Source organism: Aegilops tauschii, chromosome 1 (genome assembly GCF_002575655.3).
Source record: "Aegilops tauschii subsp. strangulata cultivar AL8/78 chromosome 1, Aet v6.0, whole genome shotgun sequence".
In the NCBI taxonomy this organism is placed as follows: Eukaryota; Viridiplantae; Streptophyta; class Magnoliopsida; order Poales; family Poaceae; genus Aegilops; species Aegilops tauschii.
The window spans coordinates 85004381-85075410 of NC_053035.3; the positions used below are offsets into that span (position 1 = coordinate 85004381).

General features: G+C 49.0%; 3 protein-coding genes across 3 annotated transcripts; all 3 read right to left on the bottom strand.

The window, feature by feature from the left end:
• Positions 1-17116: 17116 nt before the first annotated feature.
• LOC141027688 (uncharacterized) lies at positions 17117-18588 on the bottom strand. Its single transcript, XM_073504896.1, has 2 exons — positions 18242-18588; positions 17117-17534 (listed from the first exon to the last, which is right to left on the bottom strand). Exons 1-2 carry the CDS (start codon positions 18586-18588, stop codon positions 17117-17119), a joined length of 765 nt encoding a protein of 254 aa, XP_073360997.1.
• A 2599-nt stretch (positions 18589-21187) lies between these two features.
• Positions 21188-22498, bottom strand: LOC141027689 (uncharacterized). Its single transcript, XM_073504898.1, has 2 exons — positions 22152-22498; positions 21188-21491 (listed from the first exon to the last, which is right to left on the bottom strand). Exons 1-2 carry the CDS (start codon positions 22496-22498, stop codon positions 21188-21190), a joined length of 651 nt encoding a protein of 216 aa, XP_073360999.1.
• Positions 22499-24750: 2252 nt separating this feature from the next.
• On the bottom strand, positions 24751-31790 carry LOC109770702 (protein FAR1-RELATED SEQUENCE 5-like). The gene is made up of 8 exons (XM_020329415.1): positions 31452-31790; positions 26946-27100; positions 26607-26792; positions 26290-26476; positions 26094-26208; positions 25543-25940; positions 25080-25361; positions 24751-24960 (listed from the first exon to the last, which is right to left on the bottom strand). The coding sequence occupies exons 1-8, from the start codon at positions 31788-31790 to the stop codon at positions 24751-24753; spliced, it is 1872 nt and encodes a 623-aa protein (XP_020185004.1).
• Positions 31791-71030: the final 39240 nt, after the last annotated feature.

Genomic DNA, 71030 nt, shown 5'->3' on the forward strand with positions numbered 1-71030 from the left:
ATTTTGCTTCTTTTGAGTTTTTTCTACCCTGGATTCGCATGTTATTTTGTCGTTGGCGGAGGTGGTGTATGGCGGCTGACTGTAGGCTCTGATTTTTCTTGTAATCTGGTCAAACTGTGTGATTAAGTTGCATGTTTTTCAGTGTTTGTTTGAATTGCTGCCGTATGCGTAGTTGGACTGCTGCGTGTCAAAGTTGTCTTACTGTGCGTTGACATCGGAACTGGCTGCCTACCTATACTTCTGCACTTTGATTATAAAGCCCGAGCCCTCTGTCACTTTCATTCTACCAGCTGCAAGCAAAGAAAAGCGAGATGGATCCTGAGTTGGGAGAGGTCACACAGGAGGAGGGGGATGCCGTCAATGTGAGGGCTGCAGTAGCAGAGTAGAGGGGGAGGAGGAGGCGCAGGCGCAGGCAGATGGCACGACATGCTGCCGAGGAGGAACTGGAGGCAGAGTTCAACAGACGCCTTGCGTGCGAGGTGATGGATACTTGCAACTCCAATGAATTGGAGCTTCTTTTCCCAGAGGGTAGGGGAAGGAACCATATTCAGATCATCAGTTGGGCTAGGGCGAGAGCAGCCACGACTCCACATCCATCCACCAGGGCCAAATGGCGTCATTTCTTTGATCGTTATGACTGAAGTAGTGAAGATTATGTTTTTAAGATTTTTGTTGTGAGGGAGCAGATGTTTGAATGACTAAATGAATTGAACTGTTTTATCTCTGAATGTGTTGTTTTATCTGCATATGTTTTGACATGTGCACTTTTGAACTACTTGTTTGTCAAAAGTTGAACTGATTTGCGGTCAAATGTTGCATGGCTTGTATAATAACTATTTCCTACCAGCTGGCTGCCCACCTGCCTATTTGTTATTTTTATAATCTGCGAGTCTCTCTCGCTATAAATTCTATCCATCTATGTGTGGTGTGTGGCTCAGTCTCCCCGTCCTTTTTCTTCCTTCTTCCAGAATTAGATCTAGGTTCCTCCCTCTTCTCTCCATTGTTTTCTTCCCTGTTCCTGTGTGTTCCATGGAGGATTGTTCATGCGGATGCCTGGCAAAGATGGCGCGCATAGCTGACGGATGTGTGTACGAATCTGGTTTGGAGCTCACCCAGACTCAGCGTCTTGGGCAACTTTCTTGTCTGCTGTACAACAACCATGGGTTTCGTGCGCCATATGTTTGTCGCCTGACGATTGGTGACTTGAAGGAAACATGGGTATGTGTTTCTATTCGTTTTGTTTTCTACTTTTTTGTAGGTCTCTTTTTGAATCCCATGGACTGGATCTGTAGTTTAGTGTTATGAATAGTTCGTCTATATTTTTTAATTTGGTTTTGTCAGAATTTAACAGTAGGGATTCTGTGTGTATTTGTTCATTACTAAACAGTTTTTTATCCATTTTTGTATAATCCTTGATCTGTTTTTTGTCAGATGTTTTTACTGTAGGTGTGTTGATATGTATATTTCTTCAGTTTAGTCAGTTCACATGACTAGTCAGTTATGTGTTATTGTTTTGGTTTAGATTTTTTATTTTCAGTTTGTTATGCAAACCGTTCATATATCTGTGTAAAAATTCAGTTATGTCAGATGTTCACTTTTGTTTTGTACTCCCATGCCCATTTGCAGAAAATGTCACCCAGGATCAGGATTGTTGCTCCTAGTTCCGGTGTTCTGAAGATGGAGACTTCAGACAAAAATGGGTATCAGTTGATGGAAGTTGCCTACCACATCGACTTTGATGGTTGCATCAACCTAACTACTGGGTGGAAGGAGTTTGTGGCAGAGTCTGGATTTGAGGATGGTGATGTGGTTATGGTTATGTTCTCCAGGGAAGATGACTCTCTGACGTTCAGAATTTATGTGCTGTAGGTTTAAATGTGGCAAATGACGCCGGTTGTGAGATTTGTGTGTGGTTGATTATGTTGCAGTATTTTTTCTTTAAAACTTCTGCATGTGAGATGGTTGAATTCTATTGTATTATCAGATGGTTTGGAACAACTTATGTAATGCTTTTCCTATCTGTTTTGCTCAAGTATAACTGCTTTATTTATATATTCTTTATATTAGTACTGGAACAATTCTATAGTTGAACTGATGGGCATCCTTTGTTTTGACTAGTACATTTTCATGTACATAGCTCGCAGAAGGAACTACACGCTGATGATGTTTGGAGAACCCCTTTTTTTGGGTTTGAGATTGCTGAACTTACATTCTGTTAATGATAGTACTGAACTATTTTAGGTTGTCAATTACCAATCAAATTTGTTTGTTGTATAACATTTTTTCTTACTTTTTAGATGAATTTTGGATCACATTTTTTCTTTTTACAGTTGAATAATGATATTTCCAGTATTTTTTAAAATTAAAAGATTTCTATCTTTGCTGCACAGTATTTTTTTACTTGAACCTTATGAATTGTAGTAGTTGAACTTTTTATAAATTTGTTTCTGAATTTTTTTTTTACAATCTTGTACGTTTATATATGTATTTCTAATTTTTTTAGTTCTTACAATTAAGATGTGTTTGAACTTTTTACATTATTTGTTTTTGAACTTATTTCTTGTGAGTTTTTTTCAATATCTGCATTTTTTTGTGGTGTGTGATCGGCTGGAATTTTGTAATGGGGCGAAGTACTATGTTGGGCCATCTGCCTGAGTCCTTGTTTTCGGCCCAGATAGCTCGTCCGTGCAGTTGTGCAGCGCAGCGTGCGCGTGCGCTATGGGTTTAGTCCCACCTTGCTAGTCGAGGGGGTTCTTGACCTGTTTATAAGCGCAGCCGAGGCTCACCAGTCGAACTCCTCTGAAAACTTACCAGAGCGCTTATACACGGCGCTCGCGCTCTCTCATGACCTGTGGGCCCTGGACGGCGGGCCCTGCGTTGTGCGGATTACTAGGGACTCGCCAACGGGCTCGAGTTCAAGTATCTAACATCGTCAGGGCTTGCGCCTGTCCTTGGGCGGTCAATTTTTTTTCTTATTGTTGTTGTTTGAATCTAGTACTTGACTCCACCAGTAAATTGGACTGATACTTTATGATCCTTGGGCGGTCAATTTTTCCTTTTTTTGTTGTTTGAATCTAGTACTTGACTCCACCAGTAACTTGGACTGATACTCTTTTGTTCTAGTTATTGTGAGTTTTGTTCTAGGAACGAGCCGTAACATGACTTGCCCCCGCACCGAACCGCACCAAAGGGCATAGTTGTACTGACACATCTTCCTTGTATGGACTTGCCCCCATTATTTATCTTTTAGGGGTGTGTGGGTGCGTGTGGGGTGGTGCGTGTGGGGGGAACAGAATAACCGCACTGCGCCTGTCAAACGAGCGCACTACCGCGTTAGCGCGAGGCCGAGCCGGGGGAAGGGACCCTCCCTCCCCCATCCCGGCGAGGCCGAGCCAGGAACGAGCCGTAGCACGCGACGACGCGGCGTGGCGCGGCGTCGCATGCGGAGGCGAGTCCGTAACATGACTTGCCCCCATTATCTATCTTTAGGGGGTGTGTGGGTGCGTGGGGGGGGGGGACAGAATAACCGCACTGCCCCTCGGTGCATAGTTGTACTGACACATCTTCCTTGTATGGACTTGCCCCCATTATCTATCTTTAGGGGTGTGTGGGTGCGTGTGTGGGGGGGGGACAGAATAACCACACGGCCCCTCGGTGCATAGTTGTAGTGACACATCTTCCTTGTATGGACTTGCCCCCATTATCTAACTTAGGGGTGTTGGGTGCATGTGTGGGGGGGGGGGGAACAAAATAACCGCACTGCACCTGTCAAACGAGCGCACTGCCGCATTAGTGCGAGGCCGAGCTGGGGGCAGGGGGTCGGGGCCCCCCTCCCCCATCCCGTCGAGGCCGAGCCAGGAACGAGCGGTAGCAGGCGACGACGCGGCGTGCCGCGGCGTCGCATGCGGAGGCGAGTCCGTAACATGACTTGCCCCCATTATCTATCTTTAGGGGGTGTGTGGGTTACGGTTAGGGTTTAGGGTTAGGGTTTAATTAGGGTTTAGGGTGGCGTGTGGGCGCGTGTGCGGGGGGGGGGGGGACAGAATAACCGCACTGCCCCTCGGTGCATAGTGGTACTGACACATCTTCCTTGTATGGACATGCCCCCATTATCTATCTTAGGGGTGTGTGGGTGCGTGTGGGGGGAAATAGAATAACCGCACTGCGCTTGTCAAACGAGTGCACTGCCGCGTTAGCGCAAGGCCGAGCCAGGAGGGGAGGGGGGTCGGGACCCCCCTGCCCCATGCCGGCGAGGCCGAGCCAGGAACGAGCCGTAGCAGGCGACGACGCGGTGTGCCGCGGCGTCGCATGCGGAGGCGAGTCCGTAACATCACTTGCCCCCATTATCTATCTTTAGGGGGTGTGTGGGTGCGTGTGGGGGGGGGGGGAACAGAATAACCGCACTGCCCCTCGGTGCATAGTTGTACTGACACATCTTCCTTGTATGGACTTGCCCCCATTATCTATCTTAGGGGTGTGTGGGTGCGTGTGGGGGGAAACAGAATAACCGCACTGCGCCTGTCAAACGAGCGCACTGTCGCGTTAGCGCGAGGCCGAGCCGGGGGGAGGGGGGTCGGGACCCCCCTGCCCCATCCCGGTGAGGCCGAGCCAGGAACGAGCTGTAGCAGGCGACGACGCGGCGTGCCGCGGCGTCGCATGCGGAGGCGAGTCCGTAACATGACTTGCCCCAATTATCTATCTTTAGGGGGTGTGTGGGTGCGTGTGTGTGTGTGGGGGGGGGACAGAATAACCGCACTGCCCCTCGGTGCATAGTTGTACTGACACATCTTCCTTGTATGGACTTGCCCCCATTATCTATCTTTAGGGGTGTGTGGGTGCATGTGGAGGGAAAACAGAATAACCGCACTAGCCCTCGGTGCATAGTTGTACGGACACATCTTCCTTGTATGGACTTGCCCCCATTATCTATCTTAGGGGTGTGTGGGTGCGTGTGGGAGGGAAACAGAATAACCGCACTGCGCCCTTCAAACGAGCGCACTGCCGTGTTTGCGCGAGGCCGAGCCGGGGGGGAGGGGGCCCCCTCCCCCATCCCGGCGAGGCCGAGCCAGGAACGAGACGTAGCAGGCGACGACGCGGCGTGCCGTGGCGTCGCATGCGGAGGCGAGTCCGTAACATGACTTGCCCCCATTATCTATCTTTAGGGGTGTGTGGGTTAGGGTTAGGGTTAGGGTTTAGGGTTTATGGTTTAGGGTGGTGTGTGTGTGGGGCGGGGGAAAGAGACTAACCGCATTGCCCCTCGGTGCATAGTTGTACTGACACATCTTCCTTGTATGTACTTGCCCCCATTATCTATCTTAGGGGTGTGTGGGTGCGTGTGGGGGGAACAGAATAACCGCACTGCCCCTCGGTGCATAGTTGTACTGACACATCTTCCCTGTATGGACTTGCCCCCATTATCTATCTTAGAGGTGTGTGGGTGCGTGTGGGGGGGGAACAGAATAACCGCAGTGCGCCTGTCAAACGAGCGCACTGCCACGTTAGCGCGAGGCCAGGCCGGGGGGAGGGACCCCCCCTCCCCCATGCCGGTGTGGCCGAGCCAGGAACGAGCCGTAGCAAGCGACGACGCGGCGTGCCGCGGCGTCGCATGCGGAGGCGAGTCCGTATGACTTGCCCCCATTATTTATCTTAGGGGTGTGTGGGTGCGTGTGGGGGTGAAACAGAATAACCACACTGCCCCTCGGTGCATAGTTGTACTGACACATCTTCCTTGTATGGACTTGCCCCCATTATCTATCTTAGGGGTGTGTGGGTGCGTGTGGGGGGAACAGAATAACCGCACTGCGCCTGTCAAACGAGCGCACTGCCGCGTTAGTGCGAGGCCGAGCGGGGGGAGGGAGGGGGTCGGGGGCCCCCCTCCCCCATCCTGGCAAGTCCGAGCCAGGAACGAGCTGTAGCAGGCGACGACGCGGAGTGCCGCGGCATCGCATGCGGAGGCGAGTCCGTAACACGACTTGCCCCCATTATCTATCTTTAGGGGGTGTGTAGGTGCATGGGGGGGGGACAGAATAACCGCACTGCCCCTCGGTGCATAGTTGTACTGACACATCTTCCTTGTATGGACTTGCCCCATTATCTATCTTAGGGGTGTGTGGGTGAGTGTGGGGGGGGGACAGAATAACCGCACTGCGCCTGTCAAAAGAGCGCACTGCCGCGTTAGCGCGAGGCCGAGCCGGGGGGAGGGGGTCGGGACCCCCCTCCCCCATCCCGGCGAGGCCGAGCCAGGAACGAGCCGTAGCAGGCAACGATGTGGCGTGCCGCGACGTCGCATTCGGAGGCGAGTTCGTAACATGACTTGCTCCCGCACCGTATCGCACCGAGGGGCATAGTTGTACTGACACATCATCCTTGTATGGACTTGCTCCCGCATCGCACCGCACCGAGGGGCATAGTAGTACTGACACATCTCCGTAACATGACTTGTTCCCCGCACTGCACCGCACCGCACCGAGGGGCATAGTAGTACATGATTTGCCCCTGTTATCTTATCTTTATTTTTTAGGTGAAAAACCAGCACCGTTATGAATTATTATTTCATTTGTACTTTTTGATAATTTTTATTGTACTGTTGTGAGTTATTATTTGTACTTTAGCTGTTTGTTTTCTCCCTCTATATAAATTTTTTTGTTGTATTTATTTTTTATTGTATTTAATTTTTGCTATTATCTTTGGTAACTGCCCAGAGATAGTGTGCTTCGCCATGGTTCTGGGCTTTAGCGGTCGGTTTTCTCCCACTCACCTTTTAACCTCCGCTCTCCCCCGTTCTGCTCCGCTCCCCTCTCCAAATTGATTCCTTCTTCATTCCCCTCTTCTCGCAGAGAAGTTGCTTCTCCTGTTTCGCCGCGGGAGCATCGGCCGGCGGGTTGATCCCCAGGGGTGGAGGTCTGGGTGCTCTGTTTGCTCCTTTTGGTCTGCGATTGACTTCCCTTGCGTCCTCTTATGTACAGATTTTCCCTCTATTTCTTAGCTCTTGCTCTCTTCCTGTCTCAGGCTGGATTCGCTAGGGTTCCTTTGCTCTTGAACGAGCGGTTGGCTACAGTGATACTCGATTCCGTGGCGGATTTTGTGTTTGCTTGTAAGAGTTTTGCTTTGTATGGCATGCTTCGTTTCTGAAATAGGCCAGAGCCCTAATTTTTGTTCATGTGTCTTGCAGATCTGGATCGGCAGATTTTAGGTCTGTAGATCTCAATGGGTACATCATCCAGTACAGACAAGTTGAATGCAGGTGATTTTCCCTGTAATTTGGATGATGTTTTAACAGATCTGGTTTTTAGGTTGTATAGGTGTGGTCGTATCGACTTTATAAGTTGTATGTATTTTGATAGCTGTTAAATTTTCCCTGGATTGTGTGGTGTGTATAGTTTTGGTGGTTGATGTGACCTGCAGACAGGTTGTAGTACTGATCACCATCTGTAGTATGAACTGTTGTCCTGGCATTTGAATAGGTTGTAGTAGTCAGTGAAGAACTGGTATGATGTTGAAAGAGTTTTCATTCTGAAGTTTGTTGTGCCAGTGGTGGGTTCATATTGTTTTATTGGGTGCACTTGTAGTGTTCATATAGTTGAACTGATTGCTTGTTCATGTACTTTTTTGCTAATTATGATGTTGTTGCAGATGTTGGAGTGCCGGTGCCTCCTGATTCTGAAAAATCAGAACGCTTTCAAGATCTTGTGAATGTTATTTTTGAGACACCAAATCCGCTAGAAGAACTTGCAGATGTTGCTGGTGTTTCCCTTATATTTGCTCTTTTTTTATCAGCCTTGGATACATAAATATGTTTAGCTACATCAGTTGTTCCTTTTGTTTGTGTCTGATGCTATGCGCTTTATTTATCTTGTCTCTGCAACGTTAATTGTGTTTTGATTTTATACGTGTGTGCTTATGTTTGTTGGTTTATGCAGTTTATGACAGCCATGGTGCTCCTGAGGACATTGCTGATGTTGTCAAAGATATTAATGATGGAATGTATTCTCTTAACGTTGATGATGTTGATGGTAGCTTGCAGTTGTCTTTTACTCAGTCACAGAGTGTTGATGGCACTGAGCCTGTTACTCAGGCTGAGGATGTTCCTATGCAGTAACAGCTCGAGGATGAAAGGATAAGAAAGAAGAAGTGTGATTTCCAGAGGAGAAAGGAGTTTGAACGGCGTCAAAAGGTTGCCTGTGTTCAACGAAGTGATCGGGGTGTTGCTCAAGCTCCTGAAGGTGTAGGTGATGAAGGTGGTGACGCGGCCTTTTCAACTGTTGATGCTGGATCTCATAGAAGTGACATGCCTGTGAAGACAAACCTGATGCAAACTCGTTTGACGCAAGTGTTTACTCGTGATGCAGTTAAGGAGAAGAAAGTTGTTTTGAAGAGGAAGATGTCAGATCGAAATCCTGATGGCACACAGAGGCGTAGCCCGCGTGTGAAAGCTGGTTCCCAACCTGTTAATAGCAAAGTTGATGGGGATAGTGTTGCTGTGAAGATTGGTCCAAGCAAACTTGGTGGCTCCCCTGTTCGTCGTAGTCCACGGGTTTTGACAAATAAGAAGCCTTCTTCGCCTCCTCTTCGAGAGCGCTCTTTGTTGAAAGAAAATAATAAGCGTAAAGTTCATCCTGCGAAGGTGAACAAAGGTGTGAAGAAGCGTGCTCGTGTCGAAGCTGAAGATGTTGTATCTGAAGAAGATGATATCGAAGTTGATTCTGAAGATGAATTTGCAGTGGTACGTCTTTTGTACTGTATGTGACTAACTAGTTGTACTTGCAATGACTTAATTGTGTCTGGGCTGGTATGCTGGCTAGGCGAGGCTGGTCATTGTTTGCATTAATCGAGGGTGGTACTGATGTTCTTTCAAGAGTTGAACTTGTGCAATCTTTTCTTTTTTGTACTTGCCTTCATATGCTTGTTTTGTTTTCTATATTCATTTATTTAAGGTGTGGCTTCTTTATTTTCATTTACAGCCTATTAGCATTATGAGTCCGGTGAAGCCGGTGGGACGCAATGCCGGAAAAGTTGCCTTGGATGAAGGTGACCAACGGAAATTGAACTTAACTGGGCGATGTTCGTTGGGAGAGGTTGAAGCTTGTGCTAAATTGCTTGAGAGTCGGCATGTGGCTAGGGTTCGTGCAGCTGGTTTTGGTTCTATCTTAAATTGGACGGTGAAGTCTAACATTTCCCGCCCTCTGATGGGAGTTTTGTACCTGAGGATAGATACTGATACGATGACTCTTGACATGGGTGAGGCTAATAAGAAGCTTCGCATCACTAGCGATGGTATACATCAATTATTTGGGTTCCCTCGTGGTGGTCGTTCTCCGCCAAGGCCGTCAGAGGATGGATATGACGACGCTCTGATGAAGTTATGATCGAAGCTTGACATTAGCAGGAACATAGATATCAAGACAAAGGATTTGAGGAATAAGCTCAAGGTGCTCGTCAAGGATCCTAGCAAAGATGACCTTGCTCTGAAAGTGTTCTTCATTATTGTGTTTATGAAGGTTCTGTTGCCTGGTGCCGCCCCGCGTGTTTCCAGAGAGGCAGCAATGTTTGAGGGTCTCGTCCTTGAGGACATGGCTAATATGGATTATTTTCAGCTGATGGTTGATGAGCTTAGAAGGGCTGTTGTCAGGTACCAAGATGGTGTTACCCTTGGGAAGGCAATCACAGGTTGTGCTATAGGGCCTGTACTAATGTACCTTGACTGCCTTATCCGTGGCAAGACTGCGGAGCCTGACATGCGAGTCCCCCGCATATGTTTCATGGATCCTGTCAAGCTTCCTGATCTGGTTGATGCAGATTTGATAAAAAAAGGCAATGCAGATCCAAAGACTTGGGTGTTTGGGAAGCTTCCGGTGAGTTTTATTTCTTTCACGTCTTGCAGACCTTTTTTTACATGTGTCCCGCAGAGTTACGTGTTTAGATTTTGTCATTTCTTAAGCTTTTGAGGTTTAGGTACGATTTTTAGTACTGTTTTTTCATGTGTGGTTGAACTGGATATCTTTGTTCAACTGTCCTGTTGGTAAATACTAAGAAATTGGCACTGACAGTTAAAGATTGATAGTGCTGTTGATTTAAATCTGTTAATATCATGTTTTATTTTTCGCTGTGTGTTGCATTGATTAATTAACTCTTTTTTCCCCTTGTTTGTAGTGGAAAACTCAAGAGGAGGTTGTTTTTTTCCGACAGTATAAACGGCCAGTCCTGGAGATGCCGTCGTCTCAGGTTCCCAAGTCTTCATCTCTGCACGATGAGTTGAGAGATGGCCGTGGTGTTGAGGGTGCTGGTTATGTCCCCCCTGGCCCTAGTAATGCTAGTACTTCATAGAGGCAGGGTTTTGGTATTGATGTTGCTGTTTCTGCGTTGGAGCGCGCTGAGCATATTTTATGTAATGTGTGTTCTGAGCTGCAAAAGGTCCCAATGACAGTTGAGCGTCTGAGCTGTATCAATGGTATCCTTCCTGAAGGTCATCAATTTAACGCTGAGGAAGCAGTGGACTATATTGATATGGAGAGGATTTTTATTGGTGATATGCGTGACGGTTCTGCTGATCTAGTTCAGAGCTCGGTTCGTCTGTTGAACAACATGAAGCGTTTCAAAACTATGCAAGACTCTCGCTGCAAGCCATATGAAGAAAGTGCAAAAGTTGTTATCAGGCAAATTGAGCGGGATGAGGCTGCTGCCACCGACAGCAGGGCTGGTGATGGTACTGAGGCTAATGTTTCTGATCACGAAACGAATGATGTTGGCTTGGAGCGGGCTGTTGTTGATGTGAGTCAGTCCTCGGTGTTTGCAATTTTTACTATGTTGTTCTGCTGTCAGTATTGTAGTTGAACTTTCTCATCTTCATCTATTTATTAATTTTTCTTCCATGCAGATTGAGCAGGATGAGGCTGCTGCCACCGACAGCAGGGCTGATGATGGTACTGAGGTTAATGTTTCTGATCACCATACAAACGATGTTGGCTTGGAGCACCCTATTCTTGATGTGAGTCAGTCCTCGGTGTTTGTATGTTTTTACTATGTTGTTCTGCTGTCAGTATTGTAGTTGAACTTCCTGATCTTCATCTGTTTATTAATTTTTTGTTTTCATGCAGGAGACCAGTCATAATGTTGAGGCTGCTATTGACCGTGGAGTTAATGATCCATCTACTGATAAGTGCAAGATTATTTTTATTTTTAATGTGTTTATTCATATTTCTTGAATTTTCATGCGCACCAATGTGCCTTGCTTGTTCATTTTTCTATTCCACACCGTTAATGGTTTTGCAGGTGATACCTACCTTTTTTGTTACTGTGGTTTAATTCCTCGTGTTTATTGTTGCTAATAATAGCATTGTTTTTTTGGTTCATTACATATGAAATCAGGGTCCTGTTGTTGGCGACGAGCCTTGTTTGCCCGTTGGTGATGTTGCTTTGAATGTTAGCAACAGCAAGATCGATGATGTTTCTGTGAATGCTTCTAAGGTTTGTTTTTCTGTGCACCTCTCGCTAGCTTATTTTTGATTGTTAGTTTTGCTCATATTATTCACTTTTTCTGAATTTTTATTTCTTCAGATGACTGATGTTGAGCGTGAGGCTATCGTTAGTGCTGGAGATGATGCTCATGGTGTTCCATTGAGTAGTGGGCGCGATGTTGGTACCAAAGTTGCTGATGAGGATGTTGGTGCTGCTAGCATACTTGATGCCAAACCGTCTGGTGTTGGTATTACTGGGAATGAAAATCTTTCTGATTTTGAAGATTTGCCGCCGGAAAATTTCCTGCCTGGAGGGCTTGATTACGGTGATGCATTGCAAGATGCTTCTAGCGTGGAGGAGGTGCCATCCGAGGATGACAATTTACTTCTGTCGATTTCTTCTGGCCCCTTGACGCGGGAGGCGCTCATGTCGTCCCATGATTTTCTTTCTACAGACCCTGAAAGTGCAGCGATATTGGTGTCCTCTCAAGATGTGCCATCGTCAAACCCTGAAACTTAAAACGATGTGGTAGAAAGCAACGTGCGACTTGAAGGACTCATCACAGGAACTACCATCGTCGTCAAACATTGATAGTGCAGGTAAGGACTTGTAAATGAGGCGTACTTCTCAATTTTGGCATTTTGGACATGTTCACTTGTAGTGCTTGAACTTATTATTTTTCTTCTTTTTCTGCAAGCAGAAAGTGGTAATGTTGTTAAGGTTGATATGTTTTTCTTTGCTGTTACGAGGTTGCGCACGAACCGTACGAAATGGTTAGTTTGGGATTTTGCCAGTACCATTTTTGTCTCTTTTTATTTCTCTCATATGAGAATGGTTATTGTTGCAGCAGTTTTAATTCATGTAATCTTTTGTGTTTTTCTAGTCACAAGCCGATGTTTCAAAATAAAGAATGTGATGCCAGTGTTAGTTCTATTGCTAAAGCGTTTGTCCCCACTGGCATGCTCAACTCAGACAATGCTGACGTTGTTTTATATTCTCTACGTCAGAAGTACCGAGACACTAACAAGTTGATAGTTCCTAGATGGGTGACGGTCACTATTTTGCTTTGTAGATAGGATGATAACTTGTTTTTCCAATTTTCTAACTGTTGTTGTTCTTTTTGTACAACAGACGAAGATCCATGATGGAAATATTGATTCCAATGTGCTAAATTGGTTCACGAGATCGTGTGCTGATGGTTTTGACCAAGTAGGTGAACTTGAACTTTTTGTACTCATGAACTAGAACAGTCATGTTTTCTTGCAAGTTTGGGAGGTGGGGGAATGAACTTGAGCAGCCTACTTTTAGCCCTGCACTTATGAATGATGTGTGCTTCTTTTTTTGAAGCTGAACTTATTGTCGCAAGGAAATTGAACTGATATGTTTGTTCCAATTATAACTTGAGTAGAATATATTTTTTGTAGTGTTTTGCTTACTCAATTAGAACTTATGATTATCTTATTTTTGTTTGTACTTCTGAATTTCAATTTTCTTCTTTTATTTTATTGTTTGGAGGCTAAATTTTTTGTTTCATTATGATTTGTTCAATTCATTTTTCCTCTGCGATCTTTTTATCATCTTCTCTTCCCTACTTTTGATCCGCCGTCCATTGCGGCTACCATGAAGCCTAGCGAAGAATCTGGGCATTGGTGCTTGACTGTTCTGAATTTGAGGTTCCGTCGTTTTGAGTGTCTTGATTCACTGCGCGATGAAACCTGGAGTGATGCAGTTAGATTCTTAAGGACTATGACAGATAACATAAAGAAGCTTTGGTGGGAGTCTAGCGTAGACAGGGCCAAACCGTTCTCGCCGGCGCATATTGATGGTTTCTCTTGCGAGTTTGTGTGGGTGCCGCAGCAGAAAAACACATGAGTATCCGTTTTTAATGAGTTTTTGTTAGTTGTTTTTGTTGATGGGAGGGTGGTGTTCCTGTGTTTTCGGATTTGTGATGCACCCATTTGTTTTTTCTTTTGTTAACAGGATTGTGGATTCTTTATGCCACAAAGCTGCAAGACCTATCATTGCCGGGAGGATGGTGTGATTGAAATGTTAGATTACAGCCACGAAGACATTCTTGACATTAGGAAGACTTTTCTGTATACCTGCGCAACTAGCGATTTGTTTGATGTTGACTTCCGTGGTTTGTTTGGCATCAAACCCTGTACGTAATGCATGACCTTTTGTAATTTTTTGCAGCTTGTACTTCTTTGATTGGTACTGTCATGAATTACGTATTTGCACTTTACCCTTGATGCAGTCTTTTATTTTTTTATTTTTGCAGGTGAGTGGCTAGATCTTGATGAGCATGACTACAGGATCTTTGGCAGCCAGTTCTCGGAGCTCGAGCGCGTATCTATTGATCTTAGCCAGGGGCGTTCTCCAGAATAGACAAGGTCTGGTGTTATTAAGGGGCGGTTGGGAGCTCTGAAAGGTTCTACGGCTGCTTGTGCAGAGAGCCCCTCTACACCCAAGAATCCCATTGTGGAATTGATAGACAGCGATGATGATGCGTTTGACAAGATTGCTGGCATGGGAAGAGTCACCAGGAGCGCTGCTGCTGCCAAGGGTTTATCCCCACTTGCTGGAATAGTGCCCCGTAGAGCTTATGGTGCTAGGAAGGATCCTGCTTTGGATTTTGGCAATGTTACAAGCACGAAGCGTGCACCCAGAGCTCCTATAAAGTTTTGCTCCCCTGTGCAGCAGCTTCACTCTCATAAATTCCCTCACCTAGACAAGGCTCGCAAGTTGTATAATCTGTTGCTTAGCGATGAAGCATGTGAGAAGTATGTCGAGTGAGTATCTCTCATTACGTTTCCTCTTCTTTTCCTCTGTTGTTTGTAACTGCTAGATAAATATGACCTGAACTGTTACTTTTTATACAACTTGAACTGCTATGAATGCCTTATCTTGCTTCCCCTGCTTTTTGTTCTTGTCCGTGCTGCAGGAATACATTCTCAATGATACCTCAGCCCGATGATAGCGTAACCAGCTTCACTGGGAAACGCATCTGGGAAGTTTTTGCACCTAGGCAAATGATGGAGGGTGATGTAATGGACTTCCTTATTGATGATTGAAAGAAAGATCCCGATATAAATGTTGATTTTGCGTCTGGGAAAAGGGTATTGCTGAGTCCATATTTCATCATGGTAATCAATCAGATCATTTGTTTCTCTCAAACAAGACTGCCTATTGTTTTACGAGTTTTAATAATACTTTGCTTGTTGATCCTTTCCACCTGTCTATTTCTTTTCTGGGCTTTTTGCAGGTTGTGCTTGACTATACGTTTTACGGTGCTGAAAATAAACCGTTTAATGTCGAGAGTGCAGCAAGAGATTTCAAGAGCTATGTCAAAGAAAAGGAAGACTTGCTCACTGCCGACCTTGTGAGTTGTCATGCTGTTTTTTATTTTGAATATTTAACATCTCTTTTTTGGTCATTTGTTTTTAGATCATGATGCCTCTATTCAAGCCTATGATTTTAGCAAAGGATAAGAAAGTGAACCACTTTTTCGTATATGCCATGAATCGGTACCGAAGTAGCTTCGACATCCTTGACTCTTTACCTTATCCGAAGAACCATCGTCCTTCAAAGAATACCTATCATAAAGACTGTGAGAAGATTGTGAGTGACATTTATTATCTGTACTGGATTAATTTTTCCGCGTCTTTGTTTCTGCTTTTCTGAGACCTGAAAATGTGTGGTTTCTTTTCTTTTTTTACAGATCTCCAGGATGGTCCAAGTAATGAAGGCTTTTTATGGTGATGCTCAGTACAATGCGAGCAAGCAGCCCAAATGGGAGCTTTTTGCAAAGAAACCAACGTTTGTGAAGGTTCCACTTCAAGGGGCGAATGAATGTGGCCATTATACTCTGAAGTATGCGGAATGCTATGATGATGAAAAGATCGTTGGGAACATTCGAGATAATGATGTGGGTTCTAGTTGAGCTTTTCACTTTTCTGTGTTTGGCTTATTGTGTATTCTTCCTTTTAATGTGTCATGATTTCTAATAATTTGTTTTACTGTTTTGCAGCCTCGTATTGTTGATTGGAATGCTGAGGATCTGTATAGAGTTTGTGTTCAACCGGAATAACCAGCTTCTGGTGACTGAGCTTCCTAAGGAGTTTCAGCCTTTGACTCCTGGTGCATAGAAGAAATGGTCATCATTTGCGTAGTGAAATGGATAGTTGTGTGATATATCTCTTGAAAGCATTGTAGGCTTTGATTGTAGTGTTTGGATGTCTAGTCAAGTACTATGTAATTACTGGTATATTTTGTGTTGTGTTTAAGTGTGGCACAATGTTTAACAATCTTTTTTCCATGATGATAGTGTGGTCGAATATCTGTTTTCACTTGTGTATGATTCATTTGGAATTCATTTTGGTTAATTCCTATTTTTTTGTACTGAAGTCTTGTAAACTAGTTGAACTGAAAACACCTTTTCCCAAGTTCATTACGAGTTGTTGCTGGAAAAGTGAGATTTATTTGGTTTTCATCTGTCCCAACCTAGGTTGGATCTTTATAGTTTATGTACCCTCTTTTCTTGTACTTATAGTATAGTTATGTTAGTACTGAATTGTAAGGTCGTTCAGCGTAAGGCTTTTAATATTTGGTGTCACGATAGCACTTGTGGATCTAGCGTGAGTGGAGTGATGCTTCCTTGTTATGTATAACTGATTTCATATAATGTATTAGAACTGAAGTTTTTTTTGTGATTGAAATTATTTACGACCAAGTTGCTACGTCATCTCTAGCCAGATTTTATTCAAGTATAAGAAATTTAGCAAGATTTGAGAGCCAAATTTTTGTTTGAACTTCTTGAATTGTAGTAGTTGAACTTCATAGTAAAATTTAAAGCACTCGTTTATATTAGCTACAATCAAATAGGTCTCCGGGGGGGCCTATTTTCTAGGCTATGGTTCTTCTCAAGGCAATGTTTTGTATGATCATAGTACTTGCCTTACAGACTAAGTTGTACTGACATTTCAGTTGTACTATTACTATTATTCTTGAGTGTGTCAATGTTTTATGGAATGTGAACTGAAGCTTCCCGTTCCTTTTTATATTTTGTAGAATGAATGTAATGTTTGTTCAAGTGTACCAGAACTCTCAGTCCTAGCATGCTAGTGACTGGGAAATATGTACTGATTGTTCTTTTGCTTTTCCTGTTGCAGTACTCAGTAAATTTCTAACTACTATTAGCACGATGATGTTAGTAGTGAATGTTGTCCTCGGCTAAAACTTAGTCTTTTTAGTGTTCTTCTGAAACTAAAAACTGATTTCTTAGTGTGATAGTACTACCGTAAATGTCTAAGCTGTACTGAGCGTCCAATTCTACTCTTTGCTACTGTCCTTAGTTAGTCTGCCACTGTTTTTGTTTTTTTGTGAAAATATCCATGTATGATTTTTGTTTCTGCATGACTAGTTTCAACTTCAACCTACTTCAACTTCAAATGATGGATGAACAAAATAGGAAGCTAGCAAACTTGTTGACTGACATAAGCAAACGATGTACATGATAGACATAGGCAAACTTGTTCAAACCCTGACAGACATAACATAAGGTAGCTGGTTCAACATAACGAAAGCAAACTACAAATCTGAAACAACAATATTAAGGACAGGCAGAAGTGCGAGCAACACGAATGCAGACTTTCATGCATCTTCATCCCGCGAAGTTGCAGTGGTAGTAGGGGTCAGCCTCCTGCTCTATTGAAATATCCCAACATGTCATGATGTTGTCGATTGTCTTCCATGACTTGTACGTGGTGTACGCATCTATTCCTGCGTACGTGCTGAGGTTGTCTGGTAGCGGGCTGGTCCCCCACAGTTTGTGTTCTCCCATGTCCATCTTCTTCTTCATGCCGCTATAGAATGGGTGGATTATGCCGCCTGCAACATCGGCCAAGGAGTCGTAGTATTTGCTGGTCTTTGGATCTTTCCACTTGCGCTGCATGTCAATGAAGTTGTTGGGGTTGATCTCCAAATCAGACTTGTTCAGCATCCGCTTGTCACCTCCAATGCTGAAACCGACAAATGTGTACAATTTTTCCTCCTGCAGGAAGTCTTTGAGGCACTTGGGCCTACAAGGGGGAGACACACATTTAAAGATTAGTCTTCTTTTTTGAAGATTTAATTCTTCTGCTTTTTGGTTTTGAAAGTGATAATCCATGAGGTAGATGCTTATATAGTATAAGTCATGGATGAATGTAGTCCAGAAACTAGTACACAAAGTCCTGAAATTAAATTCAACTACACCATGTTATTTTTGTTTTTTGCTATCTTCAGTGCTTCACCAAATTCAAGAATCATTCTACCAGATTCAATGATATATGTGCTCCTTGATTCAAGTTTAGTTTTCTTTTTTGTTGAATAAAAGACCTATACCAGTGCTTGATACATCTTTGTGCATCAATTCTATATCAAGTTCAGAAATTAATTCGAGAAACATGTGCATCAAGATATGGACCTATACCACTTCACGAAACATCTTTAAATACATCAATTCTATAAACTATACTAGTGCATCAAGATCAGAATCTATGCTAGCATATCAAGTTCAGAAATTAATTTGGTGCATCAAGTTCAGAATTCTATAAACATTTTTTCAGATGCTAATCTGGTGAAACAATCCACTTCACAGTTTCAGAAATGCATGTAAGTTGAGAAACATGTACTCGTGCATACACTTCACAAAGTATAGTAGTTCATCTAGTTGGGAAACTAGTTTAATGAAGTTTTTAGTGAGTAGTACTAGTACAACAGATGAATGAACAGTAGTATGAGTTACCATTTTGTGGCTGCTGCGATGTGGTACACCAAGCAGAGTTCCTCAAGGCACAACTGCAGGACTGCCGCCATCTGTGGAGGTTCATCATTGCTGGTGAACTCCACATCAACTCCGATGAAGCTCGGATACAAGCCGCCGGCCTTCATCCTGAGCCTGCTCATCACCTTGTCGGCCTTGTCTGGTTCGCTGGTGCAGACGATCTCCAGCGTCTCTTTGTCGTGGAGCTCAACCCCTGTGAGGGTTCTCGTGGACCCGCGCTTCTCGCCGGGGACGTGAACATCGACGAGGTTGCTGCTCTTGTCCGACGGCTCACCATGATGACGCTTGGCGGACGGTTCCTCCGCCATTGCCTTCCCGCGGCGACTGTGGGCTTGGGGGAGAGAAGTTTGTGGTTTGTGTGCAGTGGAGATTGAAGCATCAATGGTTGTTTCTGGGAATGAGGCAGAGATAGAAGACAATGGGGTATTTTGCAGTGCGTCGACGGGGATGTGTGGGAGGCGGTTCGTCAGGGGCGTGGGTGTGGTGGTCGTGGGGGTCCCCGTTTGTAGTCCCTTGTGGCAACCGCTCAGTGGGTGGCCCGGTGGTGGCCTGGAAGAAGCAACCATCGAATTCAAATGGTTTTACTGCTGCACTGACTTGTCTTGTCAAGCTATACGTATGACCTGCTAAATCCCACTTGCACGTCTCAGGGGTGGTGATGACGGCATTTTGGACTGTTTAGGTGACGTATGCTTTGTGATGTTTTTCCGTGAGGATGTTAAGTACTGTTTTTCCACTGAAGTCTTATAGACTACTTATCTGAAGACATTTTTCAGTGCCCTGGGAGTTGTTGCTCAAAACTGGTACTTATTTTATTTTCATCTGTACTTACCTAAGTTAGGCCTTTATAGTTTTTGTATTCTCATTTTAGTGCACTTATGGTTTAGTGCTGTGTGAACTGAAATGTAATTTCATACAGCGTGCAGTTTTGAAATTTGGTGTCGTAGTGGTGTGAGTGGCCTGACTGATCCTGCTTTTTTAGTACTGATGTCATATGTATGTTTGAACTGGGTTTTTTTGTTTTTTTGGGTGGTTTGTGGGATTGAGATTATTTTACGACCAGATCGTTCCTTCAGGTGTGTACAGATTTTATATAAATTAGAAATTTAGCAGAATTGACAAATAAATTCAATTTGAACTTCTTTTATTTTAGTAGTTGAACTTGTCAGAGTTTATGTAAATAAGAAATTTAGCATAATTGACAAACATTATATGTTTTGAATTTTTTTGCATTTTAGTAGTTGAACTTGTCAGATTTTATATAAATAAGAAATTTAGCATAATTGACAAACATTATATGTTTGAACTTTTTGCATTTTAGTAGTTGAACTTGTCAGATTTTATATAAATAAGAAATTTAGCATAATTGACAAACATTATATGTTTGAACTTTTTGTATTTTAGTAGTTGAACTTGAAAGTAATATTTAATTCGGTTTTTTAAATTATGTACGTTTAACAGATAGGCTATTAAGTTCTCTTCTTTTTAGAGGTTCATTGTTTTTGTATCACATTTTCTCCCTTTTTATCATCCGTGGTGCAGAGCTAAAATTATTTATATTTATATTTTTCGTATTCAAAGTTATTTCCTGCGAACTAGTATTTGAATTTATATATTTTTAGTTTCGAACATTTTTCTTGTAGTTTATATTTCTTTGCCTCGTCCTCTGGTTTGTTTAACTGGGCTTATTTGGTGTGGTGTTTGTAAACGATGCAGGCTATTGGGCCGTTTTCCGGCCAGATAGCTCGTCTGCGTGGCTGTGCAGTCCGGCGTGCGCATGCGCTCTGGGTTTAGTCCCACCTTGCTAGTCGAGGGGGCTCCGGACCTGTTTATAAGCGCAGCCGAGGCTCACTGGTTGAACTCCGCTGAATACTTACCTGAGCGCTTATACACGGCGCTCGCTCTCTCTCTCTTGACTTGTGGGCCCTGATCGGTGGGCCCTGCGTTGTGCGGATTACTAGGGATTCGCGTATGGGCTCGAGTTCAAGTATCTAGCAGCGTCAGGGCATGCGCCTGACCTTGGGCGGTCAGTTTTTTCTTTTTTTGTTTGTTTGAATCTAGTACTTGACTCCAGCAGTAACTTGGACTGAAACTTTTTGTTCTAGTTCTTGTCAGTTTTGTGTAAGTGTAATCTAAGATGTACTTGCGTGTAGACTAAGTTGTACTGATAGTCCATTCGTAGTAGCTCTTACGGACTAATGCTTATATGTACTTTTTATTGTAGTAAGTTTGACTGTCCGATCAAGTGTACTAGTACTGCCATTCTTAATCTGCAAGCGACCAACATAAGTGTGTGCTGATGCTTCTTAACTTTTTCAGTTTGTAGTACTTGTTAATTTTCTAGCAGCTACATATGAATGAGAACACTACGTGAAGTACTAAGAATTTTTGCTTCAACTTTTGAAGTGTTGGTAAGCAACTCAAATTGTGCTGATTGTTCTCAACGTTATGTTTTCTATACAATACTGAATCGAAACTAGACATGGAACAATGTTGTGTGATTAGTTGCATCATAACTAGTACTTTAGAGCAGCCACAAAGTTCCATTCAGAAGCTACTTTTGAATTTGAAATGATGGATTAACAACATACGAAGCTACCAAACTTATATATGAGATAAGCAAAACATTGTACTTGATGACATAAGTAAACTTGTTCAACCATGACAAGCACGACATAATCATACTGGTTCAACCCAACAAGAGCAAACTACTAATTTGAAACAACAAGATAAAAGGCAAGCACAAGCGAAAGGAAAACGAAGGCAGGCTCTGATGTATCTTCATCCCTAAAAGGGGCAATAGGGGTGGTCGTAGAATTTCGCATCCTCCCGCTGTTTTGCATACTCCAAACCATCTGTGATGTAGTCGATCATGCTCCATGACTTGTACGTGGCGTACGCATCTACTCATGCGTACTCGATGAGGTTGTCTGGCAGCGGGCTAGTCCCCCATAGTTTGTAGTCTTCCTGCGTGTTGATGTTCTTCTTCATGCCTTTGTAGAATGGGTGGATGACGCTGGCTGCAACATCAGTCAAGGAGTCGTACTCTATTCCAGTGTATGGAACTCTCCACTTGCGCTGAATGTCGATGAACTTGTTGCGGTTGATCTCCAAACCGGACAACTTCAGCTTCTCTTTGTCGCTTTCAATGCTGAAACCGGCAAATGTGAACAACGTCTCATGGTGCAGCAACTCGTTCAGGCGCTTGGGCCTGCAAGGGGAGAGACATTTTTGAAAATTAGCATTACTTTTGATGTTTGAATTATTCATTTTTGTTTTGTTTTACAAGTGATGAATCCATGAAGTAGATGTTTATGTAGCATAAATAATCGATGAATGTACTTCAAAAACTAGTAAAAAAAGTTCTGAAATTAAATTAAGTACATCATGTTATTCTTCTTTTTGGATTATACATAGTTTCAGTCAATGTTGTATGTTCTGCTTTGGTAGTAGTTTAGTTTACTTTTGTTGAACAGGATAACACATAACCAGTGCTTTAACAAGTCCTTAGTTTATTTTCTTATGAAAATAACATTAGATCAAATTCAGAAAATACTTCACTACATCAAGTTCATAAACATCTTTTTAATACATCGAGTACATAAACTACACTATTGGATCAAGTTCATAAACTACACTAGTCGATCAACTTCAGAAATTAATCTTCCGCAAGATTTTCCAAATAGTAATCCAGTGCATCAGGTTCAAAAATACATTTGTAGTGTATCTACTTGAGAAAATGCAGTAGTGCATCCACTTTTCACAAACCACACTAGTACATCTAGTTGGGAAACAAGTCTGATGAGATTTTCAGGATACAGTACTAATAAAACAGATAAACCAAACATGGCAAATGAGTAGGATGGCTCACCATTTTGTGGTCGCTGCGATGTGGTACACCAAGCAGAGGTCGTCGACGCACAACTGCAGGACTGCTGCCATCTGGGGAGGTTCATCTTCGTTGGTGTAGTGCACACCAACGCCGACGATCCTATGAAGCATGCCGCCAAGCTTCCTCCGGAGCCTGGAGATCACCTCATCGGCCCTGTCTGGTTCGCTGGTGCAGACGATCTCCAGCATTTCCTTGCCGTGGAGCTCAACCCCTCTGAGGGTTTTGGTGTACTCGTGCTTCTCGCCGGGGACGTGAGCGTCGACGAGGTTGCTGCTCTTGTCCGATGGCTCGTCTTGATGACGCTTGGTGGACGCTTCCTCCGCCATCGCCCTCCTCCGGCAGCTGTGGGCTTGTGAGAGAGAAGTTTGTGGCTTGTGTGCAGTGGAGATGGAAGTAGTAATGGTGGTTTGTGGGGATGATGGAGAGATGGAAGAGGATGGGGTTTTTGCAGTGCGTCGACGGGGATTTGTGGGAGGCGGTTCGTCGGGGGCGTGGGTGTAGTGGGTGTAGTGGCGTGGGGTCGCCGTTTGCAGTCCCTTGTGGCAACCGCTCAGTGGGTGGCGCAGGTGGTGGCTTGGAAGAAGTAACCGTCCAAGTCAAATGGTTTTACTGCTGCACTGACTAGTCTTGTCAAGCTGTACTTATGACCTGCTAAATCCCACTTGCACGTCTCAAGGGTGGTGATGACGGCATTTTACTGTCGCACTGATTCGTCTTTGTCAAGCTGTACTTATCAGCTGCTTATCCCACTTGCACGTGTCAGGGTTGGTGACGATGGAGGTCTGTACTCCTCTACTGTGGTACTTGGACTGGTGATTGAAGTGTAATTGAACTTACCAAATACCAGTGAGACTATGTGTGATGCTAATGTTTTTTAAAACAATTTTTGTATTTTTTAAAGGATTGTTTATATCAAGATAATCTCTGAGTATTTTTTACAGATAAATTAGATTTTCATCAGTACAGAATGTATTATATTCGCATTTTTGTTTGAGGTAATTATTTTTATGTACTGATGGTCTTTCTGAATTGGGACTGGCAGAAGCAGACATAGCTTTGTTTTTTCAAAACGATGTTTTTTTGAGGTGTTCACGGGTGTGTTTGTTTTACTCTACCTTTGTACTGACGACTGAGAATTATCAGTCCCGATGTACTATAAGAGTTTAAATTTTCCTTAAATTTTTTTTGCTGATTTACTGGTCGACAGTAGTGTTTTTCGTCAGTACAAATGTATTTGTGACTGCATTCAAAAGGATTATCAAATGGTTTACATAATAATGTCACTGCTCCAGCGGGCACAAATCACAAATTATATCAGTACTGATGTGTACTCTGCCTTTGTACTGACGACTGAGAACTATCAGTACTGATGTACTATAAGAGTTTAAATTTTCCTTAACATATTTTTGCTGAGTTACTGGTCGACAGTAGCGTTTGCGTCAGATAAATCCAGATAAGTTTTTGCAAATGTATTTGTGACTGCATTCAAAAGGATTGTCAAATGGTTTACATAATAATATCACTGGTCCAGCAGGCACAAATCACAAATTATATCATAACTGTAGTTCTGATCGAGAAATCGACGATAAAGCTAAACAAGTTTTGGTAACGACAGTGTTTCTGAAATGTTTCCTCATTGTGTGCCGAGGCAACTGAGACTACAAGCTTATTTTTTAGTTGACGCAGCAGCATAACCACTATGTATTGTTTAGTTGTTCAGACTTGAGCTTCTCCTGACTGGCCCCGAATGTTGTGCCTTGTCGGCGCCCTTTCCTGGTTGAGCCTTGGCAGCTTCATCATCAGTTTCAGTTTCCTCGTCCCCGACACTGTCATCTTCATTGTCTTTGTCTGATTGGTCGTCATTCTCGTCAAACTCTTCTTCTTCATCGTCTTCATTTCATTTTTTGGAACTCTGCACCTTGCCCTGTGTCTGTTCAGCGCCAATGACCTCCTTGCGCACTTTGCACGTGCGGGCATTATGCCCATCAGTTCCCCCAGACTTGCGGCAAGTGTAGCTATTACGCGTGTTGTCTCCATTGGTAGAAACCTGGGTGGCTCCAATCTGCTTGTGCTTGTTGACAGTGCCATCTGTGCGGAGTGGGCATGTGCGGTAGTTATGGTTGCTCACGACGTTGCAGAATCCGCATGCCCTTATCCCGAGAGGTTTGCCGTCCAGGCCAAATTCCACACGCTTGATGGGGCGTGGCAGCTTTTTGGCTCCTGCTTTCGCTGCTTGCGTCTTGCTCTTCCTCCCCTTTGTGTTTGAGAATATGGGTGGTTTAATCACTCTTTCCTGCTGCTGCTGGTAGGATGTGCTTTTGTCATGTCGTTCGCCTACAGCACCATCAAGCTCATGATCTCGCATGTGAGCTTGTTGGTGCTCTTGAGTGCGCACATGGGCAAGCTCTGGTTGCTGCTGCTCCTCTTCCTCGTTGTCGAACGGGTCAACAGCTCCCAGATAATTCATCTCGGATAACATTGTAGCAATATCCTTCTCAATGGCTTCATTGTCCGCCACACCTCCATTTTCAGCAGAATGCATGGCGTCGAGTTCTTGTCCAAGTCTTTCCATGACGACTCATGACCTCGCCATTTCCTCTTGGCTTCTCAAACTTTTTCTGTGCACCCTCAAGTTCAGCGTCAGTAGTGAGCTTTCAATGCAGTATTGGGATGTCTTGTTTGATGCTATTATCCTCAAGTCATTTCTATCAAATGTTGGCTGGATGTTCGGGCATTTGGTGTATCTCCTGAGGATGTATTTCTCTGGAACGCTGGCAGCCTTAATTGTCTGCATCATGCACAGGACATGCACGCAGAAAAGACCTGTATTGTTTTTGGAAGAGGTGCATGTTTTTTGTCATTTCATTCGAACAAAAACTTTGCAAATAAAGTAGTACAGTATGTAACATCTTTTTTTGTAGTCCTCCCTGTGTGGTCCCATAGCCTGCACTCGCACTCATATGTTTCTCCCACGGGGTCTGCAACCACCTGGAACGCGTGCTGAGACCACGCAGACAGTTTTTGCGGGTTGTTGTAGCGCACGAGGTACTTTGTGGGCTCTTCCGTCTCTGTCGCCGTGAAGAGTGTGCTCAGTTTTAGCCTTTTTCTGATCTCGCTGTACACAGCTCGTGAGTAAACCTTTGCCATCTGGGTGTCAAACCCATAGAAGGTTAGCGTGTTTTGTTCCTTCTGCACATGCAAGAATGATGACCAAATTGTTAGTTTTCTCACAGCAAAAATTTGTCTAACTAATAAAGTTTTACTTTAGTAAGCATGTTTTTTTGTCTCACGACAGGTGATAGAGCTATACCCTGTTACCCATTGTCTCTTGGTTCTCTGTCTGCCTCCTGGTTTTGACGCAGGAGTTTACCTGGCTGACAAACCGGTGTAGGTTTTGTCTTTCACTTACAAAGTTCTTCTTGAGCACATAGTTCATGCTCTCACTTTGCTGTGTGGATGACATTTTGGCGCAGAAAATTTCTTTGAAGTAGGCTGATATCCATTTCTCACGCTCCTTCCACATGGCCACCATCGTGGCATCATCATGGAGGTTGTACCTATCCATGAGTCCTTTCCAGGCATCCTCAAACTCAGTTGGCATGAGGGGCCAGTTGAGGATTGATGTGAATTCATCCTTAAAGTCTTCGTGCAGGTAGTACAGGTATGCGAGGTGTTCCTTGTACTTCTTCATAATGTGCGAGCGGCACAGCTTGTGTACTATGTTCCCAAAAGCATCTGGGATCGCCAAAGCCATTGTCGGGCACTGGTCTGGTAATGAGAAAAGAGACATGGAGTGGTCATCATTTGGTGGTGCATATATACCAATAGAACTGACACAACATTTTTTACTGTTTTATTTTCCTTTTATTTTTTTGGGGAGGGGGTGGTGGTGGTGGTTGGGGGTGGTTTTAGCAGTTGTACCTATGAGGATGCATTTAGGAGCCTTCCCTCTCATGCACCTTAAAAATGTCTTGAACAGCCATCTGAATGAATCTGCATCCTCATCTCTTATCAGGGCGAAACCAAAGAATGTAGTCTGTAAGTGGTTGTTAGTACCGAAAAACACCCCAAGTGGCATATGGTACTTGTTGGTCTTATATGTGGTGTCAAATGTTACGCAGTCACCAAAGTCCTGATAGGCCCCTCGGCAGCTTGCATTCGCCCAGAATATGTTCTTAACTCTGTCGGACTCATCGAGTTGCATATCACAGAAGAATTCCCTGTTTATAGCTTTCATCTCCCTAAAGAAGTTGACAGTCTTTAGGACATCGTCCACATCATCCATCCTTGAATTCTTTGCTTTCCTGCATATTAAAAGTTCATTCAAAAATGCATGTTGAACTGGCATCAGGTCATGCATTGTGTAATATGTTTGTACTGACAAAGGAAAAAAGACGGAGGCGGTTTATGGGAGGAGAACAAGTTTGCACTTACAGGTTAATCAGGTCTTTGGCATTCATTTCAAGGAAGTAGCTACCAGGGTCATCACCGCCCAGTATGCTCATGATTTGTGCGTGTTCAATGCCTTTGAACTGCAGGTACTTGACGTACTCCAAGATTGTTTTGTCAAAGTTTTTGTGGGAGTGCAAGAAGACAAGCATTTCCGGAGTGAGCTGTAGCCTGTGGTTGTGTTCCCAGAATATCTATTTTACGACAAATGTTCCATCCTTTTCCTTCTTCAGCCTAATTTTAGCCCCGCAGTTAGTCCTGGCTGTCGTTTTGTTCCGCTATCTATTTGCTTCAGACACCTTCGATTCATAGACTCCATAGCACGTGCAATAAATGTAGGCTCTGGTCTTAAACTTGGGGCCTTCCATCACAGCAAAACCCGCGTGCTTCGCATAGACGTTGTAGAAGTTCTTTGCTTCTTCAAAAGTTTCATAGCGCATCTCTAGTCTTGGCAGAATGTAAGCTTCAATGTTAGGTGGCTGCACAACAGTGAGCAAACAAAAACGTAGTTATGAAAATGTTAGATGGGGTGGTCACAGTACCATGGTATGGATTGTGCTTGTATGTTTTTCTCTATATGGATACTTACATGTGTATAGCTCTGTGCTGCCTCCGGTGTTTGCAGTTCACCCTGGTGTATGGGTGCGGGTGGTGTCACCCTTGGCACATGCAGCAATGCATCTCTTGGAGGGAGCAATGTTAACGAAGATCTCCGTCTCTCATTGTACGGCCGTCTCCCCTCAGATTTGTTGTGAGGTTGCTCCTGTCTATATGGCTCATATCTTGTACTTTGGAACCTGCTAGAGCGGCCAAAATTTCTATCTATTTGGCCTGGTCTTCCCGTTGCAACCGCTTTTGCAGCACGGATGATTGATGTTGACGGAGCGACTAGTGGAAGCCTTGTTGCAACCCATCCACGGCTTCCTGTCCTTGGCTTTCTGCATGCGCTAGGGAAGGAAAACATTTGTTGTTGGGGATATTGTTGGCCTTGTTGCAACCCAGGAGTGACAAAGCTTGTATTCCCAGATATTGTTGTTTGCTGCATAGAAGAACTTGTCCGTGCTTCTAATGATTCTGGTGTATCTTGAAATCTGCCTGTATTGTTGAAGTATCCAGGTGGTATTTCTGGTGTTACCCAACCAGATGGTGCCCCATATCTGCTTGGCTCATCAAACGCTCGCTGCGTGTGCCGCCTTGCTCGCTTCTGCAATGACATTCAACAGTTTTGGGATTAATCTTTTCTGCATTTTTCTCGTATACATGCTATGGGTAACATGTCATGCACTGAAGGCAATGTACAAGTTGAACTTGCATTGCTGGTTGTTATTTAAACTGTTGTTCTCTATTTTGTATCTGGTTTCGTTTTCAGTCGAACAGTATAACCGTACATGTTCAACACTGATGTACTGTTTTTTAGCACTGCTTGTAAACTGAACATTGAACTTCAGAGATGTATGGATATGCATATATATAAAACTGATGCATGTCTTCTCTTTTGTTCATCTATAACTTATGCAACTACACTAGAAGTACTCCTAGTTTATGTATCATTGAACTTACTGTGTAGCATGTGTATTTTTTTCAACAACATTCTTTCACTAGTTCGAACTGACGCAACTACACGGCATGTACTATTAGAAATAACATCATACAACTTGCAGTGGTAGCTGAACCTTATATGAAGCCTAGTAGCTCCTTGGACTGATGCATAAGTTTATGTTTTTTGGTTTTGAACTGAAGCTAGCATATTAGAGGTATTGACAGTAACCTCGACATCCAAATTGTGCATCAAGTGGTCGGGGTGAAATGAACTAATCAAGCATTTGCAATGTACTATCAGGTTCTTCTTCATAGCAGGACTGATGAACTGATGTACTGACACAAACATGGGAAGCAGACATTACCTCCAGTGGACTGACTTCTTCTTCTTCCTCTCGTGGGCGGCGTACTGGCATGTTCTTGGGAGGCGGCGCCATTGATGCAGCTCCTGCTTGTGGTGGACGTCTAGCGAAGAGGTCCGGGGAGGCAGCACCTTGCGGGGATCACTGCCCCGGAGAAGGAGCCCCGGCGATGGAGGGAGGCAGGAGGCGGCGGATCACGGCCCCGTCGTTGGACCCGGCGACGGAGGGAGGCAGGAGACGGTGGATCACGGCCCCGTCGATGAATCCGGCGACGGAAGGAGGCAGGAGATGGCGGCGGATCCATCGCCGGCTAGTCATGGCGCCGCGGGCTCCCTCGCTCCGGCAGCCGCCGTCGCTCGCTCGCCCACGACGGCTGCCTCCGGCGGAAGAAGGTGGGTTGGGTTCGGGCTGGGTCGGGGGGATTCTACGGTGGTCGGCGCGTCGCGCCTATATAGGGCGGGGGGGGGGGGGTAACAGAATATTATTCTGTTGCGGGTAACAGAATAGTCCAGCCCTATATATATATATATATGAGTTTATGTCCTCTGCAGCATTCACTTATAGCTATTTCTTCAAGTTGCCTTTTTCTGCTAAGTGAATGTGATCGGACCCTTCCCCCTCTATGCTAAACTCAACCCAGTCTGTTCACAAATTCTTCATGTGCGTTCTAGTTGAAACCCGTTCAAAATCTTCACTTTGTTCTTGTCAGCTGAAGAATTTGCGAGCGAAACATTAAAATTTTCATATCCGAATTTTCGGTTGTTGCCGCTCAAACCGTTCCACATTCCACGATATGATTATCTATTCACACACGATCTCCACCTCATGGTACATGGGTGACACATGTCGCACGAATGAGAAGGGTCAGGGGCACGTTCGTCCATTTTCCTCGAGCGAGCGTTTTTTCACCTCGGCTATAAATACCCCTCACCCTCCTCAGACTGTTTTTACTCCGCTCGACCTCACACCCTCGCTCGAGCTCTCAAAACCTAGCACCGCCGCTACTTCCATCGTCGCCGGTGAGGAAGAGCTTCGCTGCCTCAACCTCATCGCCGTCGTACTCGCGCCGGCCGTGGATTTCTTCACTCCGCCGCCGCCGTAGCTGTCTTCCTCTGCCAAGTTAGGGCGTGGAAGATCTGAACCGACGAGCTTCAAATCTACTAATCTCAGTTCATCGTGTTCTTCGTCAAGGGTAATTAAAAATCACTTTTACTGCCCTTGTTGATTCTTACGATTTCTACAAAATCTTCAAAAGGTGTTTATTCTTTAACTTCACACTCTAAACACCTCACACATACATCTGTTCTTGATCTGTTTCCCTAAGCAACTTTTTTCCTTGAACATTCCTCAATTGTGTGGATTTTCAATCTATACAACTCTGGAACCTAAGTCAAAGAACGCTTAGTGAAATTCCTCGAGACACATCTACTCAAATTCCTCAAACTTGTTCCTTTTTTGCAAAAACTTCTGAGAACGCATATGACCTCTCCAAATTCTTCGCACCTATACTCTGTTCACAGGTACACATGTCCGCTTCTGAATCACTAGGTTCTCATCAACTTAACTCATTTGAAGCGTTCCTCGAAGGAAAGTTGCTTACCTCTTCAGAGAACTCAATCGTTCAAAATCCTCAGCTGAAGAAAATGGCTGACGGCAAGAAACCTCAGAAGGGAGGGAAGAAATTGGAAGTCAACGATGCTTTTGAGATATCTGAAGACATCTATGCAGGGTACTGCACTTCTCCTCATGAAACAAAGAATGAGCGCAAAGTGCGCATTCAGAGGATAGAGAGGAGATGGGCCAGAATGGAGGGAATATCGTTATGTCACTCCCGAGTACATGAAGAAATTCGCTGTACACCCTCATGCCCAAGACCTCCATTGGCACCAGGCCAAGTTGTTGATCCCTCAAGCATCAGAAGAGGTGAGGAATTTCCCGCCGAATGGGCCAAGTGTCAAGCTAAACTGGCCAAAGTGGCAAAAGAGGCAGTGAAGAAATTCAATGAAGACTCTGCTGCTGCCACTGCTGAGACCTCTGCTAGCAAGGCTAAGAAGGCCATGCCCAAGAAGCCCGCACACAAGCCAAGTGCCTCTGCTTCAATGCCCTCACGGCAAAGCTCCTCAGCAATGCCCTCACAGCCCAGTTCTGCAAAGCCCTCACAGCAAAATCCTCACGCTGCTCCTCCAAAACCCTCAGCTCCTTCGGCAAAGTCCTCAGCACCTGTGCACCTCGCCTCGTGTCAAAGGACCACATGCAAATCAATTGCCTCAGGAGCCTGTGCAAGTTCTTCAGCTCATTCGCATTCCTCAACAGGCCCCACTCTGCTGAAAACCAAGGCCACTGCTAGACGAGGCACTAGACCAAGTCCTCACAGCAAGTAGGTTGCCTTTCATGTACTGTCCAGTGATGACGAAGCTGATGATGAGGAACTCGCCGAAATCATCAGAGACAGACAGCAAAGGGCCGCTAGAGCCAAAGGAAGTGAAGTTCCTCTCCTGCTGGATCCCAAGCTGATCCTGGAGTACATTGATCTTTGGCACAAGGACCCCAATACACCTGTGCCTGACTTCAAGCTCACACCTGGCCAAAGTCACATGCTGACCGCCTTCATTGGCAAAGAAAAATGGAAGTTTGAGAAGGTCAGGCAGCCGAAGAAAGCCCAATACAAGAAGGAGCGCTTTCTAAAGAAAAATGTTGTCAATATGACAACTGATGAACTTGTTGCTATCCAAACTGAGATCAAAGGACTCAGTGATGAATTCAACGTCTACCGCACCGATTGGCTTGGAGCCAAAGTCAGATTTGTGAAGTTGGCTGAGAAATTCACTTCAAATGCTGAATCTCCTCGGGATGAAGCATCTGCTCAGCCCACGGAAGAACATGCGAGCACCGCTGATGAAAATCAGGCTGCTGATGAAACTACTAGTACCAGGGCTGATGAAACTATTCCAGCCACTGATGAAATTGCTAGGGCAACCACTATTGTTGCGCCTGAGGAACAAGCCAGGCCAGTTGAAGCATCTGCCGCTATGCCTGAAGAATCTGAACCTGTCAGGCCAACTGCACCAGCTGTGCCTGAGGAAAATGAACCAATTTCCTCTGCTCCTCCTACACGAATGCCAAGTCCCATTCTTCCATCTTCCTTAGACGCGAAGAAAACCAAGGCTGCGGAGCGAGCAGCAGTGAAGAAGAGGAAAGCATCTGCTTCATCAGATTCTTCAGCGCCGAAGAAGATGAATACATTGACAAGCTCTTTTGAGAACCCCATTGATGCTATTACTGTCTCAAGTATTCCATCAAAGGAACGCGTTCCCTTTGGTGAAGATTATGAGATCCCAAGCGGATCTGATGAAGATGTTCCTTCTGCCGCTTCTTCAGAGCAGTTGGACAAAGAAATTGAAGCGGACAATATCCCTTCAATCCCAGTGGTCTCATCGCCTATGCCTCAGTTCACAGCTGAAGAGGCAGGCGTTGAAGAATTGAATGTAGAAGATGAAGACGTGGACATTTGGAGCACCACTCCAGTGATGAATGATGACTTTTGGGAAAGTCATCACCCCAACTCTCCCATGTTCACGCCTCTGCAACAAATTCCTCAGTCCCAGTGCACACTGAAGTTCAAATGGGCTCTGAAGAACCTCACTCCACTCCTTCCATTCCTGAAGAAATTCCAGCCACTAGTGTTGATGTTAATATTGATGAAGAATTGAAGACCTGGGCTGCTACTGAAGCTCAAACTGAAATTCCTCAGCCTGAGGTTCCTGAGATTGTGATTCCTGAAGCTGTAAAGGCATTGACTGATGTTCCTTAGCCCAAGCCGAAGAATCCCTTCTCCAAGAAGCAGAAATTCAATGCTGATGATTTCTTCCATGAGCATGTATTCTTCACATATTACAATCCTTATGACTCTGCTCGTCTGAGAAGGAAGCGTTTCTGGACAGCAAGCCAAGCCAACTTCTATTCTTCACTGCTTTTTGATAAGAACAAAGTCTTTGACCATGAGCATATTCCTCATGTGGATATGGAATCGCTACCTTGCTTCGTTCCAGTCCTTAGTGTTCTTCATGATGCTAGGCTGCTCTACTTCTGCATTGACATATGTGATTGGAATGAAGAGCTAATTCTTCAGTTCTACGCGACGCTGCACATCACAGGAAATGCTGAAGATGTGAACTCTTTGGTGTTGGACTGGATGACAGAAAACACTCACTTCAAAGCACCGGCCTCTGAATTGCTTCATGCCCTGCCTGTCAGTCCTCCCCTTGAAGGTGCACGTTGTATATATCATGACCTGAGCTCACTGATCACTATATGCAAGTGTTGATGAAGCCTCTAAAGCCTGGTCAAGCCCCAAGAACCAAATTCCTCGTGAAGGAATTGATGTATGTGCCACAGACTATCTGTCGCATTCTGACCAGGACATTGAGTCCAATCAAAGGCCACGACTCGAATGAAGAAGAAGTCATTGGCATCATGAAGAATCTGCTTTTCAACATCATCCATGGAGTTCCTGTCAACTTCCATGATTTCTTCATGAGGTCTCTGGCCAATGTTGCATTGGCACCTTTTGAATTGAAGCCTTACGCTCCCTGGATTATGAGATTCCTCAGATCAAGGTCTTCAATCAATTACAAGGCTGACTTTCCAAAACATCTCAACTACTTGCCCCCCATTGAAGTCCTCAAGCGGACATTTTCCTCAGCTGATGAAAAGGGCAAGGCACCTCCTGTTATTGATGAAGGCCTTCGTCCATTGGATGGTCAGTTCCACAAAGCTACTTCTTACTCCACCAATGATGACTCTACCACTCATGACTCTGCCGCCAATGCTTCAAAGCAAAATCCTCAAGGCACAGCTCCAAGGGTGATGACTGATCGTGAACTTCTCCTCAGTCTTCATCAGAAGGTCGATCGCAACCAAAAATGGGTTAAACGTCAATTTGGTTCTGTCGGTGTACAAAAGTAGGGGCACACCTTTGTACCCCTTTACTTGTGCACAGATAGTCGGAGTCGCGCCCACGGCCACACTAAGCAGAGCAGGGGACGTAACCGGAGAGAAGCCGAAGCACAAGATGCACAAGACAACGCCAAGGCCAAGAACACAAATGAGCAGAGGGACGGAGCAGGTTCCCCCGGCAAGGCCCTTGCCGGGGGCAGCCTCAGCAGCCCCGGCAAGACCCTTGCCGGGGCAGCACGGCCAAACACCAATAGAGCGAGCCGCCCTTGAGCCCACAAGTTCCAACCCAACCAACTACGATTGGACCAGAGCTCGGGAGGCACCTCTATGGTGGCATGCAGATCTTTGTCAAGACCATAGATATATGAGATAATATGAGGACCAGAAGACGGCGACCCTCAGCGGGATCCTTGCCGAGGAAAGCCACAAGACCTCCGGCAAGATCCTTGCCGGGGACGACTGCGCGCCACGGCAAGATCCTTGCCGGGCCCCCGGCAAGGCCCTTGCCGAGGACATCAGTAGGGCCACTGCCAGAGCCGCACTAGCCAAGTTTCCACCGCCGTTCGCATGCAGCTACCAGCCCAACCAGCTGGGTTGGCACCTTCATGGCAACATGCAGCTCCCAGGCCAGATCAGCAAGTGCCTATGTGGCGGCATGCAGATCTTCGTGAAGACCCTACCACCGCGCCACCTCAGCTGCCTGCCTGCCTACATGGCGCCGCATGCATCGCTAGCCAGGGCGCGTGTCGAAGCGAGGGGGAGCGGCGACGGACGGGACGGGCCTCGCTCCCGTCCCCAATAAAGCTAGGGGACACCTAAGCGACGCATTAAATGCGTCTTGTCCTGTAATATGGGCGATAAGCTCGCAGTACTATATGCCTTTCCACTTCCTGTGTGCCACTGTGGCAGCCCCTTTCGACTATAAAAGGAGGCCCTTGGCATACTAGAGAGGGATTCGGCTCTTTGGAACTACACAGCCACCGTAGCTAGTTCGAGGGCTCAAGAACACTCAATACATCCACCAAAGCAGGACTAGGGTTTTACGCATCCTCACGGCTTGAACGTGGGTAAACGATCCTTGTGCTGACTGCTAATCCTGCTATTCTCACAACCCTGCGCCCCGGCAACCGTAGTAGGGATTCTTGTGATCCCATAGGTGTCGTTTCCCACCGACATCTTTGGCGCGCCAGGTAGGGGGCGCAATTGTGAGAATCTGGTCTAGTAGTTAGCCTAGCGGTTCTTCATCGCCATGGCTCCCAAGAAGAAGACGGCCCCAGCGATCGACTCGTCGGGAGCCGAACAGCCCGTGCCAGTACGGGCGAGCAGCGGCCCGGTCGCGGACAGGACCCGGGCCGTGCCCCGCGAGCACCAGCATCGCCCTGGCAGTCATAGCCTGGCGAGCGGTGCCGTTCGTGTGCCAGGCGACGGGCCGCACGCCACCAAATCCAAAGACGGAGCTGGGCCCCCTGTAGGCGGTGCGGGGCCCTCGAGGAGTGCCGTTGTGCCACCCACGAGCGGCGCAGCACCCTCCAAGACGCCCACGCCGGCGCCCACAGCGCGCTCTTCCTAGGGTGCGCGCGACGAGCAGCGCCACCACACTGGAGACCCCGGACATCGCCGTGGGAAGAGCCCTGTGCATCGTCCTCGGGACGAAGGAGTCTAGCATGCTCGCCAAAGTGCTGGCGAAAACGGCACGCAGCGCTGGGCCCTGGTAGAGCTCCTTCTAACGTAGTTAGAAGTCGAAGCACGCCACGGTCCACGCAGCTGTCACCACCGCCCACGCCAGCATAAGCTTTGGCGCGCGCGCAACTACTCCTCGACTTCCCTCCTGCTGCGGAGAAGCTCAACGAGTGGAGAGCCACCATCCGGAGCCTCGTCGCCGTCGCCAATAAAGATGATCCGCGACCGGCGGGGCCTTCGGGCCGGGGCTCCATCGAACCGCCGCATGCCAGCAGTGGAGGGGCCGGGGGTGCTGCGGCCACGGTGCACTCTCCTCCTCCACGCCAGCCACCGCGGGTGTCGGTCCATCGCGATGACGCTTGTGATAATATTTCCATAGCGTCGTCCGACCCACGGACCCACCGCGACCAACGCCAAGTTCTTCGAGAACGAGCTCACAAAGATGCTCGAACCACTATCGAGCGCCGGCGTGATACACGCCACCAGTCAGACAAGTGGGCGGGACCCTCTATGGACCACCTAGCACCGGGGGGCTCCGGTGGCCTACCTTACGAGGTGGGCTGCCCATCCTTTACCCGTGAGCTGCGGCAGTTCCAGTGGCCGTCCCACCGCACGTTCAAGCCCGACGTCGGCGAGAAATACACTGGCAAGACCCATTCATCCGAGTTCCTCAGCATCTACACCATCACGATGCAGGCTGCCGGAGCTCGTGACAACAAGGTGCTTACCAATTATTTCCCGTTGGCACTGAAGCCCAATGTCATGTCTTGGTTAATGCACTTGCCAGCGGATTCCATTTCTTCTTGGTCGGATATGTGCCATGAGTTCATTGGCGCCTTCACCGGGTGCCACCAAGCTCATGGCTAGGCCAGTGATCTGCATATCATTCCCTAGAAGGATGGGGAACCCCTGCGCAAGTACATCCAGAGATTTAGCCCGGTGCAGTACAACATCCCTGACGTTCATCCCGCCGCCATGATCAGCGCATTCCACCAAAACGTGCGCAACCGCAAGATGCGCGAAGAACTGGCGATGACCAAGGTTAAGGACGTGGCCGAACTCTATGTTCTGGCCGATAGGTGCGCCCGGGCTGAAGAGGGGAGGAACTACCCCGGCGAGGACGCCGGCGCGGAAACCGACTCTACTGATGAAGACACCGCCGCCCGGATGAAGAAGGGTCGGTGTCGCAATAGGAAACACAAGGGCAAGACCGTGCTTGCCGTCGAGGGATCCGACGGCACCGGTGCTGCCAAGAAGGCCAAGGCTGACGACCCCGACAAGGATATTGCCGGGTGCGCCGCCTGCCGGGACTTGGTAGCCGCCGACAAGCCAGGAAGCTCCGGCAAGCAGTACTGCAAGATCCACCACACCAAGGGCCATGACCTCCAGAATTGCCGGCAAGTCGAGCTGCTTGCTGAAAAGCAAAAGGCCGAGTATGAGAGGTGGGACAAGGAGAAAGGTCAGGACGGTGCCAAGGGATCCGGCAAGAAGCGTGGTGGCCAAGAAGGACGCCGCGGCAACGACAACCAGCAAGAGAGGCCCGCTCGGGGCCGTGACAAGAAGCAATAAGAAGATGATCACGACGAGGACGGCGAGTCCGGCGAGCAAGAGTTCCAGAAGGCTACGGAGGCCATGTGCGTCGATGGTGGCGCCTCGCTGCATACTTCTCACCGCCAGCTCAAGCAGTGGGCGCATGAGATTACAACAGCGGAGCCGTCGTTCGACGCTCAGAAGCCGCTGAAGTGGTCCAGCACGCCCCTCATCTTTGACGCGGAGGACCACCCTGACCGCACAACCGTGGTCGGGTGTTTGCCGTTGTTGGTCTCACCAACGATACACAACCTCAAGGTGAACAAGATGTCGGTCGACGGCGGGGCCGACCTGAACTAGATCTTGCCCGTCGTGATCAAAAGGCTGCAAATTCCTGATGGAGACCTCGAGGAAATGGGCACGTTTCAAGGGGTCAATCCGGGGAGGAGCCAGCCGAAGGGGAAGGTCACACTGCCCGTGACGTTTGGAGGAGAGTTGAACTACAGGACGGAGAGGATCGTCTTCGACGTGGCTGAGATCCCCTAGCCCTACAACGGGATCCTCGGCCGCCCGGCACTGGCCAAGTTCATGGCGGTGTCGCACTACGCCTACAACATGCTAAAGATGCCCGGGCCATTGACCATCATCTCCGTCCCCTCCGACAAGAAGGTCGCGCTGATTTGCGCCGACCAACTCTACCGGGAAGCAGTTGCAGCAGCTGCCGCCAAGGCACTTGCCCCTGCCGCTGAAGCCCCGGGAGGGAGGAAGAAGCCCGGCAAGACCTCTCGCACCCACTCCGGCAAGCGCACCTCCTCGGAGTGTTGTGCTACCGTCGAGGACGTGCCAGAGAGCTCTACCGGCAAGAGCAAGAAATCCAGAGCTAAGCCACCACAGACCAAGAAAGGTGTCCGTTAGGGAGGATGGCACGGGAGGGGCTTTCACCATAGGCTCCATCCTCGACAGCAAATAGGAAGGCGCGCTCGTCACCTTCCTGCAGGTGAATGTCGACGTGTTTTCATGGCAAGCATCCGACATCCCTGGTGTTCCCAGGGAGGTGATTGAGCACCACCTAGCTGTCTGTCCTCATGCGCGGCCCGTCAAGCAGAAGGTTAGAAACCAGGCTCTGGAGAGGCAGGAGTTCATCATAGAGGAGATCAGGAAGTTGGAAGCGGCAGGTTTGGTGAGAGGAGTACTCCATCCGACGTGGTTGGCCAATCCGGCAGTGGTGCGCAAGGCAAATGGGAAGTGGAGGCTGTGTATTGACTACACATATATCAATAAGGCTTGTCCTACGGACCCCTTCCCCTTTCCGCGCATCGACCAGATTGTCGACTCCACTGCCGGGTGTGATATGTTGTTATTCCTCGGCGCCTACTCGGGCTACCACCAAATCTTCTTGACAAGAGAAGATGAAGAGAAGACAACATTCATCACCCCATGTGGTACGTATTGCTTTTTACGGATGCCTTTCGGGTTGAAGAGTGCTGGCTCGACGTTTGCAAGAGTGGTCCAAATTGGTTTTGAACCCCAGCTCCATAGAAATATGGAAGCATACATGGATGACATAGTGGTCAAAACCAAGGACGGGGCAACTCTTGTGCAAGACCTGGAAGAGACATTTGCCAACCTGCGCAAGATCAACCTTAAGCTGAACCCTGAGAAGTGTGTCTTCGGCGTTCCGTCCGGCAAGCTTCTCGGATTCTTTGTGTTGCACCGCGGGCTCGAGGCAAACCCAGACAAAATCAAGGCTATTGAACAGATTGAGGCGCCCAAGTGGATCAAGGATGTGCGTCGGCTCACCGATTGCGTCGCCGCCATGAGCCGATTCATCTCCAAGTCCGCCGAGCGCGCCCTTCCCTTTTTCAAAATCTTGAAGAAGGCAGGCCCAATGGAGTGGACCCCAGAAGCCGAGGCGGCGTTGCAGGATCTGAAGAAAGACATTTCCTCCATGCCAATACTGGTTGCGCCTAAACCACAAGAGTCGTTGCTGCTGTATCTAGCAGCAACGAATCAAGTGGTCAGCACCGCACTGGTGGCATAGAGGGAGCTCGACGAGGAGGCAGTGGCGACGGCAGAACCAGCGGATGTCGAGCCAGAGATTCCCCTGGCAGGACCTGGTGCCGGCAAGGCAAGGCCCTCGGCAGAGTCTGTCGCCATGAGGGCAGCGCTCGCACAGTCAAGCAAAGTGGTGCAGAAGAAGAAGATGATGCAGCACCCGATTTACTTTGTCAGCTCCCTCTTGCAGGGGGCTAGGTCGAGGTACTCCGGTGTGCAGAAATTGCTCTTCGGCCTCCTTATGGCCTCGAGGAAGCTGCGTCATTACTTCCAAGCCCACGAGATCACTGTCGTCACCCGCCTCCCGTTGCAACAGATATTGCACAACCCAGATGCGACCGGAAGGATTGTGGAATGGGCCCTGGAGTTGTCGAGCTTTGGGTTGAAGTTTGAAAGTACCTCAACAATCCAGAGTAGAATCTTGGCAGAGTTCATTGAAGAATGGACCTCAATGCCCGATGAAGAAATCCGAGAGACCGCTCTCCTCGGCAAGGAAGCGAGCCGCAACTGGATCATGTACTTTGATGGGGCTTTCTCGCTGCAAGGCGCCGGTGCTGGTGTGCTGCTTGTCGCACCCACCGGAGAGCACCTCAAGTATGTGATCCAGATGCACTTTCCCAGGGAGATGTCCACAAACAACACTGCTGAATACGAGGAGCTGCTTGCCGGTCTCAGGATCACGGCGGACCTTAGGGTGAAAAAGCTCATCATCAGGGGTGATTCATAGCTTGTCGTCAGACAAGTCAACAAAGATTATCAGAGTCCGTTGATGGAGGCTTACGTGGATGAGGTGAGGAAGCTGGAGGAGCGCTTTGACGGTATACAAGCAGAGCACGTTCCTCGAGCGGAGAACGACATCGTTGACTACCTGTCGAAGCGCGCTGCATTCAAGTTACCCGTGGAACCAGGTACCTTTTTGGTCCGGTTAACTCAACCATCCGTCGAACCATCAACAGAGCAGAACAAGCGAAGGAAGTCAGGCCCCGGCAAGTACTTTCCCGCTGAGCCCCCAGTGGCTACCAGCAAGGGTGTTGCATCGGATCCTGAGCCCGCCAAGGGGCAGCTGCCTCCGGCGGGGCGCCAGGCCCTGGCCGTGGAGACGGCTGCCCCCATGGTGGAAGAGATGCCTTTGGTCCTTGCCATCGAGCCCCAGGCTCCAACATGGGCACAGCATACCGTCCATTTCCTCCAGACAGGGGAGCTTCCTGAGGAGCAGGAAGAAGCGGAAAAAGTAGCCCGTCGGTCTACCCTGTACCAGTTCATCGATGACGTCCTGTACAGGAGAAGGCCGAACGGTGTGAAATCGAAGTGCATCCCCCGGGAGGAAGGATTGGAGCTCTTGGCGGAGATACATGGAGGCATATGTGCCTCCCACATAGGGTCAAGGGCCCTTGTCGGCAAGGCATAATGGCAGGGTTTCTTCTGGCCCACCGCCCCCAGGATGCAATGGCACTAGTAACCAAGTGTGAAGCGTGTCAGTTCCATTCAAAGAAGCTTCATCAACCAGCTCAAGCCCTCCAAACAATCCCTCTCTCCTGGCCATTTTCGGTCTGGTGGCTCAACATACTGGGACCCTTCCCCTGTGATGTCGGGGGCTTTGACTACTTGTACGTTGGAATCGACAAGTTCACAAAGTGGCCGGAGGTGGAACCGGTGAGGAAGGTGATAGCACAGTCAGCCGTCAAGTTCTTCAAGGGACTAGTCTATCGTTTTGGTGTGCCAAATAGAGTCATCACCGACAACGGCACGCGGTTCACAAGCCACACCTTCATGCAATGCATTCAAGACCTCGGCAGCAAGGTCTGTTTTGCTTTCGTGGCACATCCACGGAGCAACGGCCAAGCAGAGAGGGCAAACGCTGAAGTGTTGCGAGGCCAGAGAACGAAGACTTTTGACAAGCTGCACAAGAGCGGAAGGCGCTGGATTGATGAGTTGCCGGCAGTTCTTTGGTCGATCAGGACGACGCCAAATCGAGCCACCGGCCAGACACCCTTTGCCCTAGTATATGGGGCAGAGGCAGTTCTCCCCACGGAACTCATATACGGGTCACCTCGAGTGCTCGCTTATGATGAGCTTGAGCAAGAGCAGTTGCGGCAAGATGACGCAACGGTCCTTGAGGAAGATCGTCTTCGGGCGGCTGTGAGAGCTGCACGTTACCAGCAGGCCTTGCGCCGCTACCATAGCCGCAAGGTCCATGCCCGAAGCTTTGAGGAAGGCGACCTTGTTCTTCGGCGCGTTCAGTCGGCCAAGAATTCCAACAAGTTGACGCCAAAGTGGGAAGGCCCTTATCGGGTAATACGAGTCACCAGGCCTGGCGCAGTCCGCCTAGAGACCGAAGATGCTGTCCTAGTGAGAAACTCCTGGAACATCAAGCATCTTCGCAAGTTTTACCCATAAGGCGCGGCTTGCCGGGCCTCCTGGCAAGCCACCTTTTGTACAAGCTTTGCCGGCAAGGCATGTAACCCTTTGTAAAAAGCCAGGCGCAGACCCTGAGCATAAATAAATGAAGCGCTGGCGCCCTAAGTCATAGCATGCATGCTAGGTTAAGTCTCTCCCTCGGTTAGGGTTGATAGTGCTTAGCGGCCAGTAACCCCTAGCCTAGAGGTCGAGTGTGCGTCTTTCTGTTCTCTTTGGTTCGCAGGATACTTCTGCTGAGCCGCTTGGGAAAAGGAGGACGAACCGGCGCTCCGGCCCCGGCAGGACAAGGTTGCCGGGGGCTGAGGATACAAGGATCCAACCACGGCAAGCCAGTTGTCGGGGGCTGCGGATTCAGATAAGTTTTTCATCCCCTTGTTATGCATTTCCGTATAGAACTGGGACATATGAAACCTCATTTATATTCCCAAAACCACCGTGCTCCCCCTTTCCTGTACCTGAGAGCTACCTCCTGGGTCGGAATTTGGTAGTAGTCGCGGTGGCGAGGAGATAAATGAGGGGCCTAACTCTGCTTCGCGCCTGCCTCTGCCAAGGGTGCGAGAATGGTCGGTTGAAGTAGGGAAACAGCAAGAGCCGTTGCCGGGCGACAATGTTTACCTTAAAAATAACAAGGATTCGTCCTTGGCATGGGCCTCACTCACGCACAAAGAACCCGACAAGAACCCTTTTTCATTAAAAAAGTCCCATACAGGTACAGTTCGTACGGAAAGAAAAACATGAGCAAGGGGATTACAAGCTTTAAATCTAACAAGTGCCCGCAGGCTTACAAACTAAAAAGAGATAAAGTGCCCGTAATCCCTTTCTTGTCCCTCTCCTCAGAAGGTGGAGCAGGACAACAGAGGGCAAAAGGGGCGCCTAGGCGAGGTGCGAGGAGCAGAAGGCACCAATTTAACATCTTGGTGCCGGGAAAGGAGCTGGAAGACGAGGCAGCAGGCCGGCAATACGCGACGAAGGCGTCGGTGCCCACGTACTCCGAGTTGACGGCCGCCACCCGCCTTCTTCGCCTTCTCTGGCCCTCCTACGCCAGCCGCCCAAGGAGACGACGGGGGGCACCCCGATGGAGAGCTTGGCGAGGATGGCCCTCAGCGGGGCGCATGGCCGAGGGTGGGGCGGCGCGGTCAGTCGAAGTCGGAGTTGGCATCCTGCCGCTCGACTCCCTCGTCGCCGATGTCGCTGTCCTCCTCGTAACTCCCGCTTGAGGAGGAATCTTCATTGTCGGAGGAGCTCTCCACGCAGCACTTCAGGCGAGTGCCAAGATCTCCGAAGACCTTGACGGAGAGCAGGCCGCCCTCCATTAACTTGAAGTAGAGGACGACCCCACCGTCAGGCTGTGGATGCGGGCGAACGTCTTCCATCCGCGACGGCGATACATGACACGAAGAGCGGGGAAGTCGACGTCGACCCGCGTGCCGCCGGTCCCGCAGCCCCTCATGTGCAACCTGAGGGTCTGGGGCGGATTGAGCTCCATCTCCTCTGCGAAGGGGGTTGGGAGACGGAGACGACGACAACGACGCGGTGGCCGGCGCAGCCTGATGAAGAATTCGCAAGGCCGGTCCCCGACGTGACCCTCCATCGCGGGAGGCACCGCTGGCAGAGGCACGGCCACCGCGCTACCTCTTCCCCCTCTCCCTCGACTTCCGCGGCGACCTCGGCTACGCCCCCTCCCCCTTCCTCTTGTGGCTGGCTCCGCCGCCACGGGCTCGTGGGAAGGAGGGACGCGCTGACGAGAAGCGACCCTCGCTGCCACCGTCGAAGGCCCAGCACCTCCTCTTGCCATGGCAGGTGGAAGAAAGAAGCAAAGATGAAGGAGGATGGATACTGAAGAATGTGGGATGGCGCCCTCCCTCCCCCTCTTTATAAAGGGGTGGGGTCAAGACTCAGCCGCCCCACTCAGCCAATCCAGCCGGCGGAGGCGCAGGGAATCAGGACCGACCCGCTGCCCCAATCAGTGACGACCCGGTTTCCCGCCTCCACAGCCCGCCACTTGCATGAAGGAAGCGTGGCGAACGTGCAGGGTCGAAAGGACAGGTGAGGCGACCATTCCTCGCCCCGTGATCAAGGGGCGTGGGCGCCTTGAAGACTGCGACCCGAGTCCATCCAGTAAATGAGCCACGCCTCCACGCCTCCCTCTTTTATGGGGAAGGCATGAGCCGCCTCTTTACCATGATGTGACGCATGCGTGCGCAAACCGCCCCACGCATGCCGCTCACATCACATGCCCCCCACGTCGCGCGTTCAACGCAGGTCGTGGGGAAGCGCAGCAGACAGAAAACTACCGCTGTAAAATCAGCCCCTCCTGCCTGCGCACCGTTCTGGGCCTGGCCCAATAACATGTCGTGCTTATGTGTGGCCCAGGCCCGGGGGCTCCTGTCGGTGTACAAAAGTAGGGGCACACCTTTGTACCCCTTTACTTGTGCACGGACAGTCGGAGCCGCGCCCATGGCCACACTAAGCAGAGCAGGGGAGGGAACCGGAGAGAAGCCGAAGCACAAGATGCCCAAGACAACGCCAAGGCCAAGAACACAAAGAAGCAGAGGGACGGAGCAGGTTCCCCCGGCAAGGCCCTTGCCGGGGGCAGCCTCAGCAGCTCCGGCAAGACCATTGCCGGGGCAGCACGCCCAAACACCAACAGAGCGAGCCGCCCTTGAGCCCACAGGTTCCAACCCAACCAACTACGATTGGACCAGGGCTCTGGAGGCACCTCTGTGGTGGCATGAAGATCTTTGTCAAGACCATAGATATATGAGATCAGATGAGGACCAGAAGACGGCGACCCTCGGTGGATCCTTGCCGAGGAAAGCCACAAGACCCCCGGCAAGATCCTTGCCGGGGACGACTACGCGCCACTGCAAGACCCTTGCCGGGCCCCCGGCAAGGCCCTTGCCGAGGACATCAGCAGGGCCGCTGCCAGAGCCGCACTAGCCAAGTTTCCACCGCCGTTCGCATGTAGCTGCCAGCCCAACCAGCTGGGCTGGCACCTACGTGGCAACATGGAGCTCCCAGGCCAGATCAGCAAGCGCGTGCGTGGCGGCATGCAGATCTTCATGAAGACCCTACCACCGCGCCACCTCAACTGCCTGCCTGCCTACATGGCGCCGCATGCATCGCTGGCCAGGGTGTGTGTAGAAGTGAGGGGGAGCGGCTACGGATGGAACGGGCCTCGCTCCCGTCGCCAATAAAGATAGGGGACACCTAAGGGATGCATTAAATGCGTCTTGTCCTGTAATACGGGGGATAAGCTCGCAGTACTGTATCCCTTTCCACCTCCTGTGTGCCACTGTGGCAGCCCCTTTCGACTATAAAAGGAGGCCCTTGGCATACTGGAGAGGGATTCGGCTCTTTGGAACTACACAGCCACAATAGCTAGTTCGGGGGCTCAAGAACACTCAATACATCCACCAAAGCAGGACTAGGGTTTTACGCATCCTCGCGGCCCGAACCTGGGTAAACGATCCTTGTGCTGATTGCTAATCTTGCTCTTCTCACAACCCTACCTATCGGCAACCGTAGTAGGGATTCTTGTGATCCCATAGGTGTCGTTTCCCACCAATAGGTTCTATTCTTCACAACATGACTGCTACACACAATGAAGTGAAGAAAAACCATTACTACCTCCATGAAGTCTTCGTCGTACCTGGCCTGTTCTGTCTCATCTTTATGGTGAAGAAGATCTCAAGCAGATGGGCTTCAAACAGGACTTTGACTGGTCTCAGCCACCGTCGAAAAAATTCAAGAAAGTCAAAGTTCCTTCCTTGGTGGCCAGCTCATATTCTTTTTCGCGTGAGACTGATGAGTATGAAGATTTGGACGACACTGCGGCAAGGCCTACTTCAATAACCGACCCCAACAACACTGGCGCTCCTCCATCAACTTCGTGATATTCTTCAGGGGCGTTAGTTCTCATTTTTCATCCCTTTTGGTCATCTGATGACAAAGGGGGAGAAATTTGAGTTAGTCTTCAAGCGGGTCTCTCTATCTATGGGCGTTTTTTGCTAAGTTAAAACTCTCATTCTTTTGAAGACTTTGTTGGATCGAGTTGTAAACTTAAACCCGATGGTGGTCTGATACTTCTGCTATGTTTTTCTGCATGTTATTTCCTTAGTTATGTTAATGCACGCATGTTGAATTACATCAGTCACCATATTTCATCATGCATTTCAAATTCTTCATATCAAATGTTAAATGCGTGTATGAATTACAAGATGGGGGAGATCTCCATGATTCTACTCTTCAAGTGTGCATTGCTTCAAAAGAAAATTCCTCACTATGCACATCTTCAAGGCGAGTTCTTCTATATCTTGCAATCAAATTCCTCAATATCAGTATTTTCACTTCATATGTTTATCCCCGTTGAAAACTTAACATATATTGTCATCAATCACCAAAAGGGGGGAGATTGTAAGTGCATCTAGTGCCCCTTAGTGATTTTGGTGTATTGAAGACTTATAGGTTAAGGGACTAATGCGTTTGTGAGTGTACACAGGTCTATAAGTCTATGAGGAGTTTGATATTTACAGAGAAAGTCGACTGTAACAGCCTAGTTTTTGCCCCGTTTCTTTTTATTTTGATTTATTTAGTTTTTGCTCTATTTTTCTTTTTGGAGTGGATATGTGGCCTTGCCACCTGGGAAATCATCCTCATTTCCCCTCCCAAGTGGCTCATCATTCTCAAAACCTTGCCAAGATCATGTCACTTCACTCCTTGACCAAACCCTAAAATCTTTTTCTAGGGAATATTCCTTTTTCTATTAAAGGAATAACCTTATCTACCCTAGGTTGTGAAGCCACCTATATTTCTGTCACTCCCAAAAATCCCAATTAATTCTCATAATTTATTTGGGTCATATGTTTCTCAGATATGCCCAAATTTTCCCGTCCTAGCCCAAGAATAATTCCCCAATAATTATTCCTCATTTCTGTTCAGTGTGGCTTTCTGAGAAGGAAATGCCACCTAATCTTTCCTGATTGCTCCGCAAACCTTTTGGGCATTCTCTTATGTCCAAATAATTGCCTCATGCCAAAATTCAACTTTATTTGCCTAACCAACCTTCCTCAGCAATTTTTTAAACTTTCTGTCAGACAAAAGGAATTGTGAAGGAAGTACTAGCTAGGAGTTTCCAAATGATTTGAAATTTTGCACACTCCTTAATGTGCTAATATAATCACCCTCCTCCAAATTTCAGCCCCATCCAGTCATCTATGTGAGCATAGGACCAAATCTTTGATTCTGTCAATATTTTCAGGTTGTGAAGCAAGTATATTTTATATTGCTTCATTAATTCTGATAAATTATCCGATTATGATCCTACCCAAATTTCAGCTCTCCATCAATTTTGGGATCAATTAATCAAGCCAATAATTCTCTAGAATTTTCCCAAGTGTCTGGATAGTGAGGATGCTTGTGAAGCAACTACTATTTTGGCAAGACCATTTGGTATGAAACTTTTACAGCATCTTCATATGTCCATATCATGAGGCTTTGCCAAGTTTCATCCCATTTCGTTACTCCATGTGAGTGCACCTTCTTGATCAAGTTTCTGGACCCATAATGTGAGTCATAAAGCAACTATATTAGTTTGTGCTCCATTATGATCCAAAACCTCCAGGATCATAGTCCTTCCGTAGTTAATCATCCCAGACAACACCATTTGACCCAATCAGTTCCCTGTTGATCAGCAGTGCTTTGCCAACTTTGATGCAGTAAACTTCAAAGCATAGTTACCATTTAACCATAGCACCCCAGATCAAGCCATGGCATGATAAATGCTCCATCTTGGAAGGACATAACGCTAGACACCATTTACCTGCCTCTCGTGATCTCCTTTTTCATTGTCTCGTGGTGACTACGCGGCTGGCATGCCAACTCCATGCGCTCTATGCACTGCGGCGCGTCCAGGACGTTGTTTGCGCTTCGTACTCTTCCCCTCTCGCCGTCTTCGTGCGCGTGAGCGTGCGCAATGGCTTCATCTCATCGTCTCCATTCCCCTGGACCCCTCTCCCCCTCCGTCTACTTCCTCACCGACGCTCGCCACCGAACGCCCACGGGAGCACAGTGCACCGACCGTCGTCTTCCTCCTCGTCCCTTCCTCCCCGTGCTCCGTTGGCCTCCTCTGCCCCGTGAGACTCTCTCATGTTCCTCCTCCATCGCCTACCATCGAGCTCGGGTGCGTGCACATGCGTCTATGGCACCGGACACGCGTCCGCGGTGACGACAGCGCGGCACACCCCTCTGCTGCCTATATAAGGCCACCCCGTCCCCGTTCGACCTCACATCCCCATCCTCCTCGACCCCCATAGCCGCCATGGCATCCTCGATCCTCTTCTTAAATTCGCGGCCACCGAGCTTCCATTCCACCCCTGACCTCTCCAGCCACTTACCCACACGCCGGTGATCCTTCCTAGCCCCTCGCCTCAACGCCGGAGTGCCTGAAGCCGCCGCTCCCAAGATCTAGCACCGCCGCTGTTGCTCTCTGTTCTGGTGGCCATCCAATCTCCCGCCCTCCTCGACGTTCGTGCGACCCAGGAACGGATAAGCAGCAGTATCCTGAGTTCTCCGGTGGTTGCGACATCCCAAATGGTGGCCGGAGTTGGCCGGCATCCCTCCGGTGTCGTCGACCCACCCCTGTCCAGCGACCTGGTGCAGGGGAAGAAGAAGGAGGCCAGGGAGGAGACAGAGTCAACGGTGGGCCCCTCCTGTCATCAACCCAGAGGCCGGGCCAGCCTTTGCCACGCTGGATAAGTGGAGGCGTAATCCCCTGGATTATGTCTTCGCTTAACGAAAGCGTATTCCCCTTCTACTTCAGGCAGAAATGCGTTTTGACTTCAATGAAAGCGTATTCTGCTAAAGGCGCGTTCTGTTTTTCCGGCTGAGGGCCTGTTTGTGATGCTTTTATTTACAAATGGGTCCCTGGCAGAAAAACATTCATATATTTTTGCCCACAACTCCAAATGAGGTGATTCCAAAGCCCACTTCTTTGTTTCGTCGAGCCCGCTCTGATGGAATCATTTTCACCATGTTTTGGCATTCTGAAAATGACCATATTGCCCTTGCGCTTAATCAGCCCCCTCCAAGAGAGAACATTTTCCGGCGATTCTTTCCGCGAGCTTTCGCACTTCTTCCCGGTGATTTCTTCCACCCCAGGCAAGCCACACCCTCCATTGGCATGATTGCAATGCAGTGACATGGTTCTTTATTTGAACTTATTTAAAATATTGTAGTAGCTATGTATGATCTTGTTCATGGCATTTCTCGGAGTTGTATTTTGATCTTGTTATTGCCATGACTTTGCTTGGAGTTCTAGGACTAATATTTTTGTAGCTTGTGAGGATGTCATGTTGCCTTTGGATTAGTAGTGGCTTTTATGATTATTTTTATGGTGGTATTCGATATTATGCTTTATTACTTTGGATGTCGTGTTGCCTTTGGATTATAAGTGGCTAGTATTATTTTCATCATGATGCTAGTTGATATTATGCTTTGGAGTATGATCTTGGATATGATGCTTTTATGTGGATCATAGTTGGATAGCTAGTTCTTGATTTTTGAGTAGTAGTATTATCGTTCTTGGATTCATCATGATAGAAGTGTTATGCTATCCTCGAAGTATTTTGATATGTCGATGGTATGGATTATTTGTTGGATATTGCTATGACTTGGATTACAAGTTGGTAGACGATAACGGAGTATCAGTTATCACTGTTATATGTTGGGGATAAATTCCGTCATTAAGTTGGTCAGGTGCCACTGAAACGGGATTTTTCCAGTGCAACCACATTTGCCTTTTATGGGAAGGCCTTAATGCGGTCTATCGCCATGTCTCTCGCAGGTGCCTCCAATGAGGGAAGGTTATGGGCGTGCGGTACCCTGGCCCGGTAAGCAGACATAACCTTGTGTGCCCGTAATTGTTGTTAGGCGCCTTTTTCTCCCCATTTGGGACCATTCTTGTTTTGCCACGACGGTGGCCGTTGGTGCCTTTGGTAGGCATGGGGCCACCCAGGACTGCACCCAAATGGGGTGTTGGTCGGAGTGGCTGGGAGAGCGTCATGGCAGTAGATCAGTTTTGTCAGAACGCCGTTGGTCCACTCGAATGGGATTGTGAGGCCATGGGTTCCGTGGTGTGGGTAAAGTGCGCTACCTCTACAGCGTGTGTGTGTTTAATCTATCGATAGCCGCATCCTCGGTTATGGGCACAAGTTCATACTAGGTCACACCGTTCGATCAACACTCACATGACGGAATGACTTATAGGTGATGTATATGTTGCTACTGTGAGCCGTAACAGTTGGGTAGGATGACGATGATGATGTTGGGATGATCTTGAGGATGATCATTCAGTTTGTGATGTGGTCACGAGGTGATCATGTGGATGTTTGATTTGTGATCCGTGAATGATCAGCGTTTGGTTACAAGGAACCCGTTGAACCAAGTGTGGTTCCGTTTTTGATCCGTGAATGATCACTGTTTGGTTTTGATCACGAGGTGATCGAGATGGTATATTGCTTGGCCGGTTAGCCAAGAATGAGATGGTTGTTGAGATTAGAGATGTTGGTTTATCAGTATGATAGTTGTTTCATACCATGCTTAGTAGTTGCTTCATCATGGTAGCTGTTAATTAATTAACATGTCAATGCTATCTCATTGTCTTGCCTTGATGTTTATGGTTGTTGTGAGCTTGCAAGTATATTCAATGTACTGACCTGGCGTGTCATGCCAGATTGCAGGTGATGCCGTGATTGCTTGATTGTTTGTCGAGGCGTCCGTAGGTGCGAGCTAGATCGTGTCCCAGCCAGAGTGCCTGCGGAGTGGAGTTCACCACCTTCGTTGTTGTTCCGCTGCTAGACGTATTCCGCTGCTTCGTTGTTGTTCCGCTCCTAGCATGGAGCAAGTGTTGTATCGCAGGCGTACTGTCGCCGTGCTGATGTGCTTCTTTGTAACATCAGACCCTTGTATTACTATTCTTGTGATAAGAGCTGATTTGTTCTATGTCAAGCAGTGCCGTATTCCAGAGACTTCTCCTCGATCTCTGGGCTGGAATATGGGGAGTTCTGGTTTCTCTGAGCCGGGGTTCCACAGGCTTGGTATCAGAGCCGGTCTGGCTGTAGCACGCCCTAGTCAGCGCGAGCGGTAACAACCGGTACTAATCGGCAGTATAGAGTCTACCTTGTTTGTTGCACTTGGTTGCTGCATTTGTTTGTTGCATAGCATACATATAGGCTTATTATTCTGCTACTAACGGTTTGATCTGGTGAGTGTAGCTGGCATCGGATCCTGATCCACTACAGCTCAGCCCCTGCAATTTTCTTCCAGTTTCTTTTCTTGCTCATTCTTGGGTATTTGGCGTCATTTATGTCCCAGCAGAGTGATGCCAAGTGATCCCGACACTGTTTGCAAAAATGGTGCTCAGGTATCACACCGATATCTTTCTTTCAGCCCCACCTATCGTTTCGATGATGGACATGCTTCTATCCTGGATCGTCCTTTTTATCTTGTCATGTTGGAAACCCTCAATGATCTTAATCATCAAGAAAGGGCAATGCCAACGGACTCAGTTTTCCTTGTTATCCTATTCCTTGGACGAGTATGGATATTTTCCGTCCGCTTGATAATAATGTGGCAGCGACATTCGTGTCCTGCTACATGGGTACCAAGTACTTCCGAGCCTCTGAGCTAGTCCAGGTTGCTACCTGGCTAAGCTAGTACTTGGTGTAGCGTTGTTTACACCAATTCTTCGACACATTTATTCGTCCTCGTGCACACCGTCACAACATGCTAGATCGTAGAACCGGAGATCCCGCGAGATTTGTGTGCTTAAGTAGGCATGCATATTGTGTGACTAGCAGTAATATGTGACTTTGTTTGAGTATGTAGTGATTATTGTTGTGTGCTTTTGTTTAGTTGAGTTTTCTTTTGATTCTTTCTTTTTAGGCCCCAGTGTTATATTATTATTTTTCCCTATAAAGAGTTGCTCATCAACCAACACTGGATTTGAAGAAGCAATAAGGGTTTGGAATATTTGGAAGAAGCTCAGCTAAACAGTATGGTCTGCCCAGTCAACTGCATTATAGCATTAATATCTACTCAGAATACCAATGGTGTGTTGGATTGATTATCAGTCTCAAGTCTACATCAGTACAAAATCCTCACAGCAGTAATGATCAAGTCAGCAGCAAGACAAGTCAGGTACAAGATCAACGGTATATTTTCAGTCAAAGGTATGGATCATTTACAAAATTTTGGCTCAGCAATGCAAGATGCTTGAAATATGTTATCATCAGAAATAAAGTCAGAATGTGATATGCTCAAGGAAGATAGTCAAACAAATTTTCTCATGCAAATAATCAGCCACAAAATATTATGGGCGTGTGTGTAGATTTCAGTCTGCATATTAGTATGAAGCTATGGATGTAAGAAACTCAGTCTTCTTCCACACGTTATCGGAAGGAATTTATGATGCAAGACTCCTCAATTTTCCTCAGCATGATATGTGAAAAATTTCCGGTCCAAGATACCCGGTCTTTCTCAGCAAGATACCTCGATAAAAGCTTCTGACAGATGGAAATGAATTTTTCTCAACAAGCAAACCCGAGGAGAAGCTTCTCAAGTACGGAACTCAGGCTTCTCCGGCACAATAATCAGAACAAGCTTCGTGTGTAATCTATCGATGACTTCTTCTGCACGCTACCCAGCTGAAAGATTTGAGTAGAAGTTAACAGGTCTTCCTCAGCAAGCTACCCGGATGGATTCTCTCGTAGGTCATCCAATCCGCGCCAGTACCACACTATTGCACCGTCCTCAGAGATTATACAGTGAGTTGGCAGTATACCTCAAGAGTCCGATCATCAATATTTTTGTCAGAAGTGCAATTCAGTCAAAACATATGCCTACCTCAAGAATCAAGTGTTTGGTTGCATACGATTCTTATATATGGTGAGCATGCATCCCAAGTCACATCAATCACTCATACGAGATGCGGCAAGGATCTAGTAGATATACCTAAGGAAAGTAAGGATCCCACAACCTCCCGAGTCAGGCAAAGGAAAATAAGCAGAGATACATCTCCTAAATTACAAGGATCGACAAAGTCTGGAGATGACATCACAGAACCAACAGTCTTGACAGTGGCCACCAAGGATAATATTCCCGCACCGATAAGGAGATCTCATGAACTCTTGTCACCCTCTTGCATGATTGGACACAACAACAAGCTCTGTACAGCTACAAGCTCCGATCAAATGTCAGATATGTGCAGAACCAGGTCCGAAAACAAGCACAAGGAATTGTGTCAAAAATATTACACTAATCATGTCCATGGTCATACGAAGAATCAAGGACAGGTGTGGCCAAGTTATTTCAGTAAGGTATCCTGACTAAGACAATCATGACCGTCAAAGGATGAGACCGACAGCAAAGGTATGACGATGAATTTTGCGCGACCATCAGGGTCCGGATACCCAAGTCAGTTGAAAGCCATAATTACATATGGAGCCACCAAGGCATACCCTCAGAGGATTACTCTGTTCTACAAGGACGTCATATCCCACTAACCCTCTTAAGAATGGTTAGTGTGGAATATCCAGGTCTGTTCTGTCAGATCCAAGATTCCTTTGCAACCTCAACAGCTTGACTTCAATGTCAGTATTAAACCATCGCACAGTCTATTACCACGATATGGGTATACTGACACAATGGGTAAATTAAAAGCAGAACCATCAGCTCAGGTAAGGTATACTCACCGATGGAATCAAGTACACGGACAGTCTGTCAGGAAAAGCATTTGTCCAGCAGTCCCCTGTCGGGCCAGTCTCAAGATGTAAATATTTGAGGTATGACACAGCTATAACTCCATACATCGTTATATTGCTCATGACAAAAGGCATTCGAATCTTTGGCACATATATCATGCTCGAGCCAAAGGAATAAATCAAAATAAATCAGTACCACCTATGAGCAGTCAGATCCCGTCAGAAGATGGCCTTGATTAATTCTCAGCATTTACCAGAAGGCCTGCATTTAATTGAAGCAACCCCATGACAGAAGTAAAAAGGTTTTCATGACCAAAAGAAAACTTATGCTTAAATCCATTGGATATCACCATAGGTATGGAGAATCAATGTCAGTAAAAGGGAATTGGTATATGAGCAAAGACCCATCAGAATTTAGGGAATGGTGAAGCAAACCATCCCAGATCAAGGAAAGAAAATCATCTGAAATTCTTGGGGGAACAATAAATAAAGGAAAAAGGATACCCAAGCTGGAAACGGTGTTCCTCAAGTCATACTTGTTCCCTGAGCAACCAAATCTCGACGACGAGATTTCTTTAAGGGGGTAAGAGTTGTAACAGCCTGGTTTTTGGCCCTTTTCTTTTTATTTTGATTTATTTGGTTTTTGCTCTGTTTTTCTTTTTGGAGTGGATCTGTGGCCTTGCTACCTGGGAAATCATCCTCATTTCCCCTCCCAAGTGGCTCATCATTCTCAAAACCTTGCCAAGATCATGTCACTTCACTCCTTGACCAAACCCTAAACTCTTTTTCTAGGGAATATTCCTTTTTCTATTAAAGGAATAACCCTATCTGCCCTAGGTTGTGAAGCAACGTATATTTGTGTCACTCCCAAAAATCCCAATTAATTCTCATAATTTATTTGGGTCATATGTTTCTCAGATATGCCCAAATTTTCCCGTCCTAGTCCAAGAATGATTCCCCAATAATTATTCCTCATTTTTGTCCAGTGTGGCTTTCTGAGAAGGAAATGCCACCTATTCTTTCCTGATTGCTCCCCAAACCTTTTGGGCATTCTCTTATGTCCAAATAATTGCCTCATGCAAAAATTCAACTTTATTTGCCTAGCCAACCTTCCTCGGCAATTTTTCAAACTTTCTGTCAGACAGAAGGCATTGTGAAGGAAGTACTAGCTAGGAGTTTCCAAATGATTTGAAATTTTGCACACTCCTTAATGTGCTCATATAATCACCCTCCTCCAAATTTCAGCCCCATCCAATCATCTATGTGAGCACAGGACCAAATCTTTGATGCTGGCAATATTTTCAGGTTGTGAAGCAAGTATATTTTATATTGCTTCATTAATTCTGATAAATTAACCGATTATGATCCTACCCAAATTTCAGCTCTCCATCAATTTTGGGATCAATTAATCAAGCCAATAATTCTCTAGAATTTTCCCAAGTGTCTGGACAGTGAGGATGCTTGTGAAGCAAGTACTATTTTGGCAAGACCATTTGGTATGAAACTTTTACAGCATCTTCATATGTCCATATCATGAGGCTTTGCCAAGTTTCATCCCATTTCATTACTCCATGTGAGTGCACCTCCCTGATCAAGTTTCTGGACCCATAATGTGAGTCACAAAGCAACTATATTAGTTTGTGCTCCATTATGCTCCAAAACCTCCAGGATCATAGTCCTTCCGTAGTTAATCATCCCAGACAACACCATTTGACCAAATTAGTTCCCTGTTGATCAGCAGTGCTCTGCCAAGTTTGATGCAGTAAACTTCAGAGCTTGGAAGGACATAACGCTAGACACCATTTACCTGCCTCTCGTGACCTCCTTGTTCATTCTCTCGTGGTGACTGCGCGGCTGGCATGCCAACTCACGCGCTCTGTGCGCTGCGGCGCGTCCAGGACGTCGTTTGCGCTTCGGCCTCTTCCCCTCCCGTCGTCTTCGCGCGCGTGAGCGTGCCCTATGGCTTCATCTCATCGTCTGTTCCCCTAGACCCCTCTCCCCCTCTGTCCGCTTCCTCACGACGCTCGCCGCCGAACGCCCACGGGAGCACAGTGCGCCGACCGTCGTCTTCCTCCCCGTGCTCCATTTGCCTCCTCTACCCCGTGAGACTCTCTCCTATTCCTCCTCCGTCGCTTACCGTCGAGCTCGGGTGCATGCACACGCGTCCGCGGCGCCGGGCACGCGTCCGCGGTGCCAGACACGCGTCCGCGGTGGCGACGACAGCACAGCACACCCCTCCCTTGCCTATATAAGGTCACCCCGTCCCCGTTCGACCTCAGCACTGGCCTCCCCATCCTCCTCTAGCCCCGCCCATCCACTTCCCCGAGCTCGAGAGCTCCTGCTCGACCCCCATAGCTGGCATGGCCTCCTCGGTCCTCCTCTTAAATTCACGGCCACCGAGTTCCATTCCACCCCCTGACCTCTCCAGCCACTTACCCACACGCCGGTGATCCTCCCTAGCCCCTCACCTCGACGCCGGATTGCCTGAAGCCACCGCCCTCAAGATCCAGCGCCGCCGCGGTTGCTCTCTGTTCCGGTGGCCATACCATCTCCCGCCCTCCTCGACGTTCGTGCGACCCAGGAACGGATGCACGATAGTATCCAGAGTTCTCCGGTGGTTGCGACATCCCAAATGGTGGCCGGAGTTGGCCGGAATCCCGCCGGCGCCGTCGACCCACCCCTATCCAGCGAGCTAGCGTGGGGGAAGAAGAAGGAGGCGAGGGAGGACACAGAGTCAACGGCGGGCCCCGCCTGTCATCGACCCAGAGGCCGGCCCCGCCTTTGCCACGCTGGATAAGTGGAGGCGTAATCCTCTGGATTACGTCTTCGCTTAACGAAAGCGTATTCCCCTTCTACTTCAGGCAGAAATGCATTTTCACTTCAATGAAAGCGTATTCTGCTAAAGGCGCGTTCTGTTTTTCCGGCTGAGGGCCTGTTTGTGATGCTTTTATTTACAAATAGGTCCCTGGTAGAAAAACATCATCTTTTTGCCCACAACTCCAAATGAGGTGATACCAAAGCCCACTTCTTCGTTTCGTCGAGCCCGTTCCGATGGAATCATTTTCACCATGTTTTGATGTTCTGAAAATGACCATTTTGCCATTGCCTTAATCAGCCCCCTCCGAGAGAGAGAACATTTTTTGGCGATTCTTTCCGCGAGCTTCTCGCACTTCTTCCCGATGATTTCTTCCCCCCCCCCCCCCAGGCAAGCCACACCCTCCATTTGCATGATTGCAATGCAGTGACATGGTTCTTTATTTGAACTTATTTAAAATATTGCAGTAGCTATGTATGATCTTGTTCATGGCATTTCTCGGAGTTGTATTTTGATCTTGTTATTGCCATGACTTTGCTTGGAGTTCTAGGACTAATATGTTTGTAGCTTGTCAGGATGTCATCTTGCCTTTGGATTAGTAGTGGCTTTTATGATTATTTTCATGGTGGTATTTGATATTATGCTTTATTACTTGGGATGTCGTGTTGCCTTTGGATTATTAGTGGCTAGTATTATTTTCATCATGATGCCAGTTGATATTATGTTTTGGAGTATGATGTTGGAGATGATGCTTGCATGTGGATCATAGTTGGATAGCTAGTTCTTGATTTTTGAGTAGTAGTATTATCGTTCTTGGATTCATCATGATAGAAGTGTTATGCTATCCTCGGAGTATTTTGATATGTCGATGGTATGGATTATTTGTTGGATATTGTTATGACTTGGATTACAGGTTGGTAGACGATAGCGGAGTATCAGTTATCACTGTTATATGTTGGGGATAAATTCCATCATTAAGTTGGTCAGGTGCCACTGAAACGGGATTTTTCCAGTCCAACCACATTTGCCTTTTATGGGAAGGCCCTAATGCGGTCTATTGTCATGTCTCTTGCTGGTGCCTCCAACGAGGAAAGGTTATGGGCATGTGGTACCCTGGCTCGGTAAGCAGACATAACCTTGTGTGCCCGTAGTTGTTGTTAGGCGACTTTTTCTCCCCATTTGGGACCGTTTTTGTTTTGCCACGACGGTGGCCGTTGGTGCCTTTGGTAGGCACGGGGCCACCCAGGACTGAACCCAAAGGGGGAGTTGGTCGGAGTGGCTGGGAGAGTGTCATGGCAGTAGATCGGTTTTGTCGGAACCCCGCTAGATCGTGTCCCAGCCAGAGTCCTTGCGGAGTGGAGTTCACCACCTTCATTGTTGTTCCGCTGCTAGACGTATTACGCTGCTTCATTGTTGTTCCGCTGCTAGCATAGAGCAAGTGTAGTATCGCAGGCGTAGTGTCGCCGTGCTGATGTGCTTCTTTGTAACATCAGACCCTTGTATTATTATTCGTGTGATAAGAGCTGATTTGTTCTATGTCAAGCAGTGTCGTATTCCAGAGACTTCTCCTCGATCTCTGGGATGGATTACGGGGCGTTCCTGTTTCTCTAAGCCGGGGTGCCACATCGACCCCTAAAAATGAATGTCTTCAACTGAAGACTTTGGATTTCTGAAGACTTTGAAAGTGAAGAAATTTGTGTGACCCTGAAGACTTTGTATTCATGCGACGAACCTGAAGCGTGAAGACTTTTGTTTACGTAGTTTCATTTTCTCTTTCTTGAGTCAGAGGAAACATCGTACTATTAAAGGGGGTCGAGGAAAAACTAAGGAAAAATTTCCATGTGATGCTCATCTCAGAATCCTATACCTACCAATCCCTTCGAGTGAAGCTATTGGAAATCTCATACAGTTCAGTCAATTTCTTCACTGACAGAGACGAAGTTCTTCTGGTCTCTGAGGAATTTGTTCTGACTAAGGAGTTAGGAATTTGCCAGTGCGCATTGCCTGCAAGTGAGGAACATGATAGCCCTGAGGAATTTGAGCCTCAAATTTCCAACCGTTGTTGTGCTATGCGCCAGCCGTCCCAAAATATCTACCCACCTAACGGTCATATCATTGAAGGGCATTTATGTCTTATCATGTCGGGCTGCTCCCTAGGCTATAAATAGCCACCCCCTACAACCACTAGCTGGTTGGCTGCTCTAAGAGAAACTGACACTTGTCATTGAGAGCATCCCATCCTCCGAGGACTTTGAGCGAAAATCATCAAGTGAGGAAAACCAAAAACCCAAACACCTTCAAACCCAAAGTGATTGAGCATCACTGAAGAGATTGATCCTGTGTGGATCCGATGCTTGTTACCTTTGAAGACTATGCATCTTCCAGACGGTCAGCCGTCATGGTCTAGAGCATCCAAGAGGAAATTGTGGATCGCCGAGTGACCGAGTTTGTGAAGGTTTGGAAGTCACTTGAAGACTTACCATGAGTGATTGGGCGAGGTCTGTGTGACCTTAGCTCAAGGAGAATACGGTGAGGACTGTGTGTCCTTAGGTTTAAATACCTAGCCGCTCCAACCAGACGTACAACTATCACAGGAGTTGGAACTGGTCTACCAAATCATTGTCTTCACCGAGCTAACTGGTTCTATCACTATCACGACCCATCATCTAATAACTACTCCAGAATGCATTCCCTTAGGCCCAAATATGGTGAAGTGTCATGTAGTCGATGTTCACAAGACACCACTGAGGGAATCACAACATACATACACTACTGCAGGATGCTGCTAACGCGAAACTACGATCAGAGACCCTTCGACGAAACTGTGTGCGATGCCATAATCGCAAACGGTGGTGTAAAAAACCGTCAAAAAAGGTGCAAAACGTTTGCATGGCGGAGCCATCAAACACGGTTCAGATTTTAGTTGCGTGTGCGATGTAGGGCATACGGTTCAGTTCAGTTAACTGTTTGCGATGAGGAGGAACAAAAGAAACGGGCAGCCAGATGGAGGTGTGTGCGATATACATCATACGGTTCACTCAGATGAACTATTTGTGATTAGGCAACACAAAAGAAACGGTCAGCCAGATGAAGGTGTGTGCGATATACAGCATTCGGTTCACTCAGATGAACTGTTTGCGTTGAGACATGAGAACAAAAACGGTTCAACTTAACAAGATGTGTGTGATACGCGGCAAACAGGTATGTAATCAGAAATGTGTGTGAAGACCGATAATAACACAGACGGTTGCTGCTAATAAGACGTGTGTTTTCTGCGATGGGATTGCATACAGAACAACACACACACACACACACACACACACACACACACATATATATATATATATATATATATATATATATATATATATGCACACTTATAAGGACATGCTTGCATAACCAAATTAAACATCCACTTACATAGGTGGCTACTACAACCATGGCATTTGCACACACCAAAGTAAACTATTACATGCATAATTACATAGGTGGCTACTACACACATGACATTTCCACACACCAATAAAGTAAACTATATATTACATGCATGATTAACTAGCATAAACGATCATCTAATCATCATCTACTTCTTGTGGCTTGATCCGGGCTCGTCGATTTGGGTAACGAGGCACTTCCTCATGTCAACGATCCGCCTGTGCATCTCGTGGCATGTGTACACGCTCTTGGCCGCGAACCTGAGGTGAGGTTCATCCAGTTGCCTGTGCCAGGATAGGGGACTTGTTCTCTGGGCATCCTGCTTCATCTTTTCATAGTAGGGGTCGATGATGGCCGAGGCGAGTTCGACCAGGGCGTCCTTCTTCGTGCTGCCTCAGACCCTGTAGAGGTCATAGATTTTGACAAGCTTCTGGCAGGCCAAGCCCGTAACACTGAGCGTGTTTACATCATCGGTGGTTTCCACCGTGGCGAACTTGTAGTCGGTGTTGTTGACACACCTGTTGAAACGGTCGCAAGGCTTGGTGGCCATGTAGTAGTGGTAGATGAGGACATGATGGAGCACGCACAACGGGGCGACGGCAACCTTCTGATCTATGCCGGGAAGACCGGTGGTGTACTGGAGGTTGATGCCGACCACCTTGTACTTGTCTCAAGCAAGCAACTGCTCAACGCTGTTGATGTAGTCGTCCACCACGGCCGGGTCAATGGTGTACACCACCAAGAGATCCGTCTCCCTCGCGTGGGTCTCCACTCTATGCTCGCTGAACTCCATTGGAGCACCGCTGGACATCCCCTCTCTATGTGTCATTGTGGGTGTGCTTGTTGTGTTGTGGGGCGCGATCGAAAGGTTGAAGAGACTAAGGTCATAATGGCCACGGGAATTAAAGGGGAAGCCGGACGGCCAAGAATATCGGCAGGCCCTGATGGCAGTTCTGATTCGCAGCGCGTAACTCCATCGTGTTGTACGTAACTGCATCGCGTGGCAACGCGCGCAGCGCAACCACATGCATATGGGCCCCCCGATATGATCGTGCGCACGCCCAACCGCTGGCAGAGCGCGCAGAGGGACGCGAGCAGAGCGCTCCGCGATCACCTCAACGGCGAGCAACCATATATATATATATATATATATATATATATATATATATATATATATATATATATATGCATATAGCAGTTGAACGCGCAAGGAAAAGCTGTCCACAAGCCGAACACGCCGACGGACACGAGCACAGCGCGCCGCGGCGCCTAATGATAATCCCCAAGTGCAGGGAATCATCGTAGCAATTCCCAAAGGTGGAAGTGATAAGTATGGAGTGTCGAACCCACATGGAGCTAAAGGTAAGATCAATATTCTCTCAAGTCCTATCTGCCACTGATACGACTCTACGTACACCGAACGTTTAATTCCAACTAGAAACGAGAAATAAAACTACGTTGTGGGTATGAAGAGGATAACTTTGCATGATATCGGAAAGCTAAAATATAAAAGTAGGTGTTGTTGTCATAAAGTTAGAATATATTAGTAAAGTATTATAAATAGCGAGTGTGGAATAATGATGGATCGGTGTGCGGAATTATCCTAGGCAATCATTAACAAGATTGTCGGTGTGGAACGACACCTATGGGATCACAAGAATCCCTACTACGGTTGCCGGGGCACGGGGTTGCGAGAAGAGCAGGGCTAGTAGACAGCACAAGGATCGTCTACCCAGGTTCGGGCCGCGAGGATGCGTAAAACCCTAGTCCTACTTTGGTGGGTGTATTTCAGAGAGTTCTTGAGCTCTCGAACTAGCTGTGGTCAGTGCGTGGTTCGAAAGAGCCGAATCCTTCTCTAGTATGCCATGGGCCTCCTTTCATAGTCGGAAGGGGCTGCCAAAGTGCCACACAGGAGGTGGAAAGGCGTACAGTGCCCTGAGCTTATCCCTCGTATTACAGGACAAGACGCATTTAATGCGTAGCTTAGGCGTCCCCTTGCTTTATTGGGGACGGGGGCGAGGCCCATCGCGTCCGTCGCCGCTCCTCCTCGCTTTGACACGCGCCCTAGCAAGTGAGGCGTGTGGTTCCATGTAGGCAGGCAGGCAGCTGAGGTGGCGCAGTGGCGGAGCCTTCACGAAGATCTGCATGCCGCCACGCAGGCGCTCGATGAGTTGGCCTGGGAGCTGCATGTTGCCACGCAGGTGCCCACCCAGCTGGTTGGGCTGGCAGCTGCATGTGAATGGCGGTGGAAGCTTGGTTGGCGTGGGCCTGGCGGTGGCCCTACTGGCGTCCTTGGTGAGGGCCTTGCCGGGTGGCCCATCAAGGGTCTTGCTGTGTGGCCCGGCAAGGGTCTTGCCATGACGCGGTGTCGTCCCCGGCAAGGGCGTTGCCGGGGGTCTGGTGGCCTTCGTCGGCAAGGATCTTGCCGAGGATCGTCGTCTTCTAATCCTCATCTGATCTTGAATATGTCTTCACAAAGATATGCATGCCACCACGGAGGTGCCTCCCGAGCCCTGGCCCAACGTGATGTTGGAGACCGTGGGCTCAAGGGTGGCCTGCTCTGTTGGTGTGGGCGAGCTGTCCCGGCAAGGATCTTGCTGGGGCTGCTGAGGCTGCCCCGGCAAGGGTCTTGCCGGGGGAACCTGCTTCGTCCCTCTGCTCTTTGTGGTCTTGGCCTTGGTGCTGCTCTTATTATCTTGGGCTTTGGTCTTACCTTGGCTCACCTCCCCTGTTCTGCTTGGCGTGACCGTAGGCGTGGCTCCGACTGCCCGTGCACAGGTATAGGGGTACAAAAACGCACCCCTCTTTTTGTACATCGATAGGAGCCCCCGGGCCTGGGCCACACATAAGCGCGACATGTTGTTGGGCCAGGCCCAAAACGGTGCGCGGGTAGGCGCGGCGGTTTTTACCGCGGTAAAACTTTTCGCGCGCAGCGCGATGTGGAGGGGTGTGCGTGACATGGGCGGCATGCGTGGGGCGGTCTCCACACGCATGCGTCACATCGCAGTAAAGAGGCGGCTCGCGCCTTCCCCATAAAAAGAGGGAGGCGTGGAGGCGTGGCTCATTTACTGAACGGGGCCGGGGCACGGTCTTCAAGGCGTCCACTCCCCACGATCACGGGGTGGCGAGAGGTTGCTTCGCCCGTCCCCTCGGTTCTGCACGTCCGCCACTCATCCTCCATGTACCTGGGGTGGCAAGCGGTGGAGGCGGGAAACCGGGCCGTCGCTGGTTGGGGCAGCGGGTCGGTCCTGATTCCCCGTGCCTTTTGTGGCTGGATTGGCCGAGCGGGGCGGCCGAGCCCGTCCCCTCCTCCTTATAAAGAGGGGGAAAGGGGGGAATGGCGTCCCGCACTCTTCCGTCATCTATGTCCTTTCGCTTCTACTTCTTCCTTTCACTCGCCATGGAGAAGGGGAATCCTGGCCCCTCGACGGTGGCGGCGAGGGTCGCCGCCCGCCAGCGCGTCCCTCCTCCTCCTGAGCCCGCGGTGGTGGAACCGGCCGCGAGGGGAAGGGGGAGGGGGCGAGGTCGTGGGCGAGACCGGGGCAGAGGTCATAGTGCTCGGGGAAGAGGAGGACGGGGCAGTGCGCCGGCTTCGCCCCCCCAATGATGCTTTTTCCAATGGAAGGCCATGTTGGAGACCAGCCCCGTGAGTTTTTCATCAGGCTGCGCCGGCCTCCGCGTCGCCGTCTTCGTCTTCCTGCCCCATTCGCTCGGGAGATGGAGCATGACCCGCCCCAGTCCCTCAGATTTCACATGAGGGGTTGTGGGAATGGGGGCACGCGGGTCGACGTCGACTTCCCGGCTCCTCGGGTCATGTACCTCCGTCGTGGGTGGAAGACGTTCGCTCGCATCCACAGCCTGACGGCGGGGCTCGTCCTCTACTTCAAATTAATGGAGGACGGCCTGCTCTCCGTCAAGGTCTTCGGCGACTTCGGGACTCGCTTGAAGTGCTGCGTGGAGAGCTCCTCCGATGGAGATTCCGACGATGGAAGCTCTGCCTCGAGCGAAAGTGATGAGGAGGACAGTGGGCCAGACGGCGGGGACGAGTCTGACTAGGCGTCGGACGCCCCGCGCCTGGGCGGGTGCGGCAGCAGCAACATCTGCACCTGGCCGCTCCTCCGGCAGAGTTTTGCTGGGGGTGGGGCCAGCTCCTTGAACTTCTCGGGGCCGTCTCCTTGGACGGCTGGCGTCGGGAGGCTGCGGAAGAGGAAGAGGGCGGGCGGCAAGGCCGTCAACTCGGAGTACGCAGGCACCGACGCCTTCGTCGCGTACTGCTGGTCGTGCCGCCTCGTCTTCCAGCTCCTTTCCCGGCACCGTCATCACCGGCCCGCCCCTGGGCGGTCACCGAGGTGTTCTCTTGGTGCTTTCTGCCGCTCGTAGCTCGCCTAGGCGCCCCTTTTGCCCTCTCGCTTCCTTGACCTGCCTCCTGAGGAGAGGGACAAGAAAGGGATTACGGGCATCTTATCCTTCTTCTTTAGTTTGTAAGCCTGCGGGCCTTTGTTAAATTTAGAACTTGTAATCCCCTTGCTCATGTTTTTCATTCCATACGAACTGTACCTATATGGGATGTTTTTAATGAAAAAGGGATGCTTGCCGGGTTTTTCGTTCGTGGGTAAATCCCGCGACAAGGAGAAAATCCTTGTTATTGTTTAAGATAAATGTTTTTCGCCCGGCAACAGGCGTTGCCGTCCCCCCACTCCACTCGACAGTTCTCGTGCTCTTGGCGGAGGCAGGGATGAAGTGGGCTTCAGGCTCCTCGTTCTACCTCCTTGCCGTCGCGGCTACAACCAAATCCGGACCCAAGAAATAATCCTTAGTTATAGGAAAAAGGGTAGCACGGCAGCCTAGAGATAAAAACGAGGTTTCACATGCCCAGTCCTGTTCCGAAATGCATGACAGAGGATAAAAGACTTATCTAGATCTGCAGCCCCCCAGCAATCTCATCTTGCCGCGGGTGGATCCTTGTGCTTGTAGCCCCCGACAACTATGGTTTGCCGGGGTCGGGACGCCGGTCCGTTTCCTTTCTTCCAAGTAGCTCGGCAGAAGTGCTCATGTGCCCTGCGAACCAAAAGAGGACATAAGAGAAACAGATAGACGCGCACTCGACCTCTAAGCTAGGGGTTAGTCGCTGCTGAGCACTATCAACCCTAACCAAGGAAGATACTCAACCTAGCATGCATGCTATGACTTAGGGCACCAGCGCTTCATTTATTTATGCTCAGGGTCTGCGCATGGCTTTGTACGAAGGGTTACATGCCTTGCCAGCAAAGCTTGTACAAAAGGTGGCTTGCCAGGAGGCCCGGCAAGCCGCGCCTTATGGGTAAAACTTGCGAATATGCTCGATGTTCCAGGAGTTGCTCACTGGGACGGCATCTTCGGTCTCCAGGCGGACTGTGCCGGGCCTGGTGACTCGTATTACCCGATAAGGGCCTTCCCACTTCGGCATCAACTTGTTGGCATTCTTGGCCGACTGAACGCGCCGAAGAACAAGGTCGCCTTCCTCAAAGCTTCGGGCATGAACCTTGCGGCTATGGTAACGACGGAAGGCTTGCTGGTAGCGCGCTGCTCTCACAGCCGCCCGAAGACGATCTTCCTCAAGGAGCGTCGCGTCATCTTGGCGCAACTGCTCTTGCTCAAGCTCATCATAAGCGAGCACTCGAGGTGACCCGTATATGAGTTCCGTGGGGAGAACTGCTTCTGCCCCGTAGACCAGGGAAAAAGGTGTCTGGCTGGTGGCTCGATTTGGCGTCATCCTGATCGACCAAAGAACCGCCGGCAATTCATCAATCCAGCGCCTTCCGCTCTTGCGCAGCTTGTCAAAAGTCTTTGTCCTTAGGCCTCGCAACACTTCAGCATTCACCCTCTCCGCTTGGCCGTTGCTCCGTGGGTGTGCCACAGAAGCAAAAAAGACCTTGCTGCCGAGGTCTTGAATGTATTGCAGGCTCGTGAACTACGTGCCGTTGTCGGTGATGACTCTATTTGGCACACCAAAATGGCAGACCAGTCCTTTGAAAAACTTGACAGCTGACTGAGCAGTCACCTTTCTCACTTCTTCCACCTCCGGCCACTTTGTGAACTTGTCGATTGCAACGTACAAGTACTCAAAGCCCCCGACAGCGCGGGGGAAAGGGCCCAGTATGTCGAGCCCCCAGACCGAGAATGGACAGGAGAGAGGGATTGTTTGAAGGGCTTGGGCTGGTTGATGAAGCCTCTTTGAATGGAACTGACACGCTTCACACCTGGCTACTAGTGCTGTCGCATCCTGGAGGGCGGTGGGCCAGAAAAAACCTTGTCCGAACGCCTTCCCGGCAAGGGCCCTTGAACCTATGTGGGAGCCACATATGCCTCCATGTATCTCCGTCAACAGTTCCAGTCCTTCCTCCTGGGGGATGCACTTCAATTTCACGCCGTTCGGCCTTCTCGTGTACAGGACGTCATCGACGAACTAGTACAGGGCGGACCGATGGGCTACTTTCTCCGCTTCTTCCTGCTCCTCGGGAAGCTCCCCTATTTGGAGGAATCGGACGGTATGCTGCGCCCATGCCGGAGCCCGGGGCTCGACGGCAAGGACCAAAGGCATTTCTTCCACCGTGGGAGCAGCTGTCTCTATGGCTAGGGCTTGACGCCCTGCGGAGGTAGCTCCTCTTGGGCAGGCTCAGCGTCCGCGGCGGCACCCTTGCCGGCAGCCCAGAGGGCTCGGTAGGAAAGTACTTGCCGGGACCCGACTTCCTTTGCTTGTTCTGCCTCGTTGATGGTTTGACAGATGGTTGAGTTAGCCGGAGCAAAAAGGTACCCGGTTCCACTGGTAGCTTGAATGCGGCACGCTTTGACAGGTAATCGGCGGTGTCATTCTCCATTCAGGGGATGTGCTCCGCTTGGATACCATCAAAGCGCTCCTCCAGCTTCCTTACTTCATCTACGTAGGCTTCCATCAATGGGCTTTGGTAATCCTTGTTGACCTGCCTGACAACAAGCTGCGAGTCACCCCTGACGATGAGCTTCTTAACCCCGAGGTCTGCCGTGATCCTGAGACCGGCAAGCAATCCCTCGTACTCGGCAATGTTGTTGGTGGACATCTCTCGGGGAAAGTGCATCTGGATCACGTACTTGAGGTGCTCCCCGGTAGGTGCGACGAGTAGCACACCGGCACCGGCGCCTTGCAGCGAGAAAGCCCCATCAAAGTACATGATCCAGTCGCGATCTTCCTCCTTGCCGGGGAGAGTGGTCTCCTGGATTTCTTTGTCAGGCGTTGAGGTCCATTCTGCAATGAACTCTGCCAACACTCTGCTCTAAATTGTTGAGGTACTTTCAAACTTCAAACTGAAACTTGACAAATCCAAGGCCCACTCCACAATCCTCCCGATTGCATCCGGGTTATGCAGTATCCATTGCAAAGGGAGGCGGGTGACGACAGTGATCTCGTGGGCTTGGAAGTAATGACGCAGCTTCCTTGAGGCCATAAGGAGGCCGAAGAGCAATTTCTGCACACCGGAGTACCTTGATCTAGCTCCCTGCAAGAGGGAGCTGACAAAGTAAACCGGGTGTTGCATCATCTTCTTCTTCTGCACCACCTCACTTGACTGCGCGGGCACTGCCTCGGTGGCATCAGACTCTGCCGGGGGCCTCGCCTTGCCGGCACCAGGCCCTGCCGGGGGAATCTTGGGCTTGCCATCCGCTGGTTCTGCCGCCGTCACTGCCTCCTCGTTGACCTCCCTCAATGCCACTAGCGCGGCGCTGACCAATTGATTCGTCGCCGCCAGGTACAGCAGCAACGGCTCTTGTGGTTTAGGCGCAACTAGTATTGGCATGGAGGAAAGGTATTTCTTCAGATCCTGCAATGCTACCTCGGCTTCTAGGGTCCATTCCATTGAGCCTGCCTTCTTCAAGATTTTGAAGAAAGGAAGGGCGCGCTCGGCGGACTTGGAGATGAATCGGCTCATGGCGGCAACGCAGCCGGTGAGCCGACGCACATCCTTGATCTGGTTGGGCACCTCAGTCTGCTCAATAGCCTTGATTTTGTCTGGGTTTGCCTCGATTCCGCGCTGCGACACAAAGAACCCGAGAAGCTTGCCGGATGGACCGCCGAAGACACACTTCTCAGGGTTCAGCTTGAGGTTGATCTTGCGAAGGTTGGCAAATGTCTCTTCCAGATCTTGCACAAGACTTGGCCCATCCTTGGTTTTGACCACTATGTCATCCATGTAGGCCTCCATATTTCTATGGAGCTGAGGTTCAAAACCAATTTGGACTGCTCTTGCAAATGTTGAGCCGGCGCTCTTCAACCCGAAAGGCATCCGTAAAAAGCAATACATACCACATGGGGTGATGAACGCTGTCTTTTCTTCATCCTCTCTTGTCATGAAGATCTGGTGGTAGCCCGAGTAGGCGTCGAGGAATGACAACAGATCACACCCGGCCATGGAGCCAACAATCTGGTCGATGCGCGGCAACGGGAAGGGGTCCTTAGGACAAGCCTTATTGATATCTGTGTAATCAATACATAGCCTCCACTTCCCATTCGCCTTGCGCACCACTACCGGATTGGCCAACCACGTCGGGTGGAGCACTCCCCTCACCAAACCTGCCGCTTCCAACTTCCTGATCTCCTCCGTGATGAACTCCTGCCTCTCCAGAGCCTGCTTTCTGACCTTCTGCTGGACGGGCCGTGCATGGGGGCAGACAGCTAGGTGGTGCTCAATCACCTCCCTGGGAACCCCGGGGATGTCGGATGCTTGCCATGCAAACACGTCGACATTCGCCCGCAGGAAGGTGACGAGCGTGCCTTCCTATTTGGTATCGAGGGTGGAGCCTATGGTGAAGGCCCCTCCCGTGCCATCCTCCCTGGCGGACACCTTCTTCGTTTGCGGTGGCTCGGCTCTGGATCTCTTGCTCTTGTCGGTAGAGCTCTCTGGCACGTCCTCGATGGCAGCACAACACTCTGAAGAGGTGCGCTTGCCGGAGTGGGTGCGAGAGGTCTTGCCAGGCTTCTTCCTCCCTCCCGGGGCTTCAGCAACAGGAGCAGGTGCCTTGGCGGCAGCTGCTGCAACTGCCTCCCGGTAGAGTTGGTTGGCGCAAATCAGCGCGTCCTTCTTGTCGGAGGGGACGGAGATGATGGTCAACGGCCCGGGCATCTTTAGCATGTTGTAGGCATAGTGTGACGCCGCCATGAACTTGGCTAGTGCCGGGCGGCCGAGGATCCCGTTGTAGGGCAAGGGGATCTCGGCCACGTCGAAGCCGATCCTCTCCGTCCTGTAGTTCAAATCTCCTCCAAATGTCATGGGTAGTGTGACCTTTCCTTTGGGCTGGCTCCTCCCCGGATTGACCCCTTGAAACGTGCATGTTTCCTCGAGGTCTCCATCAGGGATTTGCAACCTTTTGATCACGACAGGCGAGATCAGGTTCAGGCCGGCCCCGCCATCAACCAACATCTTGTTCACCCTGAGGTTGTGTATCGTTGGTGAGACCAACAATGGCAAACACCCGACCGTGGTAGTGCGGTCAGGGTGGTCCTCGGCGTCAAAGATGAGGGGCGTGCTGGACCACTTCAGCGGCTTCTGAGCGTCGAACGACGGCTCTGCTGCTGTAATCTCATGCGCCCACTGCTTGAGCTGGCGGTGAGAGGTATGCAGCGAGGCACCGCCATCGACGCACATGGCCTCCGTAGCCTTTTAGAACTATTGCTCACCAGACTCGTCGTCCTTGTCGTGATCATCGTCTTCTTGTTTCTTGTCGCGGACCCGGGCGGGCCTCTCTTGCTGGTTGTCCTTGCCGGGGCAGCCTCCTTGGCCGCCACGCTTCTTGCCGGATCCCTCGGCACTGTCCTGGTCCTTCTCCTTGTCCCGCCTCTCATACTCAGCCTTTTGCTTCTCAGCAAGCAGCTCGACTTGTCGGCAGTTCTGGAGGTCGTGGCCCTTGGTGCGGTGGATCTTGCAGTATTGCTTGCCGGAGCTCCCTGGCTTGTCGGTAGCCGCCAAGGCCCGGCAGGCGGCGCACCCGGCAATCTCCTTGTCGGGAGCGCCTACCTTGACCTTCTTGCCGGCACCGGTGTCTTCAGATCCCTCAACGGCAAGCACGGCCTTGCCCTTGCGTTTCCTGTTGCGACACCGGCCCTTCTTCGTTGGGGTAGCGGCGTCCTCATCGGTAGAGTCGGTTTCCGCGCTGGGGTACTTCCTTCCCTCTTCAGCCCGGGCGCATCTATCGGCCAGAACGTAGACCTCGGCCACATCCTTAACCTTGGTCATTGCCAGCTCCTCGTGCATTTTGCGATTGCGCATGTTCTGGTGGAACGCGCTAATCACAGCGGCGGGATGAACGTCGGGGATGTTGTACTGCACCTGGCTGAATCTCTGGATGTACTTGCGTAGGGTCTCCCCTTCCTTCTGGGGAATGATATGCAGATCACTGGCCTGGCCATGAGCTTGGTGGCCTCCTGTGAAGGCGCCAACGAACTCATGGCATAGATCCGACCAAGAAGAAATGGAATCCACCGGCAAGTGCATCAACCAAGACATCACATTGGGCTTGAGTGCCAGTGGGAAATAGTTGGCAAGCACCTTGTCGTCGCGAGCCCCAGCAGCCTGCATCGCGATGGTGTAGATGCTGAGGAACTCGGACGGATGGGTCTTGTCAGTGTACTTCTCGCCGACATCGGGCTTGAATGTGCGGTGGGACGGCCACTGGAACTGCCGCAGTTCACGGGTAAAGGCCGGGTAGCCCACCTCGTAAGGTAGGCCGCCGGAGCCCCCCGGTGCCGGGTGGTCCATAGCGGGTCCCGCCCGCTTGTCCGACTGGCGGCGCGTTTCACACCGGCGTTCGACGGTGGTTCGAGCGTCTTCGTGAGCTCGTTCCCGAAGGACCTGGCGCTGGTCGCGGAGGGTCCGCGGGTCGGACGACGCTATGGAGCTGTTATCACAAGCGTCGTCACGACGAGCCGACGCCCGCGGCGGCTGGCGAGGAGGAGGAGAGTGCACCGTGGCCGCAACTCCCCCGGTCCTCCTAGCGCCAGCATGCGGTGGCTCGGTGGAGCACCGACCCGAGCGTCCCGCTGGTCGCGGATCATCTTTGTTGGCGACGACGATGAGGCTCTGGATGGTGGCCCTCTACTCGTGAAGCTTCTCTGCAGCAGGAGGGAAGTCGAGGAGCAGCTGCGCGCGCGCCAAAGCTTCTGCCGGCGTGGGCGGCGGCGACAGCTGCGTGGATCGTGGCGCGCTTCGACTTCTAACTACGTTAGAAGGAGCTCCGTTACGACCCAGTCGCTGCGTGCCATTTTCGCCAGTGCTTCGGCGGGCGTGCTGAACCCCTTCATCCGGCGGACGACGCACGGGGCTCCTCCCACGGCGGTGCCCAAGGTCACCAACGCGGTGACGCTGCTCGACGCGCACACCATGGGAAGAGCACGCAGTGGTCGCCGGTGTGGGCATCCTGGAGGTCGCCGCGCCGCCCGGAGGTGGCACAACAACACCCCTGGAGGGCCCCGCGCTTCCTGCGGGGGGGGGGGGGGGGCAGCTCCGTCTTTGGATCCGGCGACGTGTAGCCGGTCGTTTGGTGCGCGAACGACGCTGCTCGCCAGGCTCTGACTACTAGGACGATGCTGGTGCTCGCGGACCACGGCCCGGGTCTTGTCTGCGACCGGTCCACTGCCCGCCCGCCGGTTCAAAATCTTTGGTGGCCAAGGCATTTCGTCATGGTTTCTATTGGTTGACAGCTCATGCTGATGCTGAGGACTTGGTCAAAAGATGTGATGGCTGTCAGAAATTCTCAAGGCACGCTCATGTACCAGCTCAAGAATTGAGGATGATTCCAATCTCCTGGCCGTTTGCAACTTGGGGGCTGGATATGGTTGGGCCTTTCAAGAGGTCCA

Coding starts and splice junctions, on each gene's coding strand:
- LOC141027688 (XM_073504896.1), bottom strand. CDS start 18,588: ATGGCGGAGGAACCGTCCGCCAAGCGTCATCATGGTGAGCCGTCGGAC. Junction 17,535..18,241: donor ATCGCAGCAGCCACAAAATG/GTAACTCATACT, acceptor TCCCCCTTGTAG/GCCCAAGTGCCTCAAAGACT.
- LOC141027689 (XM_073504898.1), bottom strand. CDS start 22,498: ATGGCGGAGGAAGCGTCCACCAAGCGTCATCAAGACGAGCCATCGGAC. Junction 21,492..22,151: donor ATCGCAGCGACCACAAAATG/GTGAGCCATCCT, acceptor CTCCCCTTGCAG/GCCCAAGCGCCTGAACGAGT.
- LOC109770702 (XM_020329415.1), bottom strand. CDS start 31,790: ATGGGGTTCTCAAAAGAGCTTGTCAATGTATTCATCTTCTTCGGCGCT. Junction 26,793..26,945: donor AGAGCCTACATTTATTGCAC/GTGCTATGGAGT, acceptor ACACAACCACAG/GCTACAGCTCACTCCGGAAA. Junction 26,477..26,606: donor GCCAAAGACCTGATTAACCT/GTAAGTGCAAAC, acceptor TTTAATATGCAG/GAAAGCAAAGAATTCAAGGA.